We start from the raw sequence: 72,089 nt of genomic DNA, 5'->3' as shown, positions 1-72,089 counted from the left end.
CATAATTTTTGTGTAAATTTAGAAAAGCCACCCTGTTTATACGGTTCAATCACAACATTTAAAACCACCGGTCATTTTCACAGTCCTATGTAAAAACCACCACCATTTGGTCCAGCAAACACAATATAGAGCACAAAACAAACTGGAACCTCAAACTTGATTTTTGTCACTGATGTCACCAGAGAAGGTAAAGATGAAAACTACAATGATGACCTTTGAGAAGGAAATGTACCTTACTGCGAACTAGCTAGTTGTTCATGCAGCACTATTTTGTGGTTGCTCAGTACAATATGGCAAAGTGGCAATACACCATTTTTATACTTTATATTCTCAGATCACAGATGATCATTTCAGCAAACCTTTAACTCCTGCCTCAGCAATCTCGTAAAATCTAAGTGATGATAAAAACACACACTACTTACACAACACTTACATTTGATGGCATATCTGCTTCTCTTCAAGTCTTTTAGGTATTCTCCCAAATGTTGCCCAATTTCAATCCTTCACATCTGTCTGATCTATCTTGCCACCCTCCCCGTCTATTCCCCTGTTTCTTGATGATGAGAGAGGATCAAATGCTAGGCCAAGGGGAGCCGCAAATTCCCCCATGCCGCACACAGACGGTAACATATTGGGTTATAATTAACGACATTAGTTGCCGTGGCAGTCTGTCTGTGGCTGTGTGTCAAGAGACGCTTTGGTGGTTTGAGGAGAAAGAAGGCCAGGAATGATTAGAAGGACCAATATGATGAAAAGGTGTGGAAGTAATGAGCTGGGAGAGCTGACAGTTAACCCCCATGTTTACAAAGAAAATAGTTTAGTGAGCAATAAAGTACAAAAAAAACAATCTTTATTACCCTTTAAATTTTCACTCATTTTTTTTCCTGTGCTGCCAATTATTAGTGGCACTGACACAATGCAATTTTTTACATTTGCAGGTCAAATCAGTGGTGGAGATAGACTGATACGTTTCGTTCTGTTTAGTTTTGTTTTCCAGAGCCAATACAGATACCGATTATTAGTAAGAGGCCAATAACAGATATTCATCCATGCATCAATCCAATATCCTGGCCTATCTTCACAGGTGTGCTGGTGCCTATCTCAGCTGTCTTTGGGCAGCAGTCATGTTGCACCCTAACCTTGTTGTCAGCCAATCCCAGGGCACTCCAAAACTTATAATTCATTCACACAAACACCTAGGGACAATTTGGTGTGTCCAATATAACTATCATGCATGTTTTTTGAATGTGGGAGGAAATCAGAGCACCCGGCATGCAAGCTCCACACATTAAGGTAAAATCTGGAAGCAAACCCAAAATCCGTGCAATAGGAAGTTGATGTGCTAACCACTCTGCTACCCTACAAGCCAATTAAGGACATTTGCAGTGATGAAGAAGATTCGTTTATTTATTATGGCAGTGAAGCATCGATGTTGTCTTGTTAGGTTCTGTTAACTTTGAGACTATTTTCTGTGGCACCATTTAGTATAAACATGGTATGGGGAGTGGGGGGGGGGCGTTCAACAATTTGCTGCCTTCATTGAGAAATTGGAAGTTGCTAACAGAGCCTGTTAAGCAGGTTTTTCTCACGTGCATATGACATAATTCTTGTAATTCTGTGTATTGGGAACGTATATTGGCTTTGTAACTCCACATGCAGGACTGACTTTGCAGGGTTCTGTGTAAAAAGCGCAAGTGGATTCATCCATGGACTTTTGTCAAGCAGTGAAAAATCCCAATCATTGACAAGCAATTGCATGTGGTCTCAACCGCTCCTAGAGAAAGCAGGGTTGCCAGATATTTGATTAAGCCTCCATTAGAGTGGACGCTGTTTGCCCCCGAAGGAGTCTTTGTGTTGACTGCTGCTGCTTGACCAACCTGAATTGGAATTCAGCCAAAGACTTCCAGTTAGACTAATATTTACATTTCAGAACTTTTTGTAAACGAGGAAGCTGATTAGGTCTTTAATTGTCCTTAGGTGGCATTAATGCGCTTTTTAAACGATTGTATATTTACATCAACTGCTGTGGTAGCGCTCCCCTGGGACTCTTTGGTTAGCCTGCATGCTTCCTGTCCCACCCTACCGGCCATCAGAACACATATCAAATGTAGTTTATAAATGGTGAGAAAAAACCGTATTCATTCTCAAGGTATTTATCAACCACGGCTTCCGTAATGGAGCTGATTAATGACTGTTAATTTACCGCAGCCCAGAGGGTTTGCCGTCATTCGAGCGTGCCATAGCCGATATATAATTGCCCATTTCAGAAGAGCCTGTGATTATGCACCATTAAGCGGCACGCAAAGTTGGGATATGGACGACTTCAATAACGACAAACATAAACGCAAGCATGTCCCCAGAGCTCCCCCTCCCACATCGCTCACCCTGACTTTCTGTCGGAAGGCCCGCTGGTAAACTAGAAGGATGTATTTGAAGGATTCTCAAAGGAGCAACATTTATCTAAGTTTTGCTCAAACAAATTTAATCCTATCTTGTCAGGATAGGAAATCCATGGGGAAAACATCTACCACTAATGTGAATTAATGTGTGTTTGTGTGCAGAATGTCCATGTGAACATGTTAATGTGAGGGAGCTGCAACACCAGACCACAGACATTGCCTGCAATAACATTTCCAACACAATAATGCATTATATTTACCTGCTAACCTGGTAGCCTGAAGTCAGAACCGGCCAAATAAAAACAAACCACCAAATCAGCTTTATTCTGTTAAAATGGACATGCGTTGATATAGGTTCTACATATTTCTGAATGTTAACTTTCAAAATGAATAAAAAACAATATGTAAATGTAAACAATTTGGTTTAATTTTCAAAAAACAAAGTATCTCAAGTAAATACCGGCTGTAGCTATTGCTAGACAGTCATCAGGCACCCCTTCGTCTTCTGGAAGGTAAGCACTACCAGTGTTATTTGTAAAATTAGAATAAACTGTTGTAAGATTAGTTTCATAGTTGTTAGTTGTTCCAGGCTCTAAATCCTTGTACCGCTGACAAAACATTTTCATCTTTGTCTTCCACTTAGAAGATAGTCGTCATGTAACCAAGTTTGCAATTTCCACAGCATGGAATTGCTGCGGGAAGAGGCTCATTACCCAACCAGGATTGTACCTTCTGCTGCAATGTGATGCGAGATTCTGATGAAGGTAACCCAGAGGGTAGCACAGGGGTAGGTAACTAGTTCCTCAGATTCTATGAGTCTGCCTGCTTTCAATGTCACCCTCTTCCAACATAGTTGATCCCAATGATCCGTCCATCAGCAAACTCTGCGGAACCTGATAAAGATCATGATCATTTGAACCACTTGTGAGAAACAGGGAGACATTGAAAAAATGCTGGCTCCCGCACGCTTCAACTGTTTACTTTCCATGTGGTGCCTGACGGACCGGGCTCCAGTTCTTCATTTTTTGGGACATTCTGATTAGCCGAACAGCACATTTGAACAATGTTCTGAAGAGTCTGAGTGAAACAGCACACTTGGAGCGTATAATCGAACGTACCCACAATGAGGGAAAAGGGATTATGAGGGCAACAACCAAAACAACAGGTTTGCTTTGACATACAAAAAAGAAAAATAGCAAGAAACCCCCGTAAAACTTAAAATTATGGTCATAAATGATAACTCCACGATAGAGTAGATCCACAATAATCCAACCATGAAGTAACATGAGAACATTATACTGTATATTTAGTCTGCTCCGGTTATAAAATTGTGCACGTCTCCTATTATAACTGTTGTTTCTAGCAAACCAATCAGTGTAAGAAAATAATTCAATAAGTAATGATTGTGTTGTTTGAGAACAAAACACTTAATACATTTTATGTGAGGTGTTCGGAGGACTCCAAGTTCAGTGTTCTTCTCGTGCTTATGTACAGTTTGTTTACTGGATGAGTGCCTTTGGAATCTCTTCCACACAATGCAATAATGGAGGTCAGCACTAGCACATGCTAGCAGCGACTAGCTACCTTTGGGACTCCAACATGCACAAAGATCAGTAAGACAAATTTGTCACACACATTCATTAAAATCTGTATATTACCTTGTACACACTCTGTTGAAGGTCAGCAGTCAGCAGGCTGAGGGACAGCCTGCGCTGGCAATTTAAATTATATGCATAGTCTCTGAGGGGAAAGTGCAATACCTTTGTCCAACTATCACCCATGGATCTAGGAAATATGCATATTCAGCTCTTTTAATTTCTTTATTGAAATAGCCACTCACTATATTGAAAGTGAAAAAGATGTAAAGTAGGGTGCAAGGAACTAAAATGGAAAATAATTTCATTAGTTTTTGATTTTTTTTGTCCTCTTTATGCTTGGAATGATAGGTTCCTAATCCGAACGATGTCATGAAAAAAAAGAAAGATTTTTTTTAATGCAACTCATGCATTCTTCCACTGTTTGCCTCTCAGTCCATTTGTCTTCCTCATCAGAAATAATCTTCATCCTCTCTTTTTGCAATGCCCATCATCTCCCTCCCTCCCATCCTATCCCGCTCTCCATCTCTCCTCAGGCCCTGATGTTCTCGGCGGCTCCTCTAGGGACGGCAGTAATAATTATTATGTAAATAAATACGCCTGCTGTAATCACATTCGTGCCACTGATCCAATTAGAAAGCTGATAGCAGGCAGCTGATTGCGCGGCCTGGCGGCTGGTGGTCAGGGCCCGTGCGTTTAGTGAGTGCGTGTGTGTGCGTGTGCGTGCGTAAGTGTGTGTACTGTGTGAGTGGCCGGCCCAGCTCAGCCACATTAGCGGGCTGCTGTAATGAGAGCCGTTTGGTGCCACGCTGCATGCAGTCATGCACTGGAAATAATGCTCTTTGACCGAGATCCTGCATGTCTGCCAGCCCTTGTGGTCTGCTCCCTGGCTGGTCTGTCACTCAAGCGCACACTGACTGTATGTGTCGGTGTATGCGTGTGCATGGGTGTGTTTGTGCTATCGTGATCCCTGGCACAGGATCACTTTCACCGTGCGTTGTCTTATCGCCAATTACGGCCTCGTTGTGATTCCCATCAGCTTTAATGACACTCCGCTGAGACCATCAGCGTCAGGCCTCCCTCTTCCATCCATGCTGACCTCATTCTGCTCTTCTGTTTGGTTCTTCTTTCAACACAACGGGTTTTAAACCCTCGCATATTAACTTGCTTTGCCTTATTATTCTGGAAATGTTTGTTTGGGTCCCATTTTAATTGGTGTTTTAAAGCAGATGCGTCCAAATTAGTGTCTTGATTCTTTGGAGGTGGCAGTTTAGGTCATTCAAAGGCTGTTTCTATTGAAAGCATGTGTTATCGTTGGCTTTTTGTATCCTTGTTTTACATGCTACCAATCATGACTAAACTTGCAACTCAATTTACAAGTATGTCACATCCATTTTTCTCATTGAAATTAATGGAAATGTCAGTAAAGGGTTCCAGTGCACCTAAAACGAATTCAGAGCAATTCAATGTGGTTTTATTCAAGAATAATATTAATGTATATATAATTATAAAATCATACTAAACAAAAAAAGTGTAATTGCAGTTTTTTTATGTGTGGTCTTCAACGGCCCACTAATACGAAGATTCAGTCCTAATGGCCATTACCGTGCAAGAACTATAATGTTAGTATTTTCCCAATGCTCCTTAAGTGGTTTTACTTTGTATTTGTTTATGTGTGTGTGTTTTTTCTGTTCAAACAGCTGAAAATGACCTGTTACGGTCCTCCTTTCTGACTTCACTTGAGAAACAGTTGAATTAGGTAAGGAAAATTCTGATTTGTCTGGCTTGGAGGTCACATTTGACTTTTGGTGCAAAATGAGAAAAGGTTGGGAAGAAGGATATATACAGTATATCCATCCATTTTCTATAGCTGCTGATCCTCACTAGGGTAGCTGGCTTACTGTTGCTTATCCCAGCTGTCTACGGGCAGTTGGCGGGGGGCACCCTGAACTGGTTTCCAGACAAATACAAGACACACAGACGTTTGTCAATTCATGTACACAATCACACTTAAGGAAAATTTGGAGTCTTTTTTGTTCGGGTTACAATATTGGCAATAATCATCAAGATGGCAAAGGCGTTCTAATATATTTGGATTTGATGTTTTTACTTTTGTATGTTTTGGCCAGAGGTTTTGAAGGTGCTAATTGCAACAAAAAATCTGGTTTTCTTGCAGTTTCATTCTTTGGTGGGGTGGGATCATCTTTTGCTCACTCTGAATGCCATGTGCCGTCTTAGCAGACGCCTCTTAATGCTGGGAAGTAATGTATGGGTCCCAGCGCTAACTCCCTGCCTTTTACATCTCAATCAGGTCACTCTAGTTTATTTATATATTGTCAAGAGGACGTGGGTGGAGGTGTGTTTGTGTGTGTGTGTGTGTGTGGGGGGGGGGGGGGGTGAGATGAATGTGGCAGTCCCCCCCCCTCTCTATTTAGTTAGCAAAAAGCTTTTATAATGAATTTGAAAGGCGGCGCAGATCCAAGCTTTTGAAATTCCCAGAGCACCGCTAAGTGAAATGTGGAGGGAGGGAGGGAGAAAGGGTGGGTAGAGTCCAAAAACTGAAAGCAGTAACTAACAAAATGTGGGCTGCATTTTTTTTTTTTTTTTTGGTAAATTAAAAAAATAGCCAGTCTGATTGTGTCCTGCTGCTACATGTCGCTCTGTGCCACATGCTGGCACGCTATATTAAACGAGCACTCCTAATATTTTGATCTGGCTGGCAGTTTGAATTTCATCTCGCCGACGCATCTTGTTTCTCTCAAGCCCTGACTGTTTTGACATGCGGCCCGATTAAATTATAAACAAGCAGGCCTCCTGATGATGATGCTGGAGCCACTAATTTCCCTAATTGTTTGCAGTTGTCTGGGAGGCCCGGGCCTGAGACCCCCGCCCTCCCCCTGACTGGCACGACCTTCAATGGAGGCGGGAGGGTAGTGGGCATTTGGAGGGAACGTATGAAGCCATGCGGAGAAATAGAAGGGAGCAAGTCAGCTTGTAGGCAATATATCTTGAGTATAAATATAAGTTATATAACAAGTGTTCTTTTTTTTCTTGAAAAAACTGTTGCTGAAAAAAGTTGGAAAAAATAATGACCAGCTATATTAGCACCCTGTACAAACCCACATTTAATGTATCCGTTAATGTTCAATTAAATGTAATTTCATTCGAACCCAAAAACATGGAGAAAAGAAAAGTAAAAAATAATGAATGTTATGAAAATCTATTAAAAGAGAAATTACAAAAAGACATAAAGCAATATGCTGATTGTTGCAGTAAGGTTATTGACAATTTCAAGTTTTACCGTTCGTATGGATACGACTCTCGCGAGACATGACTGCACATCTTTGCATGAATCTCTCCTTTGGATTCAAGAATTTCTCATTTGGATCTCATCCTTTGCATTCATTGATCTTGATATGCACGTTAAGATGATGTCATGCCACCAGGCAAAGTCAGTTGATCTGCGAGTCGTTTGCGCCGAGCATGCGTAAATCAGAAAAAATGGCCACAAACACGTGAACATGAACTGAATGACAAACTGAAGCTTTCAATAACTCATCAGGCTTCAATCTTAAGGATAATATGCATATAATACGCACATTTTTAGTCATGCTAAAATGGCGCTTTTGTGGGCCATTTGTAGCCATTTTGGGCCAATTTATTGGAGAATCATTTTGGGACGCTTCTGTAACAGCTGGTGACCTCTATTGGCAGAAACAAGCAATGTAGTTGTTTTGGAAAAACCCTTTCCTTTGAATTGCACACATGAACACTGAAGTAGAACGGTATTATGAAATAAAGATTATCCATCCATCCAGTTTTTTAGAGCCACTTATCCTCACAAGGGTCGCATGCTTGCTGGCGCCTATCTCAGCTGGCTACGGGCAGTGGGCGGGGGACACCCTGACCTGGTTGCCAGCCAATCGCAGGGCACACAGAGACGAACGAGCATTCACACACCCAATCACAGCGTCAATTACAGGACAGTTTAGCATGTCCAATTTATTAGCCATGCATGTTTTTGGAGTGCGGGAGGAAGCCGGGGTTCCTGGAAAGAACCCACGCGAGCTCGAGGAGAACATGCAAACTCCACACAGGAAGGCCGGAGCCAGGTGGATTTGAACCGGGACCTTTTGACTGTTCCATCGAGCCGCTGAAATAAAGATTAACTAACTAAAAATGAAGATATTTATATTATTTATTGTTTAACTTATTTATTGTTGTGGTTATGTGGCAGTTAATCTTAAAAAAACATTGTGACGGACCAATTTGTAATTTTATTAATGATTTTCAAGGACTATATGGATATGGAGGTACAGGTCATTAGCTCGCAAGCTACGGACATAAGCCTGTCAGGCCAATTTCATTAAATAATTAATGAATAAATTGGACATTTATGTTGAAAACTATCAGCTGTTAATGTATGGGTCAAGCTTGCTGTCAAGATTTATGCGGGCATATCTAATGGCGACACCGATGACTCGCAGGTCGACTGACTTTGCCTGGTAACTTGGCGTGACGTTATCTTAATTTGCGTATCCAGATCTACGAATGCAAAGGATCGGATCCACGAATTCAAAGGAAAGATTCATGCAAAGATGTGAAGTCGTGCCTCATGTGGTCATGGTCGTGAAAATGAGAGTTTTGTATTCTAAATACCTTGCACTTGCAACTTTTCAATTCGTAAACGCAACATGATTTAGGGTACTTATACAAAAACAACATACAGTATTTAGAACATATTTTACACATATTTTGTGTGTGTATGTGTGTGTGGAGGGGGGGAGGGGGGGGCATTTCAACTTACATGAATGGGGAAAATTAAGGATTGTCCATCATGTATATAAAAGTCAGGGGCCGGTATCACAGTATTTGGCATTTTCTGTATGATTTTCATCAGTGTCAGCCCTGCGATAAGTCCCCATGTCGTCATCTGTATCATCAGCAAAATGACATGAAAGTTGAAAGAGCTTTTATGAACGTGTTCGCGAGTATTACAGCTGTAGTGGAAGGGAAAGGGTTGAAAATGGAGCTGTAAATGTTATCCATGATGGCATCAACAGACAGACTGGCGCAGTCCTTTCGCCGGTGTTATCACCCAATCACTTCTAGTGGCCGTGTGTTTGCCGTATATGTGTGCGCGTGTGCGCGTGTGTTCATTGAAGGCTAATTTAGCGTGACTGCAGATTTTGAGGGAGCAGGTGAGCTAATACACCTTTCCTAAGCTGGATCCAGACCTGATCTGCAACACGTATACACAAGTCGTCTACGTCCCAATGGACCAAAAAGTATAGTGTTTAGATCACCAGTCGAAAGTTTAGAAGCAGTCTCATTTTCAGTCTTTATTTATTTATTTTAATTTCCTGAATTGTAGATCAGTCCTGAAGTCATTTACATAAATAAATATTGATAGAAAGTTTTGGTAAACCGAAAATTGTCATCAAAACAGAATAGATAAGTCCAATATATTTCAAATAAGTATTATTATTCACGGAATGTGTGTCCCACAATATCTAGGCAACCCTGTTGCCATAACCTTTTTCGCAACAACATAACAAGATAGCAGTGAACTGCTCGACACGCTGCACTGGATTTTTCCAAAAGAATGGGAAGAGCCAAGGTGTGTCCACTCTTTTATTTTTCATATTTGTATTAAATAATTAGCCTTACTTGACTGTCTCACTGTACCTCAGTCAAAGTTCCGTTGCCTTGTACGGCAGGTAATGACAATAAAAGGCTACCTACTTCACGCAACCCTGTATTTACATATAATCAAAGTAAGACAGATTATTTTTTTTCCGTTCTTATGTACTTAAATAAGTTTGTCCTCTTGGCCAGCAGTAACAGCGAGCTAAACAGACAGTTTCTCCTGAAGGAAACTGGACATTAGCATGACATTGCAACCCTGTTATTGTGACTGGAGTAAAAATATTTGTTTATTAGATCTATTTATTTGTTTATTTGTTAAATGTAATACGTAATAGAAATTGCATCATTTATCTATAGCAGGACAAATCAAGCCAACGATAGTGAATTACCTATTATTGGTGAATATGTAGAAGAAAATCAGAAAAGTGAAGGTTTACTTTGCAAGAATGTTGAAGCCAAAGTGTAGGAAGGTCATAGTTATATTTATAGTCGGCATCTTCGGTACTCACCATAAGTCGTTTTTGTTATGTCAATTGTATGGTTCATATTGTTTAAGATTGCTTTAAAAATGTGCCCAAATAAAGGCGTCCTGTGTCACGTCATGCAGAAAAACCATTGCACATTTACTCATACTGTACCAGTGGTGGACATTCAGGGCCAATCTTCCCATAAATTGTAAAGGTTTTTTTCTTTTCATCTTGTGAATATCCTCTATGCTGAGACGAGGGAACAGTTATCTAGAAATCGTTAATGCGATGTGAATTGTCGAGTCAAGTGACACTAGAGAAGGATCTTGATATACTTTTTTTTTGCAGAAATTGGCATAAGAGATGTTTGGACCTCTTTTTTTTTATTGTAATTTTTCACTATCGCAAGGAGCATGTCTGTGTGTAAGTGTCATTTGTGCTCTGTCAGCTGTTTAACTATTTCAGCAGAGGGAACCCATTATGTGACAGCTTGTGCTGATGAATATTGAATACACTGTGCACCCAAGTTAAGGTATGTATGTGTGTGTTGCATCTGCACAACATGTGATCATGTCTGAATAATGATCATTTCCACTCGGACAGAAGTGCATGTAATGTAGCTTCTTCTTGATTTTCGTTGACTAACGTGCACGAATATGATAGGGGACTTGGGACATGGGACACTCTGGACTGCGCTCATTACTTATTTTCATGGTAGTAGTAAATATTTGAATCCGTCTTGTTTGTCTTTGCTCTGAATGAATGGCTCAGAAGACCGAGGCAATGCGGGGCCGACGTCCTGCTGATCTGCGGAATGATCCTTTGGATGTATTAAGATAAACATGTGCAGGACAATAAGTGACCGGTGGTCATTCAAGCGGGACGTCTAACTCAATAGGCTCCTGATGCGGTTAATGCCTGATGAGAGTTCATCGCAACATTCGTAAATGCTAGTAATTTATCCACTGCTTGTCTATTTTGGAGGTTTTTAATACAAGGTCATTTGCAGGATGGTGAACCAGTGGTTGGAACGTCCAACCTCACAATGGAAACAGGTCCCAGGGTTTTTCTTGCCTTATGTCCTCTTGTGTAGAGTTTTAATTCTAACAAATACAGTACTCATGTTTGGTTCCTATAATTGACCACTATCTATTATACCTATATTCAATGTTTACACTTTATTTATTTATTTATTTTTATTATGTGGCAAAGTTGGTTATATGTTAAATAGAATTGTACAAAAAAATTGTGTACTGTGAAAACACGTATACAAACACTGTCATTCATTCCATTTTTTATTTTTTTTAGAATGGCTATATATATATATATATATATATATATATATATATATATATATATATATATATATATATATATATATATATATATATATATATATATATATACTGTATATTAGTAATACATTTGTATGTGGGCTTGGTGGAGCTGTGGTTAGCACATTCGCCTCGCAGTTCAGCAAGTTCAAATCCACCTTGCTTCGGCCTTCCTGTGTGAAGTTTGCATGTTCTCCCCAAACCCACGTGGGTCCTCCTGGGGCACTCAGTCTTCCTCCAAAAACATGCATGGCGGGTGTATCGAACATGCAAAATTGTCCTTAGGCGTAATTGGGTGCGTGAATGGTAGTTTGTCTATTTGTGCCCTGCAACTGGCTGGCAACCAAGCCAGGAGAAGCGGCTCCAGAAAATGCAAGGATGGATGGATTTGGATGTGGGTCTAGGTCTGGAGCAAGCGCAAAGAAAAAGTCACGCGGAGGGACAAAGTGAGGAGGGAGAGGAGAGAGGGGCAGGGGTGGAGCGGAGTGAAGCAGAGGAGCTCGCAAGCGAGTGAGTGATAGATGATGATAGATGGATCGATTTAATGGATGTGACAGTTGTTTCCAAATAATTCAGGTAAAGTGTACACACATGCTAAGCAATGAATGTAAAGTGTTCTCCATGTTTATATTTACTTCAGATGAATTGTGATGTAATACTAATCCCAGTGTTTATAGTTGCTTTAAAATAAACACAAGATATATAGAAGCTGAACAGCTCTTTGTTTAATGCATGTTTTATGAATGAGCGGCTATGTAATAGTTTCATTTGGAACTAATATATTTTTTCTAGTAGGTGTTGGATTTTGATCCATTGTCTTTCTTTTTTTTTTTTTTTCTCATCATTAGTGGTCGAAGGACCATGCTTAGTCTGGTCCCTCACGAGGACCTGTTCGCCATGGGGGACACTAGCAGGGGCATGAAGCCCCAGGCAACTTAGCTCTTAGTATCATTGGGACACACAAAGCTCTCCACCACGATAAGGTGACGACCCACAGAAGGTCCTTAAAATGTCAGAATAGTTTGTTTAGTTTGTGTGTGTGTGTGTGTATTTATTTATTGATTAATTGATTGATTGATTGATTGATTGTTTTTTTGATTTATATAAAAACGTGACCAAGCTACTCAATAAAGTGTGTGTGGAATGTGTGTTTGTCAGAAAACATCACATACATTATTAGCTAATAACATCCCTTGTAAGAGTCCTTTTTATGGGCAAATCTAATTGCTATCAAAAGTAATATGGTGTGTAAGTATTTTTTAACCACTATCATTAGTCTAAGTCTATTTGTGTCCGTCATCTATCTTGATGTATAAAGCAACTTTTACACCCTCCAGTTCTGTACGTAGCCATGCTGACTTATAGCTTTCCAAGCATTAATTGCATTGGTGCAATTATGTGCTTTATAAAAAAGTGTCCTTGGCTGTCATTCAAAATGCATTCATAGCAATTTATTGAATTTGTCATGATGTTTAAATCTTCGAGAATATATTAAAATAAATGTTTAATGCTTTTATTGTTAATACTACTTACAACATTTTCAATTTATTATTCATGACATCAAATGTTTTGATCCAGTTCTCACTTCATCACGCATTTTTGGTGCTTATAGTTATTTTGTGGCCATGCCTTGACTAACTTGTTCGAGCACCTTCTCTGTCACGACACATCAGAGCTGAGTAGAGACTGTCAACGAGGGACGACCCGAGGCGGTGGCCAGCCCACCCATGCCGCATGCTTGCCTGAGGGGAAACTTGCCCAAGCCTACAGCAGCTGGGTTTAACCTGTCAGTCTACAAAATCAGCAACTTACACACACACACACACACACGCACACACCCGCACACACACACACACACACACACACACACATATATATATATATATATATATATATATATATATATATATATATATATATATATATATATATATACAAATTGTAAAATTGTATATACATATTAAAAATTGGTATCAAAATAATAAAGTGCTACTTATATAAAATCTGCATGCATACATTTAAATAACATCATAAATAAAAAATATATATAAAGGATTTATTTACCTTTGAGTGATGCTTGTTAAGGCCATTATCCCTAGTAAGGGACACCTAGGCAAGGCTTTCTTAGCTTTTGTCGTATTTCTTGATTATCTCCAGCTTCATTTACTTATAAATCCTCTTCATACTTCTCTCTTTAACATCAGTGGCAATCTCAGGACTCATGGATAACCAATTCAAGTTTGAATTAAGCACTAAAATGCATAATAAATACGGATAACCAATTCAAGTTTGAATTAAGCACTAAAATGCATAAAAAATACGATATTGAAAGCACTCTCACATGAGATCAAGTCTTTAGGCAGCCATCTTTGTGACCCTGTGCGCCGACCAATAGCAGGCCAGCATCCTCGTGACCCCATCACGCTTCCTAATAGTAGACCAGTATCTTAGGGAGTCAAGACGCCGACCAATAGCAGACCAGCATTTTAGTGACGCGTTGCAGCGGAGGCAGTTTGATGCCAACAGAAAATTAGGGCAATTACCTAAAAACACCTCAAGAGGGAAGCAATATATATATATATATATATATATATATATATATATATATATATATATATATATATATATATATATATATATATATATATATATATATATATATATATATATAAAACGTCTAATTCAAATGGTCTTAACCATATTAGGATGTCACAAAAGTACGATTAACTCTTGAAAATGCACAGCTGTGACCTGAAAGTCAAAAAGCATCATCCACCTCATCAAGCTGACAGAAAAAAACAGGATTAACATTTTGTTAACCAAATAATTCCATCAATATTTCTTCACAGTGTCAATATTTAAGTATTATTCTATAATATAGAACAATTTAAACGATGAACAAATACAAACGATGATACAAACTTTTGACTGGTGCTGTATTTTATGAAGCCTATTGATTGACCAAAATTATGTTTCTTCCCAAATGGTAGAAGGCTTTAAACATTGAAAAATACATTCTTCTACATTGCAATGTTGGCTGAAATGTTATTAATTTAATTGTTCGGTTCATATACATGTGAAAACATTCCTTCATGGCAGCATACATAGAGATGATGGAAAAAAATGCTCCTCTGCTGAAGAAGGCTGAGGTTAGTGAACATTATTTTTATTGCTGTGTATCATTCTGGAATTATTCAAATGATTCCACCCTGTTACTGCAGTGTGTGTGTCATGTTTGTGAGCTTCAGGTAAACGGATCGAAATAAACTCTAAATGAAGGAAATGATGGGATTCTGTTGAAATAAATCAAACTGTGTGAATGAGGTAGCATTAAATGTAACTTTTTATTTGTTTAAAACCGCGTATTCATGCCAGTTATGACCCAGGTGAGTTTTTAAACTAATTATACCTGCAATGTTGCCATGGGTACTTTTCTCATTGTTTGCACAGTTCAGTCTTCTTGGTTTAATCTTTTGATAGGGGCAATCATTACATTTTCCCTCATGCATCTTTCATGTCCCAGTCCAGATTAGTTATTCCAGGGTTTAGAGAAATGCTGAGTGTGATTTATTTTTAATCACAGCAGCTGTTTGCCTTCTCGTATTGAAGATCTAGGCTGACAAAGAGCCAGATTGAAGGAGACGCATGTGACCTGGTGCAACACGGGATATTGTTTATTCACACCGCATTCAACTTTTTGCATGTGAAATTGTTGTTTGCTCTTTGCTGTTTAAATTGAGCCTCATAAAGCGCAGAACTTTCACCGAGACGCTCGGGTTCTCCCTTACCCAATTTCACATTTCTTACATCCAGGGTTTATACCTCAGGTCTGGGCTAGGTAACCCTAACCCTGCCACAATCCAAAAAAACCACTTTATTTATTGTATTATCAATAAATTGTCAAGCGACACCATGAATTTTAATTTTCGGTTGGCATTTTAAGATAGGGTTGCTGTAAAAAATACTATATGAAAACAACATCAGGTAGGATGACATTTGAGTTATCGGCAATTTATTGTTGAATTAAGGCGCAGCTCTGACTGACTACATTCCATTCACATCCCAGAATTGCACTCTTCTGTACAGAAACAGCAGATGTTTTTCCTGGTGTCTGTGTGAGCCATTCATGCCGCTTTGGTGTAACCACTCCCATTGCCCTGATCTCTACCAGTTCGTCTATTGCCTTCACCCAGCAAATTTTCTCTAGTTCTTCCTCCAGCCTTCAGAACTCTGACAACTTTTGGTGTTCCTTTTTTCAGATGTTGCTATCGGGATTGCTACAGTACTTTCGATCACAGTTTCTGTCTTCAGATGTTTAGCCGTCACTACAATACCAGGCTGTTTGTTTCTTATCCGTTTGCCAATCTGAATGTGGAAGTCCCACATAATCTTGGCCTGGTTGTTCTCCACTGTCTTTGGAGCTTTCTGCTAGCTTGATTCATTATGTATGCCCACCTGAATCTTACACCTGTACATTTGCTATACTTTCTCTTGACACTATTTTTGTGCTGACATTATCAGCGCCTCGTGCTGTCTTTCAGTCATACCTTCTGCAGCCAGTGGTGTTTTTAATAAATCCATAATTTACAATCATCATAAAACTCTTCAAAACTGACATTACAGTGTATGTCAAGTTTTCTATTGGAAGGATGTAGAAGATTTATATTTAAACTAATAGCTGAAGTGGTGTCTTACTTGTATAAACTTAAGGAATGAAAATAAAGCAGAAACACTAGACATAAATACTGTATACAGAATAAGAGAAGCATAAGTAGGGCTTACACTCAATGAGGAAGGATCGCCAGCTCCCTCAAGTACATATGGGAGTGTATGAATGCTATTTTATTAGCACATTTCAGTTTGACTTGTGTTTTTCATTTGTGGGTGTGACAAAACAAAAAAATCCAATAATATCTGTGAGGGTTTATTGATTGTGAATGATGGCATTTCAGTAGTGTATATAAGAAAAACTGAATGTGTTTAAGAGTATTTCAATCATGCACATGAGAGTGTTTAAGTGGTTTGCATGAGAGCATGTCAGTACTCTGATTGAGAGTGTTTCAGCTCTGTGTGTGTGAGAGCTACTTCGAAATCACATCCCCGGGCGGTGACATCCTTCAGTATTTGTGTAACTAAGCTTTACCTTAGTGAAGTAGGAGTGCACGCTTACGTCTCCTGTGGCCACAGCATGAGGCCACAGGTGTGTGAGCAGCCTCCATATCGGGCCTCCCCTCTGGTGCTGCATTGTGGGTAATAATAGCAACAGCAGATGTGAATCCTCCCTCCCCCCTATTCACCCCTAATGTTCTCTAATCATCCCTTTTTCAGGCCTAATAGTCCACAGTGGTGCCCTCACAGCTGCCTTAGGAGCCCTGGGTATCCGCACACCTGTCAATCTCGTGCACATACGACGTACAAAGTGGCTAATTGTAGCCGACTTTGAACCTCTGTGTCACTTGTCCTTCGTGTTGATCCACTGATGGTACCAGCCACTGCCCTCACTGCTCATGCAGATGACACTTTTAGTGCAAATGCCCATTTTGCAGGCAGTAAAATATCAGGATGTTCCATTTGCCATTATTACGCTCAACGTTTGCATAAACAAAGGCATCCATCCAAATAGTTGGCTCCTAAATGAAATGGTAACCCATATCATAGACCAGGGGTGCCAAACCCAGTTTAGTCGTGGGCCAAATTGTACCTGTAGTTTTTGAAGGAGGGCCATTATGACTGTGAAGTCAAATCAGTTTTAAATATGATCGTCACATATTTGACTAGTTTTGAGATCAGAGGCCAGTAAAAACTGTTCCACAGAGGGATTGGTGACATAAAAATGCTTGTTGTGTCACCCCAAATATTTTTTAAAGTGGAAGAAAACTTGCAAAATAGATATTTTAGGCAGAACCTTGATGTCATAATTAGCATTTTGCAGGCCACATAAAATAATGTGGTGGGCCAGATTTGGCCCCCAGAGCTTTGAGTTGGATAACAGTGCCCAAGACAAATGGATGTGGACAAACATGTTAAACAAAATGGCCGAGTAAGTAAATGTGAAACTTAGTGAAACCATTTTTAGTAAAAATTACAGCTGCGGATAACAATTATTTAATTGCTAATTGATAAATCAAATGAAAAACTTTTTTCCATCTGTTCAGAAATCAACATTTTATTTCAAAATACAGAGCAATCTTTTAAAATAATTATAATTCAGTTAATGCTTTGATCTGTAACGAACAAAAATACTGCACTGACCGTTGTTAAAATAAACAAAACAAATCTATCACCATAATGATTATCAGTCTCCTTTCCTGGAAGATGACAGAGATCAATAAATATTTGGCATTTGACGATTTGGGTGATATTGAATTAAGAAAGGTATCCAAACGATTAATTGATTATCAAACATCATTATCAATTAACTTGATATTGGATCCATTGTTGATTACTGTATTAGATTAATCATTGCACTGCTCGTAAAAAGTTAAATCTTTGTCTTCATGTATGTTTAATTGAATGAAAATATTTTTCATGTGCAGTTACTACTTTTTGAAGAGACGGTTTTCCACTTGCTGTCAACTAAAAACGATATCAAGCGCAAGACTTGCATTGCATATTCTGGATCTGGTCATGTGACATTGCTTGTTGTAATTGGTTAGTACCTGAACCCTGAGTACATCCAATGCCATTTTCAGTTGACAGCAAGTAACAAAATGTCTTTGAAAGTATGTACATGAGAAATGATTATCAAATGAAGTACATGCAAAAAAAAAAAAAAACTGCTTAAGTAAGTTCAGTATATCTTTAATACGAAACTCTCAAACAAAACCTCTAAATTGGGTTTACATCACAATAACTTTTATGTATCCTACCACAGTAGTTAGGTCCTCAACCGAATAAAACCAATAAGTGTGGCATACCATTCATTTTGGTACAGAGCTTGGTAAGTGGAAATTCAAACAATTGACTAAAGGATCACTCGGAAGTGACCTTACGTGCTGGTGCAAATGCATCTGAAGTGTTAAATTGTCGTTTGTTTTGAATTTGCCTTTGATCCACTGACCTCCATGACAACTGGGAAGCACAGAGGATGTGATCACTTGAGCTTTAAAGCTTAATGCGCCTCCTCTCAATGCGAGGTCAAATTCATTCCCCGTCAAGACTTCCCAGAAGGCTTCGGTGGGGCATATGCTGCACACACATCAACCCAATGACGACCGCAAGAACCTCTGGGTGGTCTTGCGGTGTGACAGTACTGTCTGTCTTTCTATCTGTCCACTCCCATCAAACCTGCTGTTTAACACCAAGAGGCTGATATGTGTTTAACTGATGTCACACACTGCTGCTCCGCACCCACTTATTCACAGTTTGTGCGTGCATGCCTGTTTGTGCGTTTGTGTGTGTATACGTGCACATTTGAGACTGCTAATGACTACCAGCTTCCACAGGACCTAAGGCAGTAGAAGGCGGGATTTGAAGCCCACCAATTGAGCGGGTAATAACTTGAATCGGGAGATTTAGGGATGAGGTGGTCGAGGGAGAATGGTTTATTTGGAGCGGGATAAAAACCAGAGGTGCTTGTCGCAGTGGGCTGCGGAGATCCCGGCCTAGTGACTGAGGCTGCGGTGTGAACGCAGCGCAAAACATGCTGATCTTCCACGGAATGCTCTTACAAGCACATTTGCATTACTCTTGTTTTGAAGATCCTACAGCAGTCATTTTGACAGACGAGAATTTAAATCTACTCCTTGTGGAATACAGTGTGTCTTGTTCACGCAAACATTTGGCAGGATGTATTAGAACAATGCACTGTAATTTTTGATATATTTTCGGAGTGTTTGAAAAATCTTTGGTTCTCTTTGACCCAGTGCTTCTCAATTATATTTTCCAAAGCCCCTCCAGGAAAGAGAAAACCTTTTGTGCCCCCCCCCCCCCACATGCCTCGCTGACTATAATTAAGATTACTATTCATTAAAAAAAATGTATAAGTATACCTAAAACTGGATCATTTTTAACATTAACAAAAGAAAAAAAGTGATATAACTTAACTCATATAGCTCAACTTAACAAATGTTAACTACTTTTTTACAGCGTTTATACAGGTTAGTCTAAAAGGGAAAAAAATAAACAAATGCATCTAAGTGAATTTCCAAACGCATTGTAAAAATAGTCAATTAAAAAATTGCTTTTAGATTCATACATTGATGATTATTTATTGTCATTCTAGCATCGATATATAAATGTCCTTGGTTGAGTCTCATGCTTACATTATTTGTTTTTCTGACTACAGTGTTCCCCCACATTTTGTCATTTGCTCCCCCACGGTATAAAGTGTAATGGTGCAACAATTAATTAAAAACGGATTGGAGTTCTGTTGTCCTCCATGAAAGCAGATTCATTATCTTTGCATTTAATCAATATTTGTTTGTACTGTCAACATCTGTTTTTACTTTGGAAAACAAAGATCAACTTTTTGGGATATTTTCTGTTATGAACCAAATGGTATGTCGTGATTGAAACTAATAATCAAATCAGAACGATTGTCAATTTAAAAACAATGACATTCTTTTGAATAAAAAAAACTGAAAGAAAAAACATATTCAAATATGATAAAGAACAAAACAATTGACAGATTAATTAACAATAAAATAAGAAAAATATTTGAGTTGTGAACCTACAGTGTAGTACAACATACCATCAATTTTCATAAACCTATCTCACTTTCCTTCTATTAAATGATATGATTTAGTTTAACACTTTTATGTTCACACACTGTTCAGGTATGCTATGTTTTACTGTACACTTCAAGTGACAGCTTGAAGCTAGCATACTTTATTATATTATTTATTATTTATTAAAGCGAATGACACAACTAAAACTAGAGTGCAAATATATCATGAAAACTTAACTTGTTATTGTGCTATTATAGCTAAACAGAAACTGCATTTTACATTTATAAAACTAACAAAAATATAGTGAAGAGTGTGTTTCTAGGCTTTGTGAAGCGATTTCAAACAAAAACTTTTGGGGTTGATTTTAAATCTTTACTGTATCCTCGTTGCAAGCAAGGAAGGTCAAACAGAGAGGAAGAAGTTTGAACCGCTACTCCAACGTGCTTCTTAATTTTCATTTTTCAGGCTGCAGAAAATAGGGAATAAGATGTTTTGCATTTGACCGACTGCATTCATCACAATTGCGAGAAGTACCCTAGACAGTAGTGACATTTCCATTTCAATGTCATCTCCTTCCATTCTATTTTACATAATATTTATTACCGGTTGGGGTTTTATGCTGTATGGTTATGAGAAATAAGGAGGGCGAGTGTTTTGATGAAGTTTTGTTATTTAATTTTTCGAAACATTTACAGAGAGGCCATGTGGTAATTTGCTTTTGTTTTTCAGAACAAAAGAGAGCGTGCAAAACATTTGCAGTTATATTGGGATTTGGGCCACTTATTAGCCTTTTCTTGCGTAACGTTGTCCCTTTCAAGTGGATTAGTTTCACCATTTCAAATAACTGGAAAGGGTTGTTGTTGTGTGCGAGCCAGATTGTACCTTTGCAGTTATTTGTGGTTCACAAACATCTATTTAAAACACATGCTTTTTTTTTTTTTTTAGTCTGCACAAGAAGCTGCTTTGTCATCCACAATTTCCAGTAAATTAAGCCAAAATAACATCTTGGGGTATATTTTTCATTTCTGGTTTGCGCTGATTGCATACATGTACAAATGAAGCAACATTTGGTTCCTGCGGCCGCGGCGTTGTCTCCCTCGTTCGTTTTCCTCGCCCCGGTTTGCCCTGCCACTTTTTAGACAATGCACATTGTTGTTTGTGACACAAAATGGGTAAACACGCTCTCTCAGTGAAGTTTATTTTGTGCTCAAATGGAAATACTGACGACAGGTTTGTTCAACTAATAAAAATACCAATGGCACTAATGAAAACAAAAATATTTTTGTCTGGATGTAGGTCAGAAAAGCAAATGTTTGCGAAAGGAAAATAAATCCCCAGTTAACAAATTTGTGGGAAAGGTAGTCAATAGACAAAAATCTCTCCACCTTGTTACAATTATTTCATTATGACTAGCAGACAATCCAACAAAGCACAAACACGCAAAATGCCAGCTCAGCAAGATTTCCATCTGGCTGTCAGTTTAGAGTTTTCAAAAAGCTTAAAATCCATCATGGATAACATCACACGACACCTCAGTTCAGCGCAAATCAGAATGCATCAAGAAAAAAACAAAAACAAAACAAAGGCAGAGAAAAAAAATTGCCTATTGACCATTGTCATTTGAAGCAACTCATCCGTGCTCAAATAATCTTTGATTTGAATTAGTGAAAGTACATTACAGGGGTCATGACATTTCGGTAACTACTTTACTGCTTTAAAAAAAAAAAAAAAACAAAAAAAAAAACACTGGTAAAATAAGACATAAGACATAAGACATAAGACGCAAGTTTTGACATACAATTTTAAAAGCTACAATTACAGATATTTAAACCATGAAGAGTATCTGGGATATACATGGTGGCCAGGTTGTCACTCTTTGGCCACGCCCACACCCAGGAGAAAATGTTGCTACCTGTAATTTTTCTGCCATTTTTACAGGCATACTTGAATTTGAATTATTGATATTGACTGAATATTTAAATGGCATTTATTATGTGTTTAATAAAACCATAACTGTACTGGCATGATAAAGAATGCAGGTATCTGTACTTATGCATGGCCACCCTTGGCCACCCCTCCTTGGTTATACGTCACCCTAGCCACCCTAAAAAAATCTGACATGAGTAGTTGCTTAACTTCTTCGATTATGTTAAAATGTTTTAAAAAATATGTGTCTCTAATAAAGATTTTTATTGCAATATCTATTATTTCCAATGACAGTCACATGCAGCACTGTACTGTGATGTGTGCAAACCAGGTGGTGCTTGAGATTAAAATGTAAAAAAAAATAAAAATAAAAATAAATTGCTCTAAATGTCCTTCACAATTTTCCATAGATTTTTGTGGATATATTCCAAAGTAAGAGGCTAAAATTGTTTCTGAAAGAACTTTCCATGGGAAGTTTTTTTTTTTTTTCAGAAACACAGCTGACCACCAAGGTTGATTAGCTTCTAAAATGATCACTCACAGTAAAAGTAAGTCATTTTGTCCTTTGAATCCTGGTACGCTCACTGGAGCAGGAAAAGGTGTTGTAATTTAAGAAGCGTTGCAGGCATCCGTATTGACAGTACATTTTCTTGGTGCATTGATATAAGTGCGTCTCTGCAGGTGTAAATCATCCCATTGTGTCAAAATCACAGCATGAGATGATTGTCCTTCCTATTCATGTGTACAGATCATCAGCAACACTTAGGGGCTATTGTTTGTAGCTTAAAAAGATTTTTCTCCCCCACCGTGCTGAAACTCATCTGAGGAGGCATTTAGATGATTTCGCGCAGCAAAAATGTACTTTTTATGTCCGCCAAATGGCCCTTGATTGACACATCTAACTAGGATACACTCTGCCTATCCTACAGTGTGAACCACAGCCCATCTTGACTCAGTTTAGTTAAGGTAGTTTCACCCAATTCAGAGAAACCTCCGTGACCCATCAATTTTCAACCACAAAGCCACAGACTCCACTCGGAGCCAAATTGACTCTGTCATGACGACGTGAGCGAGGCAAAAACTAGGTTGGAAAGTTCAAATGATGCCTGTTTAGCCCCCATTCTATTCCCAGCACTGTTGCGGTTAAATTTGTGCTGTTAAATAAGGGAAATGACAACAAGTAGGAACTATATCTATCTTTTCCATCCAAAATGACACCGATTCTTTGCATATTGTGAGGGTTTAAAGTCTTATATTATTTTAGGACAGTTTCTTCCTCTTGTCTTGAAGGCCAAAAACTAAAACATCTGTTTTGTCCTGGTTGAGCTGTCATTTATTCACTGCTATTCATGGTTTAATAAAAATTGTCTCTCTGTCATCAGCAGACTGTGGAAGCTGATGTTATGTCTCCTGATGATGACCCCAAAGGGAAGCATGTATAAATGAAAAGGAATAGGACCTAAAATTGATCCCTGTGGCACCCCACACTCAATTTCACATGTTCTGGAAGAGGTAACTTTCATCTGTGTCTTTAAAAAAAAAAGTATTAGAGAGGCCAATTAGGTTTAGAATGCTGTTGAATTTAATGGAGGGCAATCTACTGTATCAAAGGCAGCACTTGGGTACAGTCCCAGCCAAAATGTTTTTTTTAATCTGCTTAACTGATGTCATTTAAAATCCTTAAAAGGAACTACTCAAAACTGTGAATAATCTTATGTTACGAATGATATTTCTCTCAAGAAATTCTATTTCAGAACCAATTGACAAACTTAAAAAATGTGTTATTGTTTTACATAAGATTGTTTGGATACAGTCTTGATGACTACTATTGCAATTACTAGAAATTTTCAGTATCAGAATAACATATCGATTGTGATCATTGAATCAATGTCATTGGTATTCAGTTTTCTGCCTTGGGCCTCTTGTAGTTGACTTGTAAAGGAGGTAACTTTCATTTGTTACCTTAAAAAAGTACTAGAGGCCAAACAGGTTTAGAAGGCTGTTTAATTAAATGGGGGGGCAATCTACTGTATCAAAGGCAGCCCTCAGGTCCAGTCCGAACCAGGACTATGTTATTATTATTTTTTTTTTTAAATCTGCATACCTGATGTTATTTAAAATCCTTAAAATGATTTACTCAAGTGTGAATATTCCTATGTTACAAGTGATATTACTCTAAAGAAAATCTATTGTAGAAACAACTGAAAAAGTTTAAAAAAAATGTTTTATTGTTTTACAAAGGATTGGTTGGATACAGTCCTAATGACTACTATTGGAATTACTAGTAATTTTCAGTGTCAGAGTAACATATCGATTGTGATCACTGAATCAATGTCATTGGTAAAGCGCTATTTTTTTTTAAATCATTACTCTAATCTTTATTTTATTATTATTATTTTTTTTTTTCTTAGTGCAGAATCAATTCATTTTTCTGCCTTGGGCCTCTTGAAGATGAGTAGTAGTGGGTTGGAAAAGAAAGGTCAATCATACTCTGAGGTGGATATATATGACTGTCATTTGTTTGGCATAACCTGATAGGTTCCTGAAATGGGTGGAAGGGCATGTTCTCGGGTAGACACAAGACGTGAAAATGGAGGAACATGTGAGGTTTGTTGGTCCAATGAATGGTAAATACAAATTTTAAAAAAATACTCTGACGGCACCTTGGACAAAGGTATGAATCCTTATAAAGGTATATGAATCCTTTTTAAGAAAGACTTTGATGATTTTCAGATGATTTTGCTGAACAAAGAAGCAGCTCGAATTTCACACTATTGCCGAGCACCCAACTGTCTGTGACACAGCTAATAACAGCAACAAAAATGTTATGAAAGTGATGCATTATTATTATTATTGTTATTATTATTATTACTATTATTATTGTTGTTGTTGTAATAATAATAATAATAATAATAATAATAATAATAATAATAATAATAAGAATAAGAAGAAGAAGAAGAAGAAGAAGAAGAATGTAGTGAGAAAAATTCCGCCAAATTAAACTAGAGAACACCCAGCATTTGAGTGACACAGATGGGCATTTGTGAGAAACTATACTCAAAGAAGGAGTTAACAGCGCAGTGACTATTTCTGCCCCGGCTCGCTCGTGCACATCAGTCTGTTATAAACCGTGCGGACGTTCCGGCTGAGGCAGGATCGATCTCAACCGTGGCTTTTATTACATCAATCAATCAATCAATCATCAATACAATCAATCTGACATGGGATTTTGCTGTAACTCTGCATCTTCAATATAACGGATTGGTCTGCATACAATCAGATAATCAGGCACAGGACGTGTAAAATACTAGTCAAGCAATTGTTTTCAACACAATAAGGCAAAAGAAGTGTGTTAAAGCTCACAGCCAGGATCTGACATTTCCCTTACATGCCTTTGGAATGGATATGATACAACCTCCAAAGCGAAAAATTGCCAGGTCAACTTCATCACAAGCTGTGTCAATCCCGTCATACTGGCATTGTGAAATTTCTGCTAAACAGTAAAACTGCATGAGGAAATTTTATCATATTTTCTCCAGAGGCAAGATGGTACTCTATTCAAATCAAAATGTAATGTATTGATGGATACATGTTTTATTTTTATTTTCATAGAGATTCTTTTGTTTGAAAAAAAAAAAAAAAAAACTCTTTAGCCTTTTTGTCTGCTCATGAAAACCCGCTGTGCATCATGAATGTTAAATTTGTGTTCGGTTGCGTTGGATTAATGTTTTTGATGGGGGGGTTGCAGTAGGACTAGCTAATATTCAACACCATGAGTACTTTACATTATCAAGTGAAATTAGAATAAGTGAGAGTTTGTGCAGAAAAGACACTTCATTTGAATTAATAAATTTTATTCACTTCAACACTGAATGAACATTTTTAAATGAATTATTTCATTGGAACTTTATTCAACCCTGATTCCTGTCTTACAGAAAAGCACATCATTATCCGATCCGTGTTGACGTGATAATTAGAAGGCAGGTCTGTCGGAGTGTACGATCATGAGAAGCGATTTACTCTCATAATGTTTTGAACATATGTGTACACCACTGCACCAGACGTTAAACACTAAACATTTTTCACTTCTTAAATATTCTTCAAAAGAAAACAAAAAAAGATTGAATTTGCTTGGCACAATGAAACAAACCGATCTCACTGAGTTGATACACAAACAAAACGAAACTTTGAGAAAAAAAAATCTCCTCTGCCGCTCCATACTGGCTCAAACACTTGAAGGTTGCTCTGAAGAATAAAAAAAATACACACACTACACTGATTACAATTAATCCCATTTGAGGCATTTACAAACATTACAGAACAGAAAAATGTTTGCCACGTTTCTGTCATGGCTCAAAAAAGTAGATTGTCATCAACTGTAGCAAAGTAAAGCACAAGTTCCCTTTTTTCTTTAGCGTTTCTCTTTTGGACTCCGCTGCACCAAACAAAATAACACAATATGACAGAATTTCTTTTCTAGCAAATACTATCACTCAGTAACTGCTTTTTTTTTTTTTAAATCCCTCCATTCGCCATCCTTCGTGTCTTATTTTCAAAGTAACTACCCCTTTTATTTCATTTTTTAAACTAAGGACATAAAAAAATTTGAAATAGCACTTTGCAATCAACCATAATAACGACAATAATAACAATAATGATAATAATAATCATAGATAAAGATAGCAATAAATACGGTTGTGAGGTTTAAGTGCGGGGATGTGTGGTTAGACACAAGACCGTGGGCACCAATTAAAGAGGGAAAAAAGCAGGGTTGAGGGTGCGATGGAAAGGATAGACTGCACCTCATAAATTGCCTTACTGCTTGGCTGCTGAATCTTTGCACGAGTACTTCTTTTTTTGTTTTTTTATTTTTGTTTTTGGCTTCTTCTTGCCACACATGCGGATGGTGCCGGGAAAGATTCAAGGCATGGAATTGAGTGTCTTTTTGCGCCACATCCTTCTTGACTTTGGTGCCTTTGCAAATCAGTCCATGGTGTCCCCTTGTGGTTTCTTTATTAAGCTCACAGTTTGGTGAAACTTGACAGCATATGGTAATGTGGCTTAGAGGGTGAGGCTAGGCAAGGGTACATCACATCCACAAAATATTTGTAAGTGCTAGATAGGACTGGTAGTGATTCTGAAGGGCTACGTGGAATGACTAGTTGGGTCTTCTCAGGCAAGGAGCAGCAATCGCAACACGGATGTCCATCTTGAGTTTTACGAGAGCTCTCGAGGCCCGAGTCCAAGTCCGTAAGAGTCGCTCTTCGACTCTGAGGGTCCAACGTGACTGTGCTGCTCAGACTCAAGAGATGAATGCGACTGTCTTTGGCTCGAGCTGATCCTACCCTGCCAACCCATTTCTAAGGAGCTCTTGAATAAATTGAACACATGAGCAGCTTTAGTTGAGCTTTTGAGATGTTTCACATTTACACAGTGCCCACCAATTGTTTCTTGGGGCTAAACTGAAAAGCTAGTCCAGCATTGTCATTATGAACTGTTTCTGGCCAGTGGTTTATGATTCCTGTGCCTACTTCAGCTATACATTTATACCATACTACAGTTATTGATACATTAATCACTCTCATTGTCCTTTCTGACTTTTGTCCCCTTGTTGTTTCGCCGATGCATTCGGTGGTCTCTACCTCTGGTAGTCAGGCTGCTCCCTGGGACTAGAAGATGAGCTTCCTGGAGCCAGGGGAACCCCTGTTCGGAGATGACTCTTGTCCTTGCCCTCCTCCTGGGCCAAGTTGTTCCCAGAGGAACCAGAGTTAGAAGAAGCTTGAGGCTGGTTCAATACTCCTGTGCTTCCACCACCACTCCCTTCAGACTGATAGATATCCTCGGCTCCGTCCTCACTTGACTCCGGATCCTCTGACCCTGAAAGCAATTCCTCTTCCCGATATTCGCTGACATCTACGCCTCCGCTGGCGGTAGCCCCCTCGCTAAGTTCTTTGAGCCGGCCGTGATGCTTGACGTGGTACCGCTGATTCTGGAAAAACTTGATGATGGTGTGCTTGGGCAGGTCCAACTGTGCCGACAAGGTGTGGATGGCCTCTTGGTCTGGATACAGCCCAACATCCTGAATGAAGCTCTGAAGGATGCCCAATGCCTCCAGGGAGATCTGGAACAAAAACACAGGTTGGGATATAATATTTAGTCCAGCCACAAATGTATAAACTCAACACAGAATAATACTTTTTATCACTCTAGTACAGTACCAGAGTTTGCTAAACTGTCATGCCGCGATCCAGTTTAATGAGTTCTAGACCGAGTTTGATTGAACATGATGCCATTGCTGTTACTTATTAGGTGTATGCAGTGGAGAGTGGCATGTCCCAACACAACTGCCTTCATGAGGTTGACAGGGAACGCGACTTAAAATGTTTGGACAATAGGTCACTCCAGGTTATACCTTTGTGCGTAATCTTGGCTTCTTGCTGCTGCCAGAGCAACCGGTGGTGCTCTGTGAACCCCCAGAGGTCGTTACCACCGTCTGAGTGCCCTCTTCATTAACAGGAGCCGATAACAGCTCCTCCCGCATGGGAGACGAACGGTGCTCCTTTATCTGGGTTGGGGTTGGTCTGTGGAGCGCCTGTCGAGAAAGGCAAAAAAGCTAATTAATGGGGCGCAATGACCCCTGATCGAGAAAATTGCAGAAATGAGACCAACGACAAAGTTTTTCACACCAGACTGTATTCTTAGCCTGTTGTCGGAGCACACAGTAGCCAGGGCTTTCGGGGTAAGTGAGGTCGTTCACAGTCCACAGCCTGTCATGCACTATTAACTTGCTTGACGAATGGACAGTCTAACTACCATTGACCTAATGTGATGGGGGTGGCACTTTTAGTGAAACACCAACTTAAAACTCTCAGTTATTAAAAAATGTTAACTCGTTCAAGGTGAAAGGGTGTATCATCCACTGAAGATTAAATTACATTCATGAAAAGGACAGAAACCTTGGAGAGAAAATGGATAGAGGTGTTGTTCATTTGATGCACTCAAAAATATTAAGAAAGCAGAACATTATGTATGACATTTTTTCCTCATGGATACACAAGGGCTGTTTTTGTTATTGGAACAACATCATAGCAACTAGGTGCCCAGCAGGATGTACTGTGGTCATGTAATACGTTTAATTTCGAATTATATTCATTTTAGTAAGTCAAGTCTGTGACATTTTGTGTGTGTGTGTTTTTAAGTATACGTTGCGCAATAGCTATTTGAAAAAAGATCTTGTCTCAAAGTACTATTTATTACAACAACTACTTTCACAGCCAAAAACTGCACACGATTCCCTAAATTACCCACCACCCCCAAAAAAGTGAAATTGGATACATTACCACAGCACACCTGACTATATCTTGAGGAACACTACTGTGACACAGCACTGTGGTTGAAAAACACTGATCTATTGAGAACGTGAGTACCATTTGAGCAATTTGGAAGAATTTACTTTCAGCCTGTGAGAGTTGCTTTGCAGAGAAAATTATTGTATGCGGATAAAAATCAGACTGGCATTGTGACCGCGTTTGCCGATTCAACAGCTCAGGGATCAAGTGTTGCGAGACTTGGCTTGTTTGTCAGAAGGTGGCGGCGTGTTGTGGTCGTGTCACTTTAAGAGCAGGGCGAGGTCCTCCACCACTGGAATGTCCAGCTATAAATCTGCGGCGCATTAAAATTAAAGGAGTCACGTAAAGATAATAGTCATTCTCTCTTCAATAATAACAGGGTATTACTTCAATAATGGCGAGGGCAGGCTCCAGTTTCAATCGTGTGGGGGGGTGAATGGTCAACTTACAGGAATTTGGTATGTTTAGATTTTCCTCCCTGGCCTGTGCTCGCCTTCTTTAACGGAAAGTGACATATTTAGATGTTGAGGAATTCCTTGAAAAACGTTCCCCCACCCTCCATCCCCGCTCACATCTAATGCATCATGAATGATTAGTTGAAGAAGGCCTCTGTCAAGCTCAGCCAACTCAAACCGGATGATGCCAGGAACTCTGTATCCCCTCCTCCTTCGACTTCATTCCCACTTTTTACACCTCCAGTTCCCGAAATAAGAAGAAAAACTATAAATCTAGAAAAACGAAATCCATAAATCTGGTTTCTCTTGTGAAAAGTACAGTTTGTTCTCATCCCAAATTGGATTATTGATCAGTGTCTTCTTACACGGGTACCCGATGTTTTTTATATCAACATCAAAAAATATTAATGTAGCTATTATAAGATCTAAAAGGTAAAATGCTCTGATTATGAAGCCTTCCAAAGATATTGCGAGCGATGGAAAGTGTTATTTTGCTTAATTCACATGAAATCAATTCGAAATGTTTGTTGCGATGCCATGTCGGATGAAACAATGACACAGCTTTAAATCAGAAAAAAAAATAAAAAGAATCAAACTGGCATTTTCTAAGAAACATTTTGGCTTTTTGTGTATTAAAATATTGTTTTGGAGACTTCAAGTTTAAAATCTTTTATTTTAGAGGAATGTGCTTTGCAAATGATGGTTTTATACATTAAACATTGAAAAAACAATCTCATGCGAACATTTTTTTCACGTTTGAATATCCCATTCAAAATGTTAATGATTCAAAGTAGTATTCTCCCCAAAATGTTTTCATGGACAACTTCAAAATCACAAAGGCAATTAACTACCATAGGCATCTCTAAATGCCACACCCATCCAGAAACAGGCCTAATAGGGTCATCCCAATTGCAAATACATATTCCATCCATCCATCCATCCATCCATCCATCCATCCATCCATCCATCCATCTATTCCAATGTCAATATCCATTTACCTCACTCTGATCTAAATTCCAAATATTCACATCATTCCATTCACCTATTCCAATGTCAATATCCATTTACCTCACTCTGATCTAAATTCCAAATATTCACATCATTCCATTCACCTAGAGAGTGATTTTTAACTTGACAAAATATTGCTACATTTCTTTCTCTCAACAATACTTGACTGATTCAAACTGTTGCAACTTCACCATGTTGAGCTTACACCATGTTATATTATTCTATATCATTCAAATAATTCATCATCATTCCACATGCTTCAATGTTTCACTTTATTTTTTTCATTCCGCCTCTCAGCCAAGTATGCAATTTCTCCTGAAATTTCATTCTCTCGTAGAGAGACAGAGGTGTCAAACAATGTGTCTTTGACTGGATTGAAGAGTGGCCCGTCTAGATGTTTATGCGACTGACCCATGTCATTTTAGGACTGCTGTACATTTGGGTTTACTGAATCCCAACTTGTGACTGACACATCCTTCAATGACATTTGGAGCAAAACAATACAACCATGAACTCCGTGAACCACAACAGCAGTTTTTTTGTTGTTGTTTTAAAGAGCCATAGCAGTTCTCATCGCGTGATACTCACAAAGTATTTATTTCCTGAACCTCAAACTCTACTTCCCCACCCTACTGAGCCTGCTCTTCTCTTTAAATGTGCAGCTGTAAAAAAAAAAAAAAAAATCAAGTTTCCTGTAAATTGAGGCAAATTACAGCGCAGAACGATAAAAGAATTATAAAACATCAAATATTCATTTTCTCCTTAATGAGCCCTCGTTCTGTGAGGCAGGGGGGCTGGGAGGTGCACACGTGTGACCACCAGAGACGCCATTAACATCGAGATAAATTTGTAATGAAGAGAAAAATCACTTTTCTGTTAGTTTTGTGCTTGACTTAAGACAGTTATCAGTGAGTGTGTTTTTTTGTTTGCTCAATTTGTGTGCGCGCATGCATTTGTGTGTGGAAAGGATGAGTCACAGTACTTTCTTCGGTTATTGTGAAATGATTCTTTAGACCAAAAGACAGTGAACACTTTGTGACCGAGACAAGCTAGCGTTAGAGCTGAGTGTATTGTGAGTGTAATATTCAGTGTTTGTGTGTGGTATTCATTTAGTTTATCTGCAATGTAATGATTCTGTGAATTGTGGCTTGCCCAAAAAAATAAATAAATAAAATTAAAAAAACAGTAGGCTCCATCCACCCTGCAGAAGGCACCAAGAGGCCACCAGGAATTTGAAATTAAAGCTTGCATCCCTGCCTCCGGATTGTTAGGTTCTGGTTTTGAATCCACGATGTGAACATTTTCCAGGTCCTTTGGCTATCTCCCAAATAAAAAGTGAAGTTCCCTTTGGCTCCAATAGTTACATAGGGTGCGATCTGACACTGCTATACCTTGACCTTGGAGTTCACCTTTAATTTGCTGGGAGGTTGTGACTATTTATATTATCTTTCTCATCTATTTGTCATTAATGTTCCTCGGTGGCCACTTGCAGGGAGCTTGGTTACAGCCCAGTGGATCATACAGTTCAGAATACTGTAGGTACAACTGCAATCACAGGACCATCATCTTTGCTTCCTCTGATCCACGCGTTTGAACTCCATGTTGCCAAACAAAACAGTGACTTGTCACCCTTTAAATAGGCTGACTGATTACAAGTTGGAAGACCACTCTGACGCAACTTGGGTGAACATGTTCCAAAGGTCAAGTTATTACTATATATCTTTTCTAGTTTACTCAATTTTCTCCAGGCCTGAGTTTATTTTTTAAAATAATTCTGTAGAGCCAAACTTCACAAGGATTGTCAGTGGTAAATGTACATTAAATTTATTTATCATTATTTTTAAATGAAACATATTTTCTTTCTTTTATTAGTATTACTTCCTTTCATTAACAAAGGGTAGCAACAATTTTGTCAACGTGTGTAATCCACCTATAATACGAACACTATCAATGTTTGGTTACACAACTCATTTTGTTTCAAAAATGCAATATGTCAGTGAGCAACTGTGCCACGTTGAAAATCTAGAGTAGCTGTGAATCAGCATTTCTCTATTAACATGGCAAAAACAAAAAAAAGAGAATAAGCAAGAAAAAGGCCAATTTGACATCTCTTCTATTAAAGTCAGACCCACAAAGGGGACCATGTGCCCAGGAATTGTTTCTTCTTGTTCTAGTCCTGGACTCCTGGGGTCCGAGCTGCCTCTACACACACGCAGCCACACGCATACACACACACATGCGCGCATACACACACAGTCTTGCAGCAGAAATCAATTTAGCAAAAACAATAAAGAAATTATTTATAAGGGCAAGCTGTGCCAAATTAGCTGTGGGATGCACTTAACTGCAAACGCCATATGAATAAAAGCTGTACAGCGAGCGTGGGGGCTGTGTCACTCACGAAGAAATGTGAGGCTGCTGTGGAGGGACCCTCACAAACACACACGGACGCACACACCACCAATACCTACACATACTCACCTGCCCATCTAATACACACACAATCCCAAAGCCCCTCAGACATGAAGCAAAAAGTACACACAATGTGAAAACATGTTTGTGTGTGTGTGTGCGTCCCCACTGTACATTCATTTTTAATTTGGCATCGCGCGCTCGTATGCCCCATTGTCCGAAGACAAAGGCACTCTCAAACTATCAGTGCGTGTGTGACACATGGGACACACGTGTGGTGGGTTTGTGGTCACCTCCCATGAAGACATACACACATGTCCTATATATATTTAGAAGTATTAAACACACAATGGCGCACATTTCATTTGCCATTAATAAGTCAGCAACCATCATCACATGTGGCCATGGGTGGGGGGAATTAGGGGGCTAGAAGAGGGCCAACAGTGTTTTAATAGCGCGAGAGGAGCGGATGAATGACGTCGCGTGCCACCACAGCTTCCTTCCTGTCCCGTCATTAGTCTTTTTAATACAAAACCCGCCGCTTGCACATGTGGTGTGCTGTGACAGGCTAACAATTTTGCTCGATTCTTGAGTATTTATTTATTTATGACCTTTTACTTTTTCTTCTCACGTTTTAAGCATACTTGTAGCTTTTGACCCTTACTTTGTTCAAATAGGGTTGTTTTCAGTCTTCGGAGTTAGCAATGCCGTGGGAACACTGTTTTAGAATAAGGTTGATCTAGTTAGCCTTTTAAACAATGCTATCATCTGATTCTTCTTCTGAGCTCCTTCTGAGTTAACAAAAGGTCATTGTGTTGCTCATTGTTCATTGTTGCTCATTGTTGTCATTGTTGCTCGTCATTGGGCTTGCGGGTGGGCTGTTTTATGTTTTAATCATCTTTGTCCGACAGTGACCTGTTTAACTGTTGTGATCGGTGGTCATTGGTATGTTCCTTGATGTATCGGACACCAATGCAGTTGCTATATGGTCCAAGTTTGCTTTATTATGGCAAGACTGTTTTTAAGCTCGAGGCTCTTTCTAACCCGTTATCAGAACGCTTAGCTGTCAAGCTAGTTATTTCCCTGCATCTGGTTTCCGAGTCTAGTTTTACGATTCTCGTTTCTGTTGTTCACTGTGTTTACGTTTGATTTTTTTGTATAGAGGTTCCACTTTTCCACTTCCATGAATTGTCTGTTTCTAGACATAATACAAACCATCATTCATACTTATATTCACACATAGTCTATGTATTGTATGGCGGAAGGCTGAGATGGAAAACCCTAATTTTAGAACTGTGAATCAGACATAGTAAGCAATAAGATGTATTGCTGTCCCATTAACTAATTATTAACATAAGGTTTACGATCTTACATTAAAGCTATAGTAAAGCCATTTAGGTCCATTCCCAGACACTTAGCTTTATCTGGATTTCATGAGGCCAATAATTCAGGATCAATCTGTCCCCATCAAAAAACTTGGAATTACTTTTCAGGCAATGTTTTGAGTAACACTGAACAGCCAAGTTAACAGCTGTTAATATTAAAATAGACAAACAAATTCCTTAACTTTACCCCTTTGTCAATAAAGTGGTGAGTTTTCTCACGTTTCTCACTTGTTTTCAATATTATTTGTCAGTAAGTACAAAGCTAATTAGTTTATCAAATATTATCAGTCATAATCATCATCATATTAATTGTTCAATCGTTAGTTGTTAACTTGTGACACATATACTGACATTAGCCATATGACTGTTATTTCTGTTGTCAACATTTCTTCACACCCCTTTTGTGGGTACATCTTTATTGAAGAAGTGTCACAAAAAGCCAAACAAAAGCAAAACACAGTTACCTTGATCTTTTGAGAAAATTGACCGGTCAAATTCTAAAATTTGCCATCTGAAGGGTGTTTTACTTAAAAGGTTCCACTGTGATTTATTTCTTAAATGAGGGAAAGCCACTTTAAGCTTCTATTTAATTAATTGCTTGCTTTCTTATTGTTAGGTTTTCACATTTTTAGTGTGCACTAAATTATTCATTACCATTCTTCTATTTGGCAGACTATATTCATTATTTAGAAAAAAAAAAAAACACGGTTCATCCATAAAGGTAATTGTATTGCCTTGAGTTTAATTTAGCTAAAAAGTGAAGTTAGAGCCAAGCATTACAATTAAATTCATTTAGAGGGTCAAAAAAGCGCTCCATGTTCTTTTGAATTACAACTAACTAGTCATGGTGTTTGAAGCCAGAACTGAAGTATAAACACATACGCATTCTCTCCCTCTTTAAGGCCTCCTCAAAATCTAATGTGGCATTTCCTGTTGTGCCACCCAGCAACCATGTTTCCTCTTCTTCACACTGCTGGGACAAAAACTAATGAGAATGTAACAACAGGCACATTTCCACTCAAAGTTATATTTCACAGTAGTCTCTGGTACTAAAAGATTCCCATCTGATTCGTCCAGCTCTGCAAATCCTCTCCCAAAGTTTTCTGAACTTCTGGATAGGGCTTAAAACCACTCAGTGTACTTTTTAGGCCCTTGATAAATCCCCCCTACTCTTGCAGACACATTTGAAAGCAGTGTGTGTTTTTGTACCCGTTGGTGCCTTGCCAATGCTAACTGCTAGGACAAAAAAAAAAAAAGACATTGTCTCCGTAATTTGGAAGTAATTGCAACAAAATCCAGATGACGGCACATTTGAGTGAAGCTTTTGTTCGTGTCTCTGGAGTAATGTTTACTACAGGGATGACCAGGTTCAATTGTGATGAAGTCATTGCGTCAAACCAAAATGATGACACATTTGAGGGTAGCATCTGGTTTTATACTTGTGTGTCCTCCTAAGACGGTGTTTATTGCAGACTAAAGCAAATTTGCCAAGGAACAAGTGAAATTTTTCAAAAAGATCAAAGAGAGTCACTGCACAACAGTCAAATAACATTTGGAGACAGTTTTTGTACCTGTGTGTCCTGTGGCAGGTGGAGAACGGTGTGAAGCCTCTCACTGTGATGGTGTCGTGACTCCTCCTCGTAAGCCAGGTCCCTGTCTGTCTGCGGAAGTGCCAGGAACCTTCGGATGGTGCACAAGTTCTCCCACAAGGTGCGGTTCTCTGGACTGGGGTTTTCCTTCCAGCGGAGCAGCTCGCACAGCCAACCCTGCGGTGACCAAGGTGGTCCGGTTAATTAAAAACAAAGACAGAGTCATGCGAAATAATTTGACAAAAAGAGGTTCAAAAAGAATGGTCAAATTGGCCAATGTGTGAGCTTGACAGCTTTTGGGAACTTGAAGGACTGATTCAGGAAAGCGGCTTTCATTTGTATTCAAGTTTTGTTAAATTGTAGGGAACAAATATAAAGAATCAAATGAAGTATGATAAAGTATTTGCACTTTGTTAGTAGACACCAATACACATCTAATATAGAAGTAAACTAGCTATGCAATAATGGTTCAAATTAAACTAAAGAAAAAAAATGCTTAAAAGTGTGCAGGGTGTGCAAGGTAGGTGTATATCCAAATGGAGATGGAGAAGATTCAATTATGTCTGCAAGACTGGCTCTGTTTGTGACACCAGCTGTTGTGTTCAAGCCGCCACCTCAGGCAGCGTGCGACGCTAATAGCCAGATCATCTCTTGCTGCTGCTCGCGCTGTCCTGGTGGCCAGCTGCAGCAGATGGGTGCACTGAACTGTGACCCCCCCCACCCACCCACCAACTCCCACCCCGACCTGGGGGACCTCACTAACCATGCGCACGCACACACACACGCAAGCAAACACAAGCATGCAAGTACTGTATAGAAAGTACATATCAGCCCTTCATGGTCTTATGCTCCAGAGCGGCTACACGCTAGTATCTTTCTGGTTGAATAGCTACTGTACATTTCTTATAAACCAAAAATGTGGACTTATGCCTTAAATCTTACAAAGAATCTGGACACAGAAATGTACAAGCAATTTACAAGCAAATACTGTACATGCAATTTGTCATCAAATCTTACACATGTGCATATATCGTAGATATACAGTTAATAGTCTGAAAACATCATACAACAAAACATTTTGATTCTTTTAATGCTGGATTTTTTTTTCTCATTCATACGAATAAGCGTATTAATGCTTCCATGTACACATAACTTTGGCTGACAATTGGTTGTGATTTTGCCCTTTCAGGGACGTAATATTTCTGCTCTACAGGACAATTAGACGAAGCACTTTGCAACATGAATGGAGTAAAAAAAATATTTTGAGTTTCATTGTGATATTTTCAAAGTATGATTAGGCTATTTCTATGCATATAGTAATTCCTCGTTGAGGCCTCCCACACACAGTAAGTGAATTCTGTGAAGTAGGATTTGTCCCTTTACGGATATTGTGCATTGTGTTTAGTAAAACCTTGCCGATCTCTGTTTCCCATGCCCGGTGATTTCATAACCATAGTACAGAGGCTGAACAACCACGTGCCTCTTTTTTGGCACAAACTTTATTTTCTTTTACATCAAACAACACACAATGTGCCAAAGCGGGGCGAGCCGTCTCCAACTCTCCCTGCCGCCATGAGCACCACCCTCTCACCACCATACTGAACCACAACGCCCGTTCCCCGCAATGGTAGGTTTTTGGAAGCGCCAGGCTTGGCCCGTGCTGTCCATTCCTGTCTATCCCCTGACCATAGTTGGGGCCGGAGTTGCCCTCAGGGTATAGAGGCTGTCACATGTCCAACAAACTTGAGACCGTAGCCAAAAAAAACAGAACAACAGAGATGCAGAGTTCACAAGCCAACAGTCGTTTTAGTTAAGTTAGCTTGGTGAACACGCGCTCAACACTTCTCTTTCGTTTTCAATGGACTCTAGTACATGTACTGTGTGTTCTGAGTTCTTTCACCTGACTCTTGTTGGCAGCCACCTTGGCAAAGAGCGCTTGGGAAACCTTGGCTCGCTTCATCTCCTGCTGGATTTCATCATAGATACCCGATGTGATGTTGACCAACGATTCCAGCTTGATGGGTAGGTCTGACACAGGACCTGTTGGCTTTGGCTGGACAGAGATATGTGACAGTAACACCTTGAGTGTGTATTTAAGGACATTTGAATTGAGCAGCATAGCCTAATAACACAAGTGCTGTATTTCACTTGAAATGTAGATCCCATTTTTTTTCTTATAGTATTTAACTGTACTTGTCAAGATTGACCAATAGGGTAGACTAGCTCTTGTTTCAACTTCGACAAATGTATGACTTGTGTCAGATTCATTCATTTAATTGTTTTGCTGTGCAACATTTATGTGCGAAATACATTCGGGCCATTCCACCAAATCAGTACATTAATGTAGTTATGAATATTAAAATGAACTATATACAGTAATACTTTTTTTCTCCATGAAGCAAAGTGTCCGGCCCATTGATCTTGATGTAATAAACAACCAACAACTAACATCTAACTTCACCTGGAAGTAGAGTTAGCTGTAAGGGTTAGGGTGGGTTAGAGCCTCATCAGGACAAAAAAAAAAAATGGGTTGAAAACTCAGCACACTCCTGTTACTGAAATTAAAATCTGCATTTCTTGTTGTATGAGGAAAAAAAACAAACTTTTTTTTAGATAGTCTTGGATGAAAATGCAAATATTTTAAGTTTTTTTTTAAAGTATTTTAAGTATTATTTTGGTGGACAGTACTTTCACTTGAATCTAAATCTTGTGCAGTATAATCAGATAATTGTAGATATGGGGACTTCCTCCCATCATGTTTGCCTTCTGTGTTGAGATTTCATTTTTAAATAAAATGTGATTTGCATCGAAATGCACCAACAATTTACATATTAAACTCATTTATTTAGCTCCTGTGTTATGCCCCTGCTGTTTGTGTGCCGAGCTCTGTTTGGAAGTCATCTCCAAAGACGTGCACAGACGGGGCTAGCTTACATTCCAGATACTGAGATAATTTGGCTTAGACATAATAAATAATAGCCCACACGGCATCAGAGTTAAAAGGTCTTATCTCTGAAAATGCTCTATTACATCCTTTATGTTTACAGTAGACTCCAATGATATCTTTGAAGTGCTTGTTCCATTATACGTTGGAATTTGTTTATAACAGCAGTAGACATTATTCACATTATGTACATGATATGCAAGATTACAGACAACTCACAGAGTTGATCTTATTTTTGTTCTTCCAAATGGAGGCCCAGGTATCAGGCGTTATCTGCTCATCCAAGCTCCTCTCCCACACTTTCTAAGCACACAAACATAACACACAGCATGTAAAAAAAAAAATCAAACGTGCCATTATCCTTATTTAACTTCTGAGCCAATGCATTCTGTACCTGTGAGAGGCGTGGAGCACCGGGGTTGGACGAGTTGGAGGCAGGGAGGCCCACCGTGGGGTTCATGGTACGTTCCCGCTCCTCTTGGTAGATGCGGTCGCGCTCGCCCTCGGGTAGGTTGAGGAAGTTCTGCATGGCCTTTAGGTTGACGAGCAGCGACTGCGAGGCTGTGCGAGGGTCCTCCTCCTTCCTCAGGATCTCCGACAGCAGACCCTAAGTTGACAACAGCGATTTGTTACTGTGGCGTTTGGTCACTGTATATGATTGGTTTTGGCAGCTTGAATTTCCTACTCAGTGAAGGTGTTGATAGTAATCTGTCCCCATGTGTATTTAGGGAATAAAAATATAAATTCCTCATTAAAGATATACTTCAGTCAAGTGAAGTACAGACTTCTGAAAACTCTACAAAAGTACAAAAACAGCATCAATACAGTACTATGAAGATTGAGGGAAATATTGGCCATGCTAACCATAAACCATGCTAACCACATGTCTGACAAAAATTCGTATTCAGAATAATTCATATTTTTAAACCCATATGACCAATGCAAGGCACATTGTTTATTTTGCCATCTCTGTTTATCGCATAAGCATTGTTCAGATGGATTCAGTCAATGATGAATTCTTTGAATGTTCAAAATTCCCTTGCGACAAGAGCAGTTCAGGCAAACATCTGGCGACTGTCTTGCAAACATTTAGCAAATGTTTGCGACTTCGGAGGAACCCTGATGAGATCAAAAGAGACACCACATTTGTCGACACAAACCAATGTTCACCCTTCGGTGGGATACCACCTTTAGTGACGGCTGTAGTCATTAATTCCCACCAATGCTATACTGTACCTACCTGTAATTGACTAGCAACCACTTTATGGGTGGATTTGTTGGACTGTCTCCTTTGCTTACTCTGGTCCATGTTTAGTGTTATACACAACATGTCATCTTATAGTACTCTACATATTTCGCTTAGGGCGCTTAGAGTGAGGAGGGAGGGGCACATGGGGGCAGTTGAGAAGTGACATCATCACTCTAACACTTGCATGTAATTTTTGGTCAGTTTTCTGCCTCAACGTATTAGATCTTTTTTTTTTTTTTTTTTACCTTAAAAATGGTTTAAAAAAAAAAAAGAAACAACAATATCAACTTCATCGTGTTGCTGTTGTAATGAACGTGTGGGAGTACAGAACTGTCTTGTGAGCGTGCGGATGTGCCGCCAATAATTGTTGGGTGAGGCTCCACGATAGTCTGATGTGTGCTGCACATGTAAAATGAAATAAAAGTTGATCAATTGATGTGTCTTGATGATTGTGTACAGGCGCTACTGAATGATAACGCACCCTCTGGTCAAATGATTTAATAACGCAAGCGCCCTAGCTTAGTTTTCATATGTTGGCCACATGATGAGTCTTCCGCCCGATCGCAGAAAGAAAATGAGTTTAAACTTTATTACTCGCCATTCATTCACTGAGGTGCTGCCTCTCTTAAGGCATGCTACTGTATTTATTTAATCAGAAAATGTTATGTCAAACAAGTTGGGATATTGTTTTACTTTACACTTCAACATGTGTAGTGTTTTCGACTACCGCTCAGTTTTATTTTTGTCATAGGCAATGTACATTATAGTTCTTTATCAATGTAAATAATTTAAGTGTTTAAGAAGTGCAGAACACCTACATATCAAATATATTGAGTTTCATAAAACATGAAATGGCTTACAGCCACTTTTGTTTCATTTCTTACCTTTTTACAGTGTAGCATACATGTATGTAGCATGTTAACGTCACACCTGAGTGGCCGTTATGTTGTCATGGTGAATGCTTTTGACTACATATCAAAGTAAGAAGTTTAAAATTGCAATTGTAGAAAGTGTCATTCAGATTCACTTTTGCTTCACTTGCCTTTTTCTTCATATCCTATCGCGTATAAATAACATCTGAGATTGTTTATTGCAACGAAGACACATCTTGGTCGAACATTCCCGAATGAACAGTCAAATTATTCAGATTCTTTTCTAGAGGTGCCATTTTTGTCGAGACCACAGAAGCTTGGTATTTAAAATAATTGTGTTCAAAAGCAATGTCTGAAATTCCATGTTTAATCCTCATTTAAGTTTTATGCATCTTTACTTTTGTCAGAATCAAGTTATGTTTGTGACCGTACCACAGGGACGCCAACAGTTTTATCTGTATGTAGCATATATTACTTGTTTATAAGTGAAAATTAGTTTAAAAACATTTCCACTTCCATAGATTAGGTTACAGGCCCTGGGATTTTTTCGACCCATCGCTATTTAATAATAACTATATAAACGTGCCAGAGAAGTGAAAATGATCACCAAATGCCTACGATACATAGTAATCAGTGTAATCCAGAGTGGCATGCATATATAGCACATATCATGACTATATTTCAGCAGTACTAGATGGTTCATTGAAGAAAAATTTCACAACACAAGCTACCTTGCTGACAGTCATCCCTGCACTGGCTTGTTGTGTATGGAAAAAGTTGCTAAATGCCTCCGGAATCTGTAAATAGGTGTGTTATGAACCACTGGGATGTCATTTCATCTTATTGCTACCATTCCTATACCCACTGTGATTTTTTTGAAAAGCCGTGGAACCCATTGTTCCAACGGGAGTTAGTGTTAAAAGTATGTTTTCGTACCTTTTCTTGCATAATTTATAACCGCCATCATTGCATTGATCTAGTGGGGCATGGTCTAAAGTGTTTAGCCTTGGATGCATCAGGTGCTCGTGCCACTGCGATGGAAAAAAGAGGCCTAATGAGCCGGCAAGCTTCCCCGCCATGCTTCCGCTATTACGGCTGAAAATACTTCCAATGTGGGTGTCCGCAAATGCACCCTTGCGTGAAAATTTTTGCGTTCATGACTGCAGTGGGTCCTGATCAAGTACAGCATTTATCCTTTCTCACAAATTGACATGACTGTGATCCTTGGTCTGATCAGAATTGATGAGAAGATACACTTTGCCAACCTCCTAACATGCCGTGCCGCTTCCTGTTTCTTTACCTGTGTGCGGTTGAAAGCCACTCGCGCAAACACAGCTTGGGAGACGCTGGCTCTTTTCAGCTCATCTCGGACCTGCTGGTAGATTTCCGAGGAAACCTCTGAGGCTGAGGGGTTGCTTCCCGGATGCTCGCTGCCAACTTTGGAGGAGCCCCGTGGGATGGGCGGATGGTTGAGGAACTGTTGGTTGATGGCCTGCGGGTGCTGGTGGGCCAGCAGCCGACTGACGGCTATCTGCTGGTTGATCAGGTGGGCCATGGCGAGCTGCTGGCGCACCAACTGTGGGGAGAGTTGAGGCGAGAGCAGCCCACCTGGGCCCAGCAGGGGCTGGAGGGCACCGGGCGGATGGGGTGGCGGCGGTGCGGGCACCTGACCCGTGTGGAGAGGGGGGCTGTGATGGAGGGGGCCGTGGGGCGATTGCTGTTGCTGGGGGTGAGGAGGCTGCTGGGGAGGTTGCGACGGTGCCTGCGGATCTCCGGATCCCGCCTTGAGGTGGGGTCCACCGCTGCCCAGGTGACCGAGCTGTGCTAGACCGGTCAGGTGCGGAGGTGGTCTTTGGCCCAGCATGCAGAAGTCAGCCATGTTGTCTCGCTCGACTGTTGAGCAGACCAAAGTGTGAGCTGTTTGCCCAAATGTTTCCTTTGCTGTCAAAAGGAGAAGATTGCTTACTTTTGATGTCAGCGGGATCTCGCCCTGACCACATCTTCTCCAAATAATCCACTGCTCAAACACAAACACAGAGAAAAAATAAAGCCTCATTTCATTTCATTTCATTGATGTATGACATATAAATACTAGAGCAACACAATGTCTCCTGTTAAAGAAGTATCCCATATATCCCGAAAAATATCCCAAACCCTGCTCTGTCTCTCTTTTATTTTGTATGCATTTTGTTTACAGTTTCTGTGAGTTTAAGCTATGCGAAATCACAATCCATTTTTAAACTTTAACACATCAACGATAGAAGAGTGGAGCAAGGCATTGCTGTGACCTAAGTTTGTATTTGCCCAACATTTGATATCTGATACCAAATCCAAAGCCAACTAATGCGCAGCAAGTCTTCAAAGATGCTTGCGCAATTTTGCATTCATCCAGGTCATTTCTTTGTCAGAGCATTAAATCGATTGCAGTTTGACTGCAATGTTTATCCGAGAAGTTCTCTCACTTATCATAAGATGAAAATCTTACATTTTTAACTTCCATGCAGCATTAATAAAAAAGCTGAACCGTACTATTAACTAAAGTTAATAAAAGACATTTACCACAAATTTTACGATAGTTCTTTCATACAAAGTACATTACTTTTACTGTAGCTCTACTACTTTGTCAAATATGATACATTTTTACAGACCATAAATATTGTTCATACTCTACAATAGGGGTCCCTTAGTTATTTCAGCTGCACAGTATGAGATCAGTTCTTTTTCAGGACTTTTTTTTCAGGACTGTTCTTTTTCTAATACTGTAATAAGTTATTTGTTCGATTTGGAGTAAGCATTTCACTGTGTGTTTTTTTGCTATACATGTGACAATAAATCGCTTTGAATCTTTGAATCAGTTTGTCAGATTTTACTTCACCTTACCTTGATAAACAATATGCCTCACATATTATTAAAAACTGCTAAATGGAATTCATGTCTGCTTATCAAGGCTGTATTAGGTGTTTATTACATGAATTGATTACTGAATTGATTAATGAATTTATTACATGAATTTATTTGTAAACTCAGCCATATCAATGAGGCCTTTATTGTAAAGTGATTGTTTTGTGATGTTTGACGATATCAATATATAATGCTGTACTTGTACAGTACTGTCATGTGCACACTTAAATGCATGACTTTTTTCAGCTCCAAAGGAAAATTGACTATTTAAAAGACATTTGGCACTTTTTTTTTGAAAGCTTATATTGGATTCATGATATTTTTTTTCAAAAGGAAAACAAAATTTAATTGACCAAAATCAAAAGGTCAAAACTTATTGTGTTAGAGTTGTGAAGTTCAGAACTGAATTTATTGCCAGTCAAAACCACATTGCGGCTGTCAAGAGGACCTTTGATTTTCTTGTACTTCTTGTACCAGCGACCAAACTCTTGGCATTTAGCGGTGGAGACGTTGGCATAGTAGGAGCTGTTCACGATGGACGAGATCATACTCTGAAAGACAGAAAAGACATGGACAAAGATAATTAATAGCCGGAGTGATACCAAATGTTTACAGTCACGCCAAAAAAAAAAAAAAAAGCCATGTGACACACACACACACACACACAATTGAAGCAGGCAGTCAGTAATCATGACTGGAAGCCACTCGTGGAAACTTGAGCTTGCAGTGAGCAGTGAGAGAATCTCCAACAACACACACACACACACACACACACACACACACACATATGCTTGCAATTGATCCGCTTGCTGCCTTCAACGCCCCCACCAGAGCTCCATTTAAGCCTGTAAATCTCCCGCAGCAGCCATTATGATGCGGCGAGAGCGCTAAACATGCAGCTGGGGAGTTAAAACACGCCAGAATTTGATTAAAATGTAGCAATAGTTATTAATCATTTTTATTTTCCAGCTTTCCAATTGTGTGTGGCGTTAAATACAGACAACTTGTCACGACTGACGGGGGGTGATATTTTGCTTGATTCTTTTCTAACCTGGGAGAGAGGACACTCTTTGGCCAGAGTGCTTTGGTTCATTTCCTTGAGGAGCTCTTTGAGAGCGTTCCGGACGGTCGCATGGTTCCATTGCTCACAGGGAAGGTCCTCAAGCTTGGAAAAACTACAACAGAAAAGGACAGTCAGAGGCGGCAAAAGTACTCACACTCTGTTCTTTGAGCCGAAGTCACTTCTTCACAATAATATATTGTATGCAGACCCACTAGTTACAACTAGTAACTAGGTTACGACTGCATTTGTGGAATATTAATTAAACACCAAATTCCACAATTTTTTATACATTTCAGGTGGTGGTCATTTTGCCACTTTCAGTTGATTAAAAATTATATCACAGTTGATCAGGGCTCTGTGGTGATAACTGTTGTAATTTACCACTCTGTGGTAAAAGGTAATTGGTGATTTTCTGAGCCCCAGGCAACGCCAATGTCATTTTAGTCAATTTTACCCTAATTCCCCAAATATAAGGCACACTTTTTTTTTCCCATTTTTTTCCAACAAAATGAATGCCAAAATTATGGGTGCGTCCTATAAGTGGTAACTTTAAAATTTGATTTTTTTTCAACACAAACTTTTGACCCTTAGATGTGCATTTTTATATCGGCCGTATTTACAATAATTACCATAATGGGACAAGATAGAGGGTGCCTTTTGCAGCTAACAGCAGCTCGTGTTGGTCTGACATTATTTTCAAAAATATAAGCGAGCAGGCTGAACCGCCGTCAGAGTCCATCCTTGTTCACACACAGGAATATTACTAAAACAGAAAGGATCGTGTCAAAGTTATGATGTCTCCATCTGATCCAATTAAGAGTGCACGGGTTGGAGAACACTCAAATATATTCCATTTGACTCGTTTATTCATTGCAGTCTTTTGGCATACATAAACAATCATAAACTTAGTGAAATACGGATGCTGTTGGATATTTATGGTAAAGTGAACTTGAACCATGTCACCAAGAAAAGGACAAACACCGCCTTCAAGTGCATTCAACATTACACTGATGAGGCATTCACTGACCACTCACAATGTGGGAAATTTGAAACATGCTTAACATGCAACAAATATTTAACTTACATATATGAACACAAGAAAATATGAGGAGTTGAGAAAAGCTGAGATGTGTTCTGTTTTTCTCTAGTTTTGACAGTGTGGGTGCGTCTTATACACGCTAACAGAGAAACTACCAGGATTTATTGCCAAAGTGTGTGTCTTATACGCAGGTGAGTCTTATATTTGGGGAATTACGTTAATCGGTAGTACAGTTTTCACATGAAGCGCATCAAAGGTGATTCTGTCAATACTAGGGCTGCAGCCATTGAGTATTTTTTTGGCCTTTGGATATCCTTCATAAAATTCAAATGAAATGAATCTGTTTTTCTTTAATTATTATTTTCGTTTTGTTTTTGTTTTTTTTTGCTTTGTGAAAAACAATTATAAACACAGAAGACCAGAGAACACTTTCTTCCTAATTATTCTGTGGATCAACTTTTATAAATATTTCTTGACCCAGACTTTTTTAAATTTAAATGTAAACTGTGCTGAGCATCACACTGGTTTCCTCTCTAGAAACATTAGATTTTATACAAGCTTCTCCCCATAAAATTTGGTCTCAGAGACCCAGGACCAGACTCTGCCCTCACTACGGATACAAGCATCAACATGTCAACAAATCCTGGCTGGTATGTGCCAAGACAATACCAACAAAAACACCTCTCATCTGTAATTTATCTGATTTTATCCATCCATCGGGGCCCTGGCTCCGCATTTTTTTTTCTGGGAGTCAGATGATAGATAACCCTTGAAAGTTACAATTGAGCTTTGGTAATCAATTCTTGATGCGCAATCAGTTGCACGAACGTCCCCGCACGGGCTACAGAGTTGGCGTGTGACCATGAAAGTTGAAAGTTTAAATTAAAAGAAAAAGTCTGACCTTTGTAACTGGATACGAAGAGTGACCATGTGGTAGACCTCCATGAGCATGTCGGCCACAGTGGCCTCAGGAGCGTCCGTCAGGAAGTGAATGGGCAGAGGGTTCCACCTCCCCACCTTGATAATTCCTGGGTAAACCAAACCAGAGAGGAAGCTAAACTGTGATTTTGTTCTTAGCACAAACCAAAGAGCTTTAATAAGAATACCAGGTTAGTTTACCCAGATCCAAATTCCTTTAGCTCTTTATTTAAATGCATTTTTGTTTTTTGTATACTGAACAACATTCATGGTATATTACAATAAACAGCATATCTCAAATGTCTTGACCTCTTTATTTGATTGAGATTCGGGAATTTAAAGGTGTTTCCAAACTGGTGCTCAAAGTGGAGTTTAAACCAAAATAAAAAATACTATCAACAGAAAATGTAATACTTACAAAAAGAAGGCAGGATGAAGCAACCACAATATGTAATTTTCTGCAGGAAATTTGCAGTTTTGATACGTCAGTCGGTGCTGCTTATTTGGTTAGCAACCGAGTTCTAATGACCCAAGTATTGTTACGAAATCCCTGTGTATGTTCTGACTGAGACCCCATCAAATCTTCTTGTATTCCGTTACAAGAAGGCTTCATCCTGCATATGATATTACATTTTCAATTTTCATCATTCATCATTTTTCAATTGATAAAATACCGTAATTCCCCAAATATCAGACACGGGTGTATATAAGACGCACCCTCAATTTTGGAGGCAAGTTCTAGTATTTTCTCTGTTACCATGTACTGTATAAGACGCACCAGCACTTTGGCAACAATGTACAAACTACAGCAAAATAGAATCTCATCTTGTAAACTCTTCACTCATAATTGAATCCGCTAGAGACATCGTAACTTTTTCTTCTCGTTTTTAGTAATATTTCTTTTTGTGAACAAGGAGGGACTCAGATGTTGGTTCTATCGACTTCTTTTATTGAAAATAAGGCAGCTAAAACAAGCTGCTGTTAGCTGTAACAGGCATGTGATGCTAACAGCTAACGGACCTCCCCCTCCTCTAGCTCGTTCCATTATGGTAAATATTGTAAGCAGGAATACAGCCAGTATAAAAATTCACGTCAGTGCGTTTCATCCTCAAATGATGTTGGATGAAAAAGCATAACAATTTTTAATTTACCTTTTATAGGACACACCCATACTTTTGGCCTTAATTTTCGGGGAAAAAAGTCTGTCTTGTATTTGGGGAATTACGGTAACATAGTCAAATAATTTTATCGATGACATTTTTTGTCATTTCAAACACATAATTGACATTTGGTTGTTCAACACGAATGATGAAGTCAATTCAACATTAATTTAATTTTTATAGACGTATCTTCATCAATTAGACTGCGGTGAGGTTTGAGTTTTGAAGGAATGAGTTGTTTCTTGTCTCTGGTGTGCCAATATGGGCCTCTTGATTCAAACAACATGTTGAACATCTGAATTAGGATTATAAAAATCATGCGCGTACATGAGAGAGTTCATACAAATGCATGTACGTATAGACACACATACACAAACGCAGAAACGATGTCACTCTTGCACGCTGGCTGGAACTGTAAAAACTAAACAAAGCTAATCACATTACTGTCCTTTAAATGAGATCCAGACCAGTCTGAAAAAAAATCTTTCTTTTCCCAAACCCCCATCTTTCTTCTCTTTTTTTTGGATTTGCTCCTTCCCATTAATCCATCGGCAACCCTCTTGCTGGGTTATGGTCACAACATTTGGTATGTTTGCACAATCTAATGATATTCAACTAATCGACCCTTAGGATAAGTGCTAGAGAAGATGTAAAAAGGACATGGCCTCCAGAGGTGCCACCAGAAATTTGGGGCTCTGTAGAAAAGAAGGAAAAAACTTTCACTTAGGGCCCTTCAATGTCAATTGGAATGACTGTTTTCTGAAACCCATGTCAAACTGCCCCCCTCACTTAAAGACGCCCCCGGACAAGACCACCCTGACATTTGGTTGGAAGACTTAACTTGACTGATTATAAAGCCGAACTAGACATTGCTGATTTCGTTTTCTTTATTTACTATGAATTCATTAACCATTTGCCAAAACGTTTCACTTTCAAAAATGTATTTTGAAAACATTATGCTTTAACATTTATTTTTCATAACAAAAAAAGAAGCAATTTGGACATGAGTTTTGTTGGACTGTCTCAAAATGAACTTCTTAATTAAATGTGACTGCAAAATGATTTCATGAATAAATGATCTGCAGACAACCAGATGTGTTTTATCTATTGAAAAGAATGTCATAATTATAGCAGTTTTTCACTGAATAATTATAGTATTGTCATTGTCTCATGAAAAATATTTCATTCCAAATATTAACTGTATAATAAGTATTTCTTTTATTTTATTTTTGTATTTATTTCATTTTATATTTATAATAATCTATGATTATAAAATAGGTATTTTATAGGAAAATAGGTATTCAGCAAGCATAACATTACTTACAGTTATTTTTTAATTAACCACAATAATACTTATACTGTATTATTTGTCAGACATGACACATGTATAAGCAACAATAAAGAATAAACAATATAAACGGTGACTCAAACAGAAAATAAGGAATTTGCTTCTCATTGGGGAAACAACAAATTTGACCAACCAATGATGCAAAATGTAGTATACCTACATAGGTTACAACATGCCTGCGGGAAGTAGATTGGAAATAAATGGTGATTTTTAAACAAAAACAAAAAACATGAGCACATCTCCAAATCCATCTCTCTGTATCTCTTTGTGCGGTTGTTATCAAGTGTGCTCAGCTTGCCCGATAATCAGACGTCGGAATCAAACGTGTGAAGAAGCGGACAAACACAAAAACTCACCGTGGACGTGTCCATGCAGCAACTGGCATGCAACCACACATGGACACACACATAGACATGCATGTTGGCAGTGTGAATGCAAGTCTGTGAAATATTGATTTATCTCTTCTGGTCAGCAATGAGAACATTTGCTTGCATGTCCATATTTGAAAGTTAAAATTCCCATTTCCCACATTTAGCATTCCAAGTGCCATCTGTGCTCCAACGTGGATGTCCACGTGCACACTCCCAGTCCTGGTCTGCCAGTGTCTCAGTTTACTATTAAAGATGCCTTTAGGCTGTAAACTTTTGAGTTCATCATTTTTTGGTGCGCGCAACTGGGTGAATCCAGTAATGTTACATTCCCTTGTTTAAAATGGTACTCTGTCAGTTTCCACTAAATCACCGGTAACGTTTGGTCCAGAGTTACTGTTACAACATAGTATCTTTTAAACACATTAACAGAATATGATTCCTACTCTTTTAACATAGTGCGTGATAAAATCATACCGTATCAGTTAGGGATGGGCGAATGGATATCGGGCCAATATCTGGTCTTATTTTAATAGCGTTGAAACCCTCTTGGAGAGGTTTTACAATCCCAAACTAGAAATGACAAATTAGATGAATAGAACATTTAAAGTGACAGTGTGTTGAATCTAGTGCCACTTAATGGTCAACTAAGAGAATGCAGCAATTTTGAAGCACGCACACTATAGCGTTTCAGAGAGACACTTTGCAAACCTGTTACCGCTACGCAACATTCTCATCCTTTGGGTATGCATAGCACAAAGATGGTGGTGAAATATGTCAGCTTCCTGTTAGGCAGATGCAACCTCTGTCACATAATTACAGATCACTAGACTTATGGTTATATGTATATAAAAAAGTGGAACATCTGTTTTGTATATTATTGAACTTTATTGTGTTTTTTTAAAATGATAAGATGGGTCTTTATCTTAAATGTTCTGTAAGTTTTTTTTTTTGGGGGGGGGGTTGTTTATCAAAATTATTAATGGTAAAGGTACCTCTTATTGATATGTCACATGTAATGTAACTGAGTGATTTCACAAATGTTTGATACACTTGGTTCAAATATAAATGAGTAATAAGTAGTTAAAGAGTAAAGCGTGTTGAAATTTTCTCTGAGAAAACAGTAGCCAAAAGAGTAAACAGTGTAACTCAAAAAAAAAAAAAAAAAAGTCAAATGTCCAGTCTTGGTGCCGCATGGACCCGTCAGACGTGGCACTGCAACAATGCTGACCACTGTTCACTGTTCACCGACGTCAAGCCCTAAAGTACACGTCTGCGCCCATCCGTGCTATAAAAGCCTTCAGCCCCTTATAATTGAAATAAACAATATCTCCCACTTAATTGCCGGCCTGAGCTAATTAAAGAATGGCCGTGGTCCTCGGCCTGGCCTTTAAATACACCAGTGGGACGCAAGAATGCAGGACACAATTCAAACAGGCAAAAAATAGCCGGGACTCTGTGTAATTTTGGTCGTGGACCGCAGAGGGAAAAATGTATAATTTAAGCCAGAAATTATTCAGTTAACATAAATGGTTGTTTTAAAAAACAAAAAGTATTCATTAGAGAGAAGCCGGAGGGAGGCGCGTCTATTTTGTCTGCGAAGCTGCATGACTACACACTCACACATTCACAGTGTGTGCGTATGTGTTTTTGAAGGCATCTTTGCCTAGGTTAAATCAAAACGAAGCGTGTGTGTGTGTTTGTGTGTGTGTGCTGGAAGAGACTAGTGCTGCGCTTATTGTTTTTGTATTTTGCCGGAGTGTGATGCCCGCAAGCATTAAGCCGAAGTCAAACAATGCACATCATATCCAGGAGATTTAATTTGGATTCAAAACAACTACAAAAAATTCAAATGTCGGGATTCATTGGAGAAAAGAATGTCAATTAATAAATTCTTTCATCACTGTGATAATAGTCATACTTTGTAATTGATAAATAAGTAAGTAATTGGTCTTTTGACTTTGACCGCTTTCCTCCCATCCATGGCCTAGCATTCAATTTACTACATGTTGTTTACTGTATTTGTTGTTTGTTGTTTACTGTATTATAGTAAAACAGGCAAACATTGTGAGAAAGAGAGCCAATCCTTCAAAATGAACAGGATATTAAGTAATGCAAAGGGCCTTGGGACGCATTTATTTTGAAAATCCTCCCAGAAGCAAGGTCGCGGCAACGGTCTGCTACGTGATGATCTTTATCTCCGAGTGAGCTGCATTTGATGAAAACAACACTGTGTTTTTTTTTTGTTTTGTTTTTTTTTTTTTGGTCTGAGTTTTTTTTCCGTGTAGTGTGATGTCATGTGGGCAAACAACAAAAGCTAGTCGGTCCACTGGCTGACCGAGATTGACTCATTGAGCACCTCATTGTGCATGTTACTGGAGGGTGGTTCCAGGGTACTTACACAGGAATGATCATAGTCTGGTTTTAAATCCTGGATACCTGTGCTGGGACTCGGGTGATAGACACCCGAAACAGTTGGCTATTGAAACACGTGTACTTGACTACACAATATGTAATGTTATAAACTGTAACAAACCAATCAATTAGTCGTTTGGGAAAACAATAAAATTCAATATACCGTATTTTTATTATAAGGCACACTGGATTGTAAGGTGCACCTTCAATAAATGACCAATTTTATAATCCTTTTCATATGTAGGCACATGGCATTACAAGGCGCATAGAATAGAAGCTACAGTAGTGGATGTGGTTGTGTTATGCATCCAATAGATGGAGCTGCAATAAAGGGAATGTCAACAAAACAAAAAAGTCAAACTTTTCAATCAGAAATTAAAATAAAAAATGATCTGTGAAGTACTATCTGAAGATGGGGAAAACATACCTCTTGATTAATTTAAAAGACTGTATAGATCAAGGCCAAAATATATCAAGAGTTTAAAAGAATATAATGATGATTCAATTAAATATTAAACTTATTTTTTAATCAAATTGCAACATAAAACCTTCAAATATATTGTTTTGTTAATTTAAAATCAGTTTCTGGACATATTTGACAAAATCAACCCTTGCTTTTGATAAAAAAAAACACACATTTTTTACCCCTTGTTCCCATATAAATTCCTTCAAAATTGGAGCATATGTAGTGTATCAAAATTTCAAACCAGGTGTTATAAAATTGAAATTGAAATTTAAACTGAAATGCATAGGTAAAAATTGAAAAATTTACATGGTGATGTTTTTTTTGTCATTCAAAAAAAGAAACTCAAGGTTTTTTTCGCTGTATAAGGTGCACCGGATTATAAGGCGCATTATCAGCTTTTTAGAAAATTTATGTGTGCCTTATAGCGCAATAAATGCATTAACCAAAATCATCTTATCTCACTAGATTGGTAGTTTTTATTTTTCAACTACTTTTGACCAAAGGTTATGAGCGTATTGTGCATCTCCCATTAGTTTAGGCAAAAAAAGTAATCGCATCAATGTATGGTATTTTTCGAAGTTTGGTTGTACATGTCATATTTTTGTTTGGCTGTAAAGATACTTTTAATCTAAAAATGGTTAGTGACTTGCCCTGCAATTGGCTGGTAACCAGTTCAGGGTGCCCCCCGTCTACTGTCCGAAGTCAGCTGGGATAGGCTCCAGCAAGCTTGCCACCTTTGTGAGGATAAGCGGCTCTAGAAAATCGATGGATGGATGGTTAGTGACTTGTAAGCTGCATCCAGTGCCTGTTAGTTTTCACAAGGCTTCGACAGATGATCTGCAGGCCTGATAAGAATTGCTGACCTCAAGGCCGTAAAAGAGAATATACCTTCATCAGTGTGTTTACGACTCAGGAAGAAAACGACAAACTTGATCACATTAGAAGTGGTAAGGGCATGTGTATTTACCCATCTGTTAAATTGAACCGGACCAGTGACCAATGACACATGCAAACAATTTGGTTAAGATTTCTAACAGATGTAAAGTGTCTTGACAATATGTGACATTCCCAATCTACATTCTGTTGTTGACTGTTTACATCTTGCAATCCTTCACAGCGCTTCTCTGCGCATTGTTCTTTTTTTATGAAAAAAAAAAGACAAAGCGTGAAGTAGCGAGGGAACACTGTAAAACTATTCTGAATCTTTGCCTAAATCCTGACTCAATGTAAATGTAAAAGTCCATTATAGCGCACAGACTGTTTCTCATCAAATTTACACTATCTACTTTAAGCGTACTGCATCTGATAGCAAAATGCTGAGTGTAAAAGTCAAACGTATGGAACAGCACTCCTAATGAGAGGGTGACCACAATCTAGCAGCAACGACACTGTACGTATATTGTATACTCACTGTCACAATACAGTACAACGTCTTAGCCCCTTTGCACACAAAGACAATGTCGGCAGTCGTAACTCGTTGGAACATCGCAGTTGGGCTTGGAACGTCATAAAAGGGTTTTTGGTCGATTCAGCAGGTTGAATCAGGTTGGGGCTGTCTGAAGAATCTTCACTCTGAGTGGCTGTTTAGCTTGAGGGGGTCTTATGCTTCCATCAGACCGCAGGCTAATCTGGTTCCATTCATTCCTCCTCAAATCCGATGATGGCTGTCCACACTGTTATTAATTTCTCACTGGTGGCTCTGTTCAAGCTGAACCATGCTATTGAGTCATCTGACGGGTTGTATGGCATTGACATCAAAAAGAGGGTTTTGTCCAGCACATATACCGTACTCGTTGATGTCATATACCGGTAGTTGCGACATTGGCAATGTAGCGTTTGAAAAGTCCACACTGACCCCAGTGCACTAGTCCATGATAGGGTGACTTCAGAGAGGCAGAGTGTGCTCCACTCCCGTGAATTTAATATTTTTTAATCAGCAGCTCATGCTCGAGCTGCTTCCCATCTGTATTGCTTGACACCATGTCCCAAGTTATGGTGTCCAGTGTAGCAAAGGTGTTAGCATAATGTGGTTACACTCTAAAAATGGTATTCCCTGCCCCTGCAACCTGCATTTACATGCAGCTATTCTGACTTTGGTTGATCAAAAAAATTATAAAATACGCCTACTTGTAATGTGCTCAAGTACTAGTTGTTTCTTTTTGGTTCTTTGATTGAGCTTTTCTATGGACAGTATGTGTTTTTAAACTGTGATAGTGGTCATTGAATGAATCTCAAATAAATTGCCAAATGTGAGTAATTGCTTTTGTTTTGCTTTTCCATGAGAAAAAGAACACACACAGGTGTGTTCTTAATGTTTTTAATGAAATCAAAGAATACTAAGCGTAGCACTGTGACACGGCTTCTAGTTTCCCACTCAATGTATGTTCACTCCAGTGGCAGGGGATACTAATGGTGTAACTACATCAGTTAAAAAAATGGATTTCATGTGCTATATGACTGTTCAGACTACTAGAGAGCCATTTAGTTTCAAAATAATAAAAATCACAATTTGGCTGGCAGTTTAAAGGAGGCCTCGGAAAACAGTCTAGTGTAGTGGTTCTCAAATATTGCTTCCCTAGGCCCTGCATTTTCCTATTGCTGCAAAGTCACAAGCCACTTTGAAGAAGTTGAGAATATCAAGAAGAACGCTAACCTTTTTTTGTTAAAAAAAAAAAGGGGAAATACGTGTTCCTTATATTACATTTTAAATGGATTTTCAACTTTGTTAAAAAAACATAAAAGATTGATTCTTTAATGCCCATCAACCAAAGACTGAGCTACCAGTTGAAAATCACAAATTTAGAATATGTTTGCTATAACAGTCCAGTTTCTACTGCAGCTGTTTCTACTGCAGCTTTGACTGTAAGCACTGTCAGTATAGTGTCAGCTCACTATTGCAATGCAATGTCCATCATAAACACCATCGTGGTACCCCATGCTCACTGAAATATCATCTTTCCTGGGAAGATTTTTAGGTGATCTATTTAATTGGTTTTAACAGTGAATAGGCAAGTCTGAACTTTGAGTGATGCATATTTAAGTGCAAGAAGAATTCATATAGTCACTGTAGCAGCGTAGTGTTTGTGGACCTCTTTTCGTCCCAACAATGACACCCATCTGCTGTGATGCGTTTAAGCTAAAACACTAAACTGACAATGAGTAATAATAAAGCAAGCTGATTGAAGTGCTTTCAAGGGCAATTGTGGATTTTAGTAGATAAAAAAAGAAAATTGATGCACACACAGTCTACTCGAAGACTTTGTTCACTACTCCAATTTTGCTCATCCAGACTTCACTCACATTTTCCTTTTTATATTAAACTACCATAATTCATGGATGAGACTTACCGTGTGCTTGTGCGGCCGAGCTGTGCGAGTAGCCAAGGGCCAGCAGTGCCGTCTCCACCAACTGGGAGAAGAGAATGTCCTTCCGCACCAGAACAAACTCTGCGTGCTCCTCCCGTCCATCACATCCGTCGGCCTGGATCCCTCCATCTGCCTGCTCCACCACACAGAAGACGGGAATCATCAGACCTAAAAAAAAAATAAAACAAATATTATTAAGCTTTTCGAAACTTTTATTTCAGTTATCACAAAAAATGCACAAAAGAAATAGTTGTGACAGCTACTACATTATACACGCAATGAATTGGAAGTGGAATTGGAAAATTGGTTTTGATTTAAACAACCCAAGTTGAAATATTGGACTTATTAAAATGTCATCCTTCAATCATATGACACCCATGTATAGAAACAAACTGATTCATCTTTTAAGAAAAATGCACACCACATATAAATTGGTGTAAATCTGTTTAATTTTGATATGTTATTTCTTTGCTTCAGGCATTTTTGATGTGTTAATAAACAGTTTTGATTTTGTATAGAGTTTAGTTGTCATGTCTTGACCCCAGTTGACAGTGTCTTATTTAGTTGGATTGCATCCTTCTGTGCTTGTGTCAACCAATCAGATCCCTCAACCGCATGTGTCTTGTTTGGGTGTTCCTCAATGTCTCGGGTATTCCTCAATGTCTCGTCAGTTTGCCTTGTATTTAGTTCCCTGCTTATTTTCAGTTCTTATCGGTCATTTGTCCCGGTCTTGCTGTTCAGTGCCTTCTTCCCAGTTTTAGTGTTTAGTATTTTTGCACACTATTGTTTTGGACTTTGTTAATCTAGTGATTTTGTTCTTCCAAGGGAAGTGATGCATTAATGAGGCCTCCTGAAGCATATCAACACATGGGTAAACTGTGTTGACACTGTGTTGGCATTGTGTCATTACACTGATCTTATTTGCATTGCATCCAACCGTTACACAATATTATTTATTCTTGTATGTTATCTTGTATTCTTTCTATTTCAATCCAAGTTTAAAATAGCTTTCAAGTATGTATTCAATAAATACTACGAACAATATGAAAATCAGTGAAATTGTCATGAATGTGGAATGGTGATGATGTTGTGTTGCAGGATACTTGTCTTTACAGCAATGCTTAGTGCAAAATATTTTGCTGTATGCATTTTCATTAAAAAAAAAAAAAAAATCAGTGTTTTGTCGGTATTTTTTTTTCATTTTTTGAAGCTGCAAAAAAATTATATATGTATTAAATACTAAAGTCATGAATTATATCTACTACTTACCCTATTGATACATTTCCTATGCAAACCATGTGTGGCAAAATGTGATAGCTCATAAACTATTTTGGAATTGCCTCATTCAAGTATGGCGTTTTAAATAAAAATAATGCACTCGTACCTTTGTCTGTATCAATGCTTCCTAATTACGTCGCGCCAACTATAAAAAAGATTACTACGCATTAAAATGGTATAGTATACCTAAAACTATATCTTTTGAAAAAGCAATATAAATCCATTTTCAACAACTTGTATCTACTTTTTTTTACAGTGTTTATACGGGTTACAGGTTAGAGTAAAAGAAGACTGCTCCACTGTATATGAAGAGGTGGAAAGCGAGACAAATTATTAAGTGAAATTAATTACCGACGAAACATGTATTATTTGGAGAAAACAAAACAAACAAAAAACATAAAATCTCACAAGCTGTTCTTCCTCTTTTGGGATCACTATGTATCATCCTGACAAAGGGAAGAACTGAAAGATTTGTGATTCATTATGGAAAGACACACCCACTGACAGGTGCGCTTCTTTGTACAGTTTGGCGACTCAGTTATAGGTTACCGATTGAGAGACACAGCAGCTGTATTGGTCACGTGCTCCAATACAACTAGCTGTATCTGTTTTCTTCTTCTTTTCTTTCTTTCTTAAAGAGGTATGCACACCGCCATGGGGTTTCGCTTTATAAGCTCAACACATGCGGCAATGTGTTGCCGGGCTCGTCACTGTTTCCCCGTATGTTTTGTTTGCCTTCTTGACAGTCTTTCTGATTTCTGGCTTCCCTGCATGTGGGTCTTCAACTTCAATCCTGACAACTTAATGGAACCAAATGGAATCAATTCACTTGACATTGTACTGGTTTACTATTATCCCAAATGAATGCAACAATGCGGGCTATCATGTGGTGTGCAGATAGCAGTTGCAAACAAGAAAAGGAAAGGTGCAGGTTATTGTATTTTATAGATTTCTGTATTGTAACCCAATAATAGAGTAAGTGGATGCGTTCAGGCTGGGAATTTTGAGATCTTTTCCAAGAAAAATGTGACCTCTGATTTGAAAATGAGCGGAAATGGAGGGACAAATGTCAACCGTAATTAGCTGTGAATGTAGTATCAATGACAACTGTGGTGGAACTGCATAAGATCCAGTGATAATTCACCTTCAGGATGCTGTCTCAAGAAGTATACATTTGTTTTAAGGATTGGGATTTAGGGCGCCTTGGTGGAGCAAGTGGTTAACACATCCGCCTCACAGTTAAGGGACCTGAGTTCAAATCCAGCTTGCGCCGGCCTTCCTGTGTGGAGTTTGCATATTCTCCCCAAGCCCATAATTGGCTGGCATCCCACTCAGGGAATGTCTCCTGCCTCGTCCCTGAATTCAGCTGGGATAGGCACCGGAAAGCCTGCGACCCTTGTGAGGATAAGCGGGCTTTAGATAATGGATTAATGGATATATTTTTCTAGTTGGAGCCATGAAGGGCCTGTTTCATGCAAAGTCAACTTTTTGGAGCTTAGAATGCTATTTACATACCAATGACAATCCAAATGTATTTTCCCCAACATTCTCATATAGTATCTTGGAGCATTTCTGCTCATTTCTGCACAAGTTCAGCGGTGAACTTGGACGACGTCATGGAAGGAAGATGGCAACCACATGATACAAGGCAGGGTTTCAAGGAGCCAAGGCATCTTAGTTCATAGAAGGATAGCAACCAGGAATGACTTGTGTTCCATAAGAAATTGACGGTAGAGATTATAGGCGTGGTAGAGACTTGACATCAAACCATAAGAACTAAACAGTGTGCAGTTCACCAATATGAGAACAGATTTCACTCTATCGAGTGAAATGCAAAGTTGGGCACGTCCCTGAAAGGCAATCAAGGGCTCGTGGCGTATCTAGCTTCGTCTCTTGTAAGCAACTCATTGCATCAGGCTCTCCCACGATGAAAAGGTGCAGCACATGGGGCCATTTTAACCATAAAATATGTTAAAAAAAACAAAAACCTTGTTTACCAAGAAAACATGTTCTTGTTGCTCTCTGCTTCCGTAAACGTCTTTCTGTATTTCTATCTTGATTAACTTTTCTTCTAATCCTAAAAGCCTTTTGTTGTGGAGCCACCTGTCAGCTGGCACTAGATGAAAGCTGTGTGTATGGACGTGATGGACTTGAGAGCGTTAGGCAGGGTCCCAGCACTAATAATGCAACGTCGCATTAGCCCCCACCCCACTCACCTCACTTCAGCTCCATCCCGCTCATTGTTTTAATCAGTCAATTCCGATATTTCTATTTCCTCCTCATTAATCACTCCACTCGCGGGCCCTCCAGGCGCTCATGGAGTGAATTACACACCAGAGCGCTGTGCCAATTGGAGTAAGTGAATTTTTCCCCAACAGGGAAATATAACTGTCAACACGCTCTCTCTCGTTCTCTCTTTCTTTCTCTCTCTCTATCTATCTCTCTCTCTCTTATTTTCAGTCCTTGCTCTCTGGTTTGGATGATGCGAAGCGGCCTCAAACCTCTAATCCCTCTAATATGTATGAGGGGGGTTTAAAATAAGAAGTGTATGTGTGTGTGTGTGTGTTTGTATGTGTGTGCATGTCTCTGCTGCGGCTCCGTGGTTTTGGCTGAGACACGTCGAGTTTCCTGTCTTCAAGGAAGACGCCGTCATTCTTCCTGAATCGGGAAACCCCTTCCTTCTTCCTTCCTCCTTCATCGTCACCTCTTGCCCCTTCCTTACCACCCCATTTCAGCTCCTCCTTGCTTTGATAACCTCTTCAACCCATGGTGAAAACCGCTACGTCCCCACAAAACTGCTCAATTTTATGTTTGTCGTTCCAGCAAAAGAACCCCAGGAATGTTATATGATAAATATTGGGGAGGAGCGCCCAAATGTATAAATATCCTTCTAATTTTAGCGTGAGTCAAAAGGAAAAGGACTCTTTGGGATGAAACTTGGGGCAAACATATGGCAGCAGCATGCACATGTGCATAAATAAGAATGATTCTGCCCATGAACTCTGGATCGATAGCCCACAGCCGTTCATGTAAATCTTGCTTATATGATGCAATCATCTTTATTTGCTAAGCGCCTTCCTCATCACATTATAGTGTTAAATGTAACCGTTTCTCTGCCTTCATGGCATCCTGAGTTCAAAGGTCAAATGAAAGGTCAAAATACAGTGCAAACGCAAAGGTAGAAACATAATCATCAGATTTGTAGAAACTCTAATATCAAAGGAACATTGAAAGAAAGTATTTTTATAACCCATCAAGTTTCCAGGTCATTTAACTTGTATTGACCATTGAATGATGGGAATTCAAATTCTGAAGTCCTACAACTTAAAAGGCATGATGTTCTGAGTACTTGGATTGTATTTCAGCACCTGAGCAGCATTTGACTTGAATTTCTACTGTATGACAGTTTGAAGGGTAAATCTTTATCATATGTAAGTAAAATGATTATTTCCTCCATTTTTTTTTTTTATTAAATACAAAGAAAAAAGTGGAAAATGTACAGTGCCCACCACGTTGCTTACCTCCAAGGGGTCTGAGTGGCACCCCATTCTGCCGTAAGCGCGGCGCCGTGGGGCTGCCGTTGAGTTCCATGCGGCCCTTTTTGCCTGGTGGGGGCACGCTGCCGAGGTCCGGACTGCCCCCTCTGCACTCGGGACTGTCCTGCGTGACGGGACTCTCCCCTCCTCTCTCCATCCTCTTCCAGACCCCCAGTGGAGCTCCAGCCAGAGAGAAAGAGGCTAAGGGCAAACACAAAGCAGAATATGAAATCATACCATCATTTTCACAACATCCTTACCTGCAATAACATTTATGTGGCTGACTGATGGCTGTAATTTATGAAAAATTTTAACCTAATTTGACAATCTTTGTATTTAAAAATCCACAAATGTTTTTGATAATGCTCCGTGTCACCCCACTTCAATATGAAGCATACATACAGCATACTGGGAAAACTGGGAAGTATGTTCTGTAGTTGTGGATTTTTACACTTGTTTTGCAAAAAAATGTGTTTGACAAGTTTTCTTGTTTCGTGATTATTCTAAATTGCTTTTTGGCTAGCTCGGGCTCATGACAGCATTCATTGACTTAAGATGATTTTGACGTGACAACAAATGGAAGGAAAATACATTTGTATACGATCAAGTCACAGTTATCGTTTTTAAAACTTGAATTAAGAGAAAGCTTGGTGGGAAAAGCCACTCTCCAGGAAAACACGAGACAGAATGGTTGGGTTGAATGCGCCGATCCTGTTCACACTGTAGAGCACCCTTGATGTTTTCAACTTGGATTAACTTTGCATCTTAGCAGTTCCTGAAGTTTGAACTTTTTTTATTCATGTATTTATTTATTATTTTACATAAGTCTACATGTAAGTCTAGTTTGAAACCACGGATCTAAGTAAACACTGAAAACATGCTTAAGCTTTACAAAACATTACATTTAAATACTGCAATTTGAAACAATAAAAACAAAGAATGTATTTCATTAAAAATATCTGCTACTAAATATGTCACAAAACCATTCTTTGGGTTTTAGCTATAAACCTTTTTTTTTTTAAAGTTCTCTCAAATACATAAATTGTCAATTAATCATCCCCATCTGACCAACTGATGGGTTTTTTTTTTTCAAATTCTAAGTTTCTCAGCATTTGTTTTTCATAAACTTTTGTCTGTTTTTCTTAACTTGGTTATCGTCTTTTTATCAGAGTTCATCTTAAACTTCGCATCATCAATGATTGGCCATACTGTACTTTGTTTTGACAGGCTGCAACTGAGCTTCCATTTCAAAATGGCAAACTCAATGAGGAGAACCGAAGACTTTTTTTAAAAATATTATGTTCATTTGTATGGACATTGTCAAGGAAGCATGAGAAATGGGACAGAAACTTAACAGAACAGCAGTACAAATAAACTGTCAAATGTGTGTGTGTGTGCGTGTGTTTGTGTGAGTGTGTGTGTCTAATAGAGGCTAATGCATTAGAAACTGTGCCAAGTCTGACACAGCTTGCTTAGGGCCAAATGGATGTCTCTTATTTACACTGGGTTAGGCCCCTGGACAATATCTCCTGGCATGTGTGGTAAAGGGGAAGGGGTGAGCAAGATAAGAAGCGCTGAGTGAGTGGGAGAGCGGGAGAAAGGGAGCATGGACTTGTATTTGTCTATTTGAGGGTAGAAATAAAAAATTGAGAGGGTGACAACACACCGGGCGTCTCTGCTGACAGCCTTTTTCCATTGATTCGTCAGAGAAAATGAGAATGCATGCTTATTGTTTGAACTGAATGATTATTTGATTAGAAAGTGCTCCATCTACACTTTCCTGTCCCTCTGCACTTTTTCATGCACCAGCTGTCCAAACCCTGTGTGGAAAAACAATTGCCTCAGCTAATTTTAATCAGCCAATTTGTTTAATGAAAAATGTTCCATTTATAAATGTATTTCATAGATAATGTTTATAATTATAATTTATTCATTTTGTATACATGGTGGAGAAATTGATGGGTCCAATTAAACAATGACACATACGCCTATAATACATATTTAGAAATGCTGCATAGGCTTTCCCCATAGATGTCAAAATAGCCAACAACACAAACTCTATGATTATAGAAATTAATACTACATGGTGACTAAATATTAAGTTCAAATGTACAGCAAAAAGTCCTTTCCTAATCAGTTTCTCCTCGTGCCCGCATGGGTTTCCTCCCTGTTGTCCTTAAGTGTGATTGTGAGTGTGAATGATTGTTTGTCTTTGTGTGCTTTGAAATTGGCTGGCAACCAGTTTGGGTGTTCCCCGCCTCGTGTTTGAAGACAGCTGGGATAGGCACCAGTACGCTAGTGAGCCAAATAAGGATAAGCGACTATAGAAAATCGATGGCTAAATGGACAATCCACATATTAAAGGTAAAGAGAAAAGATCACAGCTGTTGTTGAAAAATGAGCATGGCTTGCCTTTTATTTTTATATTTTATGTGTTGTTTTTGTTTTTTTTTTTAATGTGGAAGGAAGCTAGAATGCTTGGAGAGAACCCATGAAGGCTCGAGCAGAACATGCAAACTTCACACAGGAAGGCCGGAGTTAACGCAGGACTCTGAACTGCGAGGCAGACATGCTACCCACTCTTCCTCCAAGCCGTTCTATCCGTATAGATGTAAGTATACATGTATATCTCTTTGAAGTTATTGTACACGTTGCATTTTAATGTTTGTAAAGATGGGTTTACACTACAATATGAGCCCTTACAACTATGTCAAACTACCTATTAATGAAAAAAGTTCTCAGAGTAAGATGTCATATAGAGCCAGAATGGATTATCCCTGCCAGGATTGTCATAAACTTTAGTTAATGAAGAAACCAACTGAGACTTTCTATTCCGAAGTCAAAACTTGGAGTTTGCATCAATGTCATCTAGAACAGGCCCCGACCTGTTACAGATGCCTATCAAGAGCTAGCTAGCTAGTTGTTGCCGACATCTCGCCATCTAACCTGCACACATTATCATCATCAACATTATCCAGCATCGTGGTCTCTAATCTCTCAACAATGATGTCACCTTTTGGTATTTGACCCAGTAGATAAAAACTGTAGAGATTTAAAAACAAAGTGTACGCAAGTGTGTTGTTCTTGCTTTTAAACTTAACCAAACTACAATTTCTAGCTGGTTTTCTAGCACCACGGGTCTGAAAAGCAGTGGCATCAGATACCCACCCGGAAGTCTTTCAGCTCAGTAAAATGACAAGAAGAAGAGTGTAAAATCACAACAATATTACAAATATATTGTCTTGGATTGGCACACTTACAAAGTAAGATAACATCTTTTCTCGCAGTCTGCTACTGCTACTACTACTGACTTTCTTTTTAATTTTTTTATTTTCCATCATTCTGGATGCTGTGTGACACCACAGTGCCTCACACCAGACAGTTTTGTTGCGACAAACATATATCTGGAGAGCACTCGGGATCCCCATTGAAAGTCCTGGTCATCTCGACTCCGCCACACATTACAAACACATTCATGTTTGTGTACGGTTTGGTTTGGTTTTGGCCTTGAGGCTTGAGTTAATTGAGATTTTTTGAATTAATAAGAAATGTACCTCAAACCACATTATTACCCTGACAAGACTGTTTGCGTATTGTCAAAATTAGACACACCCTGACACCTCATTTTACCTGCAAAATTGTTGCGTCACCACAGACCTTCGCCTGTGTCAAGATGTTACGACACAATCTGATTCCAGGGAAATAATAATGTTAATTTATCTGTGCGATATTACCCAAACATCCAGCAACTGATAATAATGGTAATCTGCACTTTATGTGCTGTGTTGAGCAACTTCTTTAGTACCATCTTTTTACGACTTGATAAGTGAATAATGGCATGTACGGGGCATCGATGAGGAAATCAAACAAGCTTTTCACAGTGCTGTGTTGTTGGGAGATCATTAAAGTTGTTAATAAAGCTGCGATAGGAGGCACTCTTATATATCTGCTGTAAGACAAATGATGTCCTTTTGATAAGCACAAACTCAGGACATTTTCCAGTTGCTTCAAGTGAAATGATCATCAATATATATATATATATATATATATATATATATATATATATATATATATATATATATATATATATATATATATATATATATATATATATATATATATATATATATATATATATAAGAGCATTTGTGGGTTTCATTATAATTCCTCTGAGGTTTTATTATGAGCTTAATTACTAGCATGTGGTGTGAAGATTCTCTCTTCATTTAGGGTTATAATTCCTTTTTGTGGGCTTTTGTTGACTAAAACACTTTGCAAATTTTGCTGACGTGTTCTGTTTGTCATGCTTGAAATTTGGTAAATGAGTATACTAACAAAAACATATCTCAAGAACTTGTGCCTGAAAAGACACAAGAGGTTTTGACACTCATTGGGTCATTTGGACAATTTTTAGTGATACTTGATATGCGAATGCTAATAGAGATTTTTGTTTCCAATTTCGACCAAATTTGAAAGTTGCATATCAACAGATGAATATTGAATTTTGCATTCTCAAAGTAAAACAAATACAAGCAGTCCAGAAAGTTGACCTGCCTGGAGAGTGAGAATAACAGGCATATACGTTTTATCATAGCCAAGCTAAACTGTGAGATTTTGTGTACAGTGATTCATTAGTTTCATATCAAGTCTCATATTCCTTCTTATACACCTAAAAGTAGAAAATCAATAATAGCTTTGACATAGTGAAGCCAAGAGTCAGAATTTACATAATAGGACAGAAAGCTTCCACAGAAGATGTTAAGTACAGAGTTGCCTCATCTCTTTCTATATCAGCCGCAATTGACACTTATCAATTATTAGATAGCAACGATAAAAGAAGCAGTCTTCCGTGAGCGAAATGCACTTTTATTGGATTATGGCGCTATTGGTTAATGCTTGTCTCTGCTGATAAAGTGAGGTGGGGCAAGAGGGGAGAGGACCATATTAAAGAGACATAAAAACAAAAGAGATCACATTATTGACCTTGTGTATGTTTTGGTGTTTTGTTCTTCCATAAAGCATACACACAAACATATATATATATATATATATATATATACATATACATATATACACACACACATACACACACACACACACACACACATAGCTCAAAGATGAGAGCCCTTTTGTCCTCTCTGTCTCTTGCCTCCCTCTGTCTCTTTTGCTCTCTGTCTCTCTCTCTCCCACACACACAAACACACGCACGCACACACGCACACAGTGCTTCATTTCCCAAGGACCACACACATACTAAGTGGCACACGTGTGGACATACATACTGTACTCAATGCAGTCAAACAATATATAAAGTCAAATAGGTTAGAGAGAAAGTTACCGTAATTGTGTGGGGCACATACTGTACGTATACTTTATATAACTTTATTTGGAGCTGTGTGCACTAACGTTTAGTTTTGGACATTAATTTAGCCGTTGTTTCATTGTTGTGCTTGCAGTTCGCATTGATATACAGTACAATTATTGCCTATTCCTAAGCGCTATTGCCAGTCTTGGCTCTAAATCCACCAAACTATTGGTAACAACTTTGAGTACTGCTCACTTGTATACCTCAATGACATTGTTAAGAGAGCGTTTATATATATATATATATATATATATATATATATATATATATATATATATATATATATATATATATATATATATATATATATATATATATATATATATTTGTATGCAATGGTGGTTGTTAAAAAGTGCTGTCTACCACTGAGTTGCAGAGGCAAAGTTTTCTGATACGCGAGTGTACTAGCGTGTCTCATGAATCGCACAAGGAAGGATGATGAGAAATAAGGTCTCAACCAGTTTGCCTGAATCGTTTATATCGGAGGTGTTAGTAGCAATAACTACATGAAATGAAACCGCGCTGTTGGGTCCCAAAGTGAAAGCTTGTTCAAGTTATACTATGAGTGAAATCTGTGTGTAGACTATTATAAGAATGTTATTATTATACTATTATGTTCGACTTGAAAGTCTCACACACTTACTGTGGAAAGACAGTTAAGAACAAACGTTTCTCTAGCTGCGTCTTACATGTATTAGTTTATTGTCATTTAAAAATAGTTTTAAAAATATTTTTCACAATTACAATGTATAGATTCTCTCATTGATTGGTTGGCGTTTCGCAAAAATAACTTCATGTTTACAAATGTGTGCTATTTATAATAATAATAATAATAATAATAATAATAATAATAATAATAATAATAATAATAATAATAATAATAATAATAATAATACTTGTTATCATTATTATTATCATTATCATTATCATTATCATTATCATTATCATTATTTTATTATTGTTGTCCATCAATTTTCTAGAGCTGCTTATGCTCACTAGGGTCGCGGGCCTACTGGTGCCTATCGCGGTTCACTATAGGCATTAGGTGAGGGACCCAGAACTGGTTGCCATCCAATTGCAGGGCAAACAGAGACATCCTATTATTATTATTATTATTATTATTATTATTATTATTATTATTATTATTATTATTAGTGTTAGTATTCGTGTTAGTATTAGTATTAGTATTGTTGCGTATTCTTGTGAGGTTTGATTTACAGGATTATTTTTGATGAGAATGTTGGAGGAAGAGGGATTGAAATAGTAAAGAAACAATTTCCGTTTAGGTCAGGTAAATTTTTGTACGCATTTTGCTGCACGCAGAAAATGTATCTGTACGTTTGTTGTGTGAACTTGATATACAACTCGACTTTAAAAAAAATCGCTTGCACGATTAACTATTCAATTTGGAGGTTAAATTCATACATGGAGGCCTGCGGTCGTCTCGCAGATGTATGGGATGAAATTTATGATAGTAATTTCAGAGGAATCAGAATATCCTAATTAAAAATATTATTGTAAGGGTGTTGCGACGCTTTTACACAATCTTTATCCATAAACGCTCCATGCGTAATTGTGTGAAAAAATTTTTAATATTATTTTGCGCGTGTTTAACATGCATGGCAAATATCAAAATTAACTGGATAACCACTAACGGTCTCCAGTGTGAATGAAATGTTAAATCAAATAGAAGGACGCACAGTATTTGTGCAGATATGAAATTTGTTTCAATTTTAACTACGATGCAAAAGACCTAAATCATAACTAAATAATAACTATTAGTATACGATAATTCGGCAATTTCTAATGGCGAGTGTTTTCATTTATTTATTTGTTTTCAAAACTATATTTTATATGAGGCTGACAATTTCCGAGTTTTGGTCTCTGTGTGTCAGTATACCGGCCCGATTGGTTCCGCTTTCGGGGGGCGCGGTGCAAGTGGTCGTGCATGCTGCATGCTGCATGCGGGCTGCAGGTCTGCGGCTATCGGTCTTCATACTCACGGTTCACGGCGTGTGTGTAGCGCTGCTGGCCGCCCAGGAGGTTCTGTCCATTGATCAGCAGTAGTGAATCCAGGGCTGGGCTTGGTTCGGTTTGGCACCCGGACGTATCGCACTCTGGTCGGGGATCCAAAAAAAGTTGCAAGTGCAGCTGAAGATGCGCGTCTTTTCGTCTTCGCGAACCGGAACCAAGCACTTTCGTCTTCTCTTTTGGGATTCAGAGTGGCGTAACCGAGCTGTGCATGGTCCGTGGGACTGAGCGAGGACACCAAGCGGAATGTGGAAACGCTTCGGATCGGCTTTGAAATCGGCCACTTTCAATGAGTGCCTGCGTGCGCGTCACTCACTCACTGAGTGAATGACTGAAGCTGGGAGGGAGGGAGGAGAAACACAAAGAGGGGAGGAGGGTGGGAGGGAGGGGGAGCGAGGCACTGAGGGGGCGTCGCTTCGCTTGTAGTCCATGAAAACAGTGAGGGGGCCGGATCTCATCATCTTTCTTTCTTTTTGTTTCGTGTGTTGCTAAAAACACATTGCGCACATACATCTCTGCACATCATTTTCATTATTTACATCCCTCAGCTCCCCACGGATTACGCGGCTACTTGTTACTATAAGAATGCTTTCCATTGTTTTTATTACGTTTTTGTTGCGTTTTCGTCTGCTCGTTATTCTAAATAAAAGTTGTCAACTTCATATCATCACTTTCTCACTTTCTTAATCCCTCTCCCCACCCACACATTTCATTCAGTCTATTCTGTAGTTTTATTTCAACTACTTTGTCTAACGACTTTAAGGTCTTCTGAAGTTTTTTACCTTACCCTTGTCCTCCCGATAAAACGCTCTACAACATTTTTTTAATAGTAAAAAACTCTTCTATATTTTTTGATAGAAAAAAAGTAGGATTCAGTACAGTTTTTACATTGTACCATTCATATATTGATATTGAAGTTATAGATGCAACTTGATTTTCAGACTAATACTAATAGATGCCACTTTTTTTCAAATTGATACCAGTACAGAGCTCAACTCAACGCTTGAGTCACTGATACCGATATTAAGCACCGAAACGACTAGTAGTTTTGATTCACAAACGCTCTCAAACAATAACGACGGACAAAGAAAGACCAATGTGTTCCAATAATATTTCCTTAACATTTTAGGAAATTCTTTGTTACTTTTTATCATTCTCATTTGTTCTTAATTGAAACTGCTCCAAGGACCCGACCTTTATTCGTCTGCCATCACAAATATACAGATGTATCCCTGACACCGGTAGATGCAATTGGGCCTCGCACATCCCCGATTATTATTATTATTATTATTATTATTATTATTATTATTATTATTATTATTATTATTAGTCCGCCTTACAGTTCAAGGACCCGCGTTTAAATCCACGTTGCTTCGGCCTTCTTGTGTGGAGTTTGCATGTTCTCCCTGAGCCTGCGTCGGTTCTCTCTGGGCCCTCCGGCTTCCTCCCACATTCCAAAAACATGCATGCATGGCAGGTGTATTGGACATACACTAAATTGTCCTTAAGTGTGATTGGTTGCGTGTTTCTTCGTGCCCTGCAATTGGCTGGCATCCATTTCAGGTTCCCCCACCTAATAATAATAATAATAATAATAATAATAATAATAATAATAATAATAATAATAATGATATTCTCGTTTCACAATACGATTTTTTATTTGCCTCTTCGTTTTTAAAATGTTGTCAAATCTTTTGTTAGTCACTTTAAGCGTTCTTTTTGTTCTTGTTGATTTGCAAATGTATTAAGCTGTTCTGGTTGTAAATGCTTTTGGATAGTTGGTGTGAAGCGCATCGATTTGCTTTGTGCACCAAATGTGTTTGTTTAAATATGAATAAACTTGCCTTGCCACAAGCAGCCCTATGTTATCCAGCGCCTCCTCCTGACTAAAAATTGATGGACGGGTGTCACTATGCATGTGTCTGTGCTCTGCATTGTCAAGGGTAAGAAATGACGCGAAGAACATTTGACACTTTGAACTAAAGGTTCCTCTTCCTCTAAACCACACAAATGCATGTGAAAGACGATGATGATAATGATGTAGGCCACTACAAAACATTGTTTTTCCGTAAGTGCCCAAATTGATGTGCGTTATTTTTTTTCAGTCAATGGATGAATTGACACATAAAGATTTTTAACTTTAAGTTGCTCAAGCCTTGTTTATTTTACTCTTTGAGTAAACAATTTTTCAACAATGTCTGGAGGTTTTTCATCTCTCTTAACGTTTTTTCAAGTTAGCTGTGGGTTGTATTGTTCTAAATTATTGTTCACACTGCGTTAAAATGCTCTGAAATTCGGTTTTAAACCGATACAAATGCTTCTTGACTAACATGTGGTGAAAACACAGTGCAAGAGGGGTTTCGTCGTCATCACTTTTTGTTAACAATTTTTGTGAACCTTTACGTAAAATATTTATTGAGGGATAGGGGGGAGTTGGGGGTGGTCCACCTGTAAGTGCCAGTGAAAACAAGGTCAACCGAGCTGGCAGTCAACGAGTGCATATTTCTTGAATTAAAACGCACTGGCAGAGTCAACATCTAATTAGTTGTTAGCGTCTTTAACTTGCCAAGCTCTTTTGTTATTGTATGTTTTTTGCTATACGTAAAAAACAGTTCACACTTTTGCAGATGCACAAAAACAGACAAAAGTGTTGTTTAAAAATAACTAACTTAATCATCAATTGAAATGATTTGAGGGCAATGCGACATTTTGTTTAAAATACAAAAAAAAAAACAACAACAACCCCAAAAACATTTAATCCTTTGCGTTTGAATAATTAAAGGCAACCACGGGGGAATGGTGTTCCATCTATCTTTGTCTAGTTTGCACTTCTTGGGGATGAGGAGAGTCTCCATGCACGTTGGCGCGCAAACTAGCGTAAAAAAATAAAATATTGATCTTAAAAATAAAGAAACTGCTTGGACTGGGATGATGAATTATGCATTTCATTTTACGTCACCGTGGGTGGCCTCCGTGCGCGTTCACGCACTTCATGTAAGAGCGTGTGTCACAAACAACGGAAAAGAAATATCGTGAAAACACGCAATATATTAAAATACTGGGATTTGAAGAAGGGTTACATTTTCAAAATCAGCAGAAAACTGCAGAGGGGGTTTGGACTGCACGCTTTGAATCGCAGGCATCATGTGAATAAACAATTTGTAGTATTCTGAAAATCTTTGCATCGATTATATAAATCCTTATTCATTTTCATTTTTAAATTTTTTATTAGTGTTTTAATTGATTATTATTTTATTGATGAGTAATTATTTCCTTATTTTACAAGAATAGCATACGACAAGCAACGCATAATACAATTGCTTTATATTTCTTTGCTATTAAACGTGGACTGCTCTTGTGTTTGTGTTACATCGATGATAAAACAGACGGAGGTTTCTCGGCAAATTGAGCAAAAGCAGAATTACAGCGAGGCTGAATAAACAGATGAAGATGAAGATGGCGCCTCCTTGTTTGTGAATGAACAACACGGCCCACCGTTGCGTTGTATCTTTTATTAATGGATGCGTATATCAA

The 72,089-nt window shown here is 38.6% G+C and overlaps 1 protein-coding gene across 2 annotated transcripts; it reads right to left on the bottom strand.

The window, feature by feature from the left end:
* Positions 1-25,876: 25,876 nt before the first annotated feature.
* Positions 25,877-68,861, bottom strand: LOC148423137 (DNA-binding protein SATB2-like). 2 transcript variants are annotated; one of them, XM_088415928.1, is made up of 14 exons: positions 68,528-68,861; positions 61,145-61,360; positions 56,328-56,513; positions 47,207-47,333; positions 45,255-45,378; positions 44,652-44,754; positions 43,269-43,319; positions 42,603-43,195; positions 39,576-39,788; positions 39,401-39,484; positions 38,138-38,290; positions 36,220-36,414; positions 28,452-28,652; positions 25,877-28,160 (listed from the first exon to the last, which is right to left on the bottom strand). In XM_088415928.1, exons 2-14 carry the CDS (start codon positions 61,314-61,316, stop codon positions 27,678-27,680), a joined length of 2,685 nt encoding a protein of 894 aa, XP_088272054.1. In that variant the 5' UTR covers positions 61,317-61,360; positions 68,528-68,861; the 3' UTR covers positions 25,877-27,677. The 2 variants fall into 2 exon arrangements, with proteins under 2 accessions (XP_088272054.1, XP_088272055.1); XM_088415929.1 differs by having other exon boundaries at positions 28,452-28,631.
* Positions 68,862-72,089: the final 3,228 nt, after the last annotated feature.

The sequence above is a fragment of the Hippichthys cyanospilos genome, chromosome 5 (genome assembly GCF_059441005.1).
Source record: "Hippichthys cyanospilos isolate Australia breed blue-spotted pipefish chromosome 5, RoL_Hcya_1.0, whole genome shotgun sequence".
Classification (NCBI taxonomy): Eukaryota; Metazoa; Chordata; class Actinopteri; order Syngnathiformes; family Syngnathidae; genus Hippichthys; species Hippichthys cyanospilos.
Note: the sequence above shows the minus strand (reverse complement) of the source record. Positions and strands in the feature narration are given on the sequence as shown.

What these genes read in the sequence shown, in the direction of transcription:
- LOC148423137 (XM_088415928.1), bottom strand. Translation starts at nt 61,316, where the DNA reads ATGGAGAGAGGAGGGGAGAGTCCCGTCACGCAGGACAGTCCCGAGTGC. An exon ending in AGATCCCGCTGACATCAAAA is followed by an intron (nt 43,196 to 43,268) that starts GTAAGCAATCTT and finishes TCTGCTCAACAG; the next exon opens with TCGAGCGAGACAACATGGCT. An exon ending in ACCTGCCACAGGACACACAG is followed by an intron (nt 28,653 to 36,219) that starts GTACAAAAACTG and finishes CCCATTAATTAG; the next exon opens with CTTTTTTGCCTTTCTCGACA.